The sequence below is a fragment of the Eublepharis macularius genome, chromosome 6 (assembly GCF_028583425.1).
Source record: "Eublepharis macularius isolate TG4126 chromosome 6, MPM_Emac_v1.0, whole genome shotgun sequence".
NCBI lineage: Eukaryota > Metazoa > Chordata > Lepidosauria > Squamata > Eublepharidae > Eublepharis > Eublepharis macularius.
The window spans coordinates 16,977,201-17,049,289 of record NC_072795.1 but is presented as its reverse complement, the minus strand read 5'-3'; the positions used below and the strand labels follow the sequence as shown (position 1 = coordinate 17,049,289).

The following is a 72,089-nucleotide window of genomic DNA, read 5'->3' as shown; positions in this document are numbered from 1 at the left end:
GGATTTTCCAAGCATTCTTACTAACCACCCATTTGTAGGTTAAAAAAGACTCTTCAGGTCAGACTGTCTGATGAGATGATTTATTATTCCCTGGGTGTCACTGGAGAGATTTGTCATTTATGGATGCTGGATGCAAGCAGAGTATAACACTGGCCTGTTGAACATCCGACCTTGGCCCTTTATAGGGCCCTGAGATGGCAAATATAGTGTTCAACATGCCATGTTCTGTATCAGAATGAACCTGTCTAACTGACAAGGCATGAAGAACTTTAGGAGGAAAAAACTTGTTGGCTGTGAGATGGCAGACAGATGTGTCCATTACGACTAGTTGCTTTGAGGGATGGCCACTGCAGTCAGATGCAATATCACAACCCATGAAGGCCAAGCAAAGTGGCCCTCAAGGGCTGTGATTGCAAACTCACCATTTACTAAACAATGATGATGAAAAGTGTATACTCTCATCTGATCATCTGAGAATGCCTGAAACTCAGCGAGGAAGCAAACGGAACAATATCATCATTATACAGTCTAACCTGTTGAGGCTAAATGCGGCAGAACATTGGCTTTCTATTATTTGTTTACTTTATAGCTGGCGTTTGAGACCTTTTGACATTAAAATGGTGCAATTCGATGCAATAAAAGTCCATGGCAAAACTGTTTTTAAGGCCAGTCATATATGTCCGCCTCTGTGTAGCAACCCTAGACTTCCTTCTCCCATCCAATTACTAACCAAGGCTGACCCTGCTTAGCTTCTGAGATCTGATGAGATCAGGCTCACCTGGGCTATCCTGATCAGGGAATTCTAAGAGCATGGCTTGGTATAATGTTGCTCCATCTGTAAGGCTTGGGCTCAGTAATAGAAATATTTGCTTTGCATGTAGAGGGTTCCAAGCTCAATCCTCAGCATTCCCAGTTAAAGGATCAGGTTAGTAGGTGATGTGAATGACCTTGACCTGAGTCTCTTGAGAGCAGCTGCCAGGATGAGTAGACAATACTGACCTTGATGGACCAATGGACTGACTCAGTAGAAGACTGCTTCATGTATGTGTGTGCTTCCACGGATTGTCTCTAGTCCAATGTCAGCATGAACTAGAGATGTGTCAGGTTGACTCCTGCAACACACAAGCAACACGAGGCCTCTGAGTTGGTGAGGCTCGATACAAACTTTAGGAACCTGCCCTGCTGTGATCAGCGCCGGATCTAGGGTTGCCCACGCCCGGGGCAACCCTCGGCCGGCCACCTCGCGCACACGCTGCTCACACACGCGCTCCCCGCGCTGCGTGATGACGTCACTTCGGTGATGTCATCACGCAGGGCAGAACGGAGGCAGCATGCAGGGCTGGGAAGCTGCCCGCACCATTTGCCTCCCCGCAGGCAAATGGCGCAGGCGGCTTCGCAGCCCCCCGCACTGCTTTTGCCTGCCCCGCAGGACAGGGGGTGGCTGACTTGCCAGGCACCCCCTGCCCTGCAGAGCAGGCAAAAGGCAACGCAGCCCCCCGCACTGCTTTCACCTGCCCTGCAGGACAGGGGGCGGGCGGCTTGCCACACACCCCCTGCCCTGCAGGGCAGGCAAAAGCAGCATGGGGGGCTGCGAGGCTGCCTGCGCCGTTCGCCTGCCCCGCAGGACAGGGGGCAGCCAGCTTGCCGCGCACTCCTTGCCCTGCAGGGCAGGCAAAAGGCAGCGGGGCCGCCCGCGTCATTCGCCTGCCCCGCAGGACAGGGGGTGTCTGTCCGCCCCCTGTCCTGCAAGGCAGGCAAATGGCGCGGGCGGCCCCGCAGCCCCCCACGCTGCCTTTTGCCTGCCCTGCAGGACAGGGGGTGCGCAGCAAGCCGGCCGCCCCCTGTCCTGCAGGGCAGGTAAAAGGCAGATCGGGGGCTGCGAGGCTGCCCGCACTGCTGCCTGGGCCCTCTGGCAGCTGGCAGCTGCTCCCGGCGCCCCCTCCCTGGTGGCGCCGGGGGCAGACTACCCCCCTGCCCCCCCTCGATCCGGCCCTGGCTGTGATCCGCAATGATCCACAATGCTGTACTTCTCAGCTGGGGACAGAAAAGCGGCCAGAATCTTCCATCCTCAAGGAAGTGATCGGTGCTGTCACTTGTCAGTAAAAGGTGCTGCCCTCTCAACTGCATGCGACTGGAGGCTGCGTCTGAGATGCCTGTTTACTCCTGCAATTCTAAATGGCGATATTCTACACAAGATTTTTTATAGCTGATTGGGGAATGAGGGGCCCCCACAGCAAAGAACCCTTTGTTTTTTGAAGATGGAATGATCAGATCACCAAAGGGTCAGGGTTGCTGCCCAAATGGCTTTGCAGGACTTCTGCAGAGGCAAACTCTGTCGGCCGCCTCTATTTGATGCAGTAGCCAGAGAATTAAAAAAAACAAACCTAGCAACATCACTAAAATTGCTACGTCACTTCCGGGTAAAAACCAGGATGTGACAAAGAATAGCTCTAGGCATCGCCAGTTCTGGTGTCGAGGTGACATCAGCGCTGTCGTACACACTCCATATCCCTGCCCCCAGACTTAGTTTGACAACCCTACTTCAGCAGTATCCCCAGGACATATCAGAGGCTCAAAGTAAAGGTCGGATGGCCTTAAAAGCATCCTGCTACTCTACAGTGTGCAAATAGCTTTGGCATTGAGCTGCGAGTTAGCATTTGTGCAGCATTTTCAGTTGTAGAAAGTCCTACACGCATATTATCTCTACCCCCACCCCCACCCCAAAAAAACCCTCCCTCACCCCCATTTCCTCCACCAATATTTCAATGTTGTCTGTCCATTCCCATCTCAGGGAACGTTTTGGGGGCAAGGTTGAGCAAAACAGATGGCTGCCAAATTTTATTCGGTAAACTGTTTTTTATGCTTTTAATGCTGATTTTATTGTAAACTTATCAGGTTGGCACACATTGGATAATGCATTTTCAATGCACTTTATCAATCGTTTGAGGTGGATTTTTTGTTACGCACACAAAAAAATCCATTCCAAATGATCTATAAAGTGGATTGGAAGTGCATTATCCAACGTGTGCGGAATCACTCAGTTGTGGTCTGCTCTGAGCCCATTCGCGGGGAGAGCGGATCCAATAAATGAATAAAATGAATATTGTTACAGCCACCTCTGTAACATAGGCCTTGATCATTATCACATATGGAGGGAGACTGACTGGGAGAATAGTGGCTTCCCTGTGACTCCGTCCTCAGCCAGTTGTGGGATTTGAACTGGAGACGTCATGGCTTAGAGTTTCTTTATTTAGCCCCTACACTACAACAATCTTAGGCCCCATTCAGACAGCACAATAAACTAAGGTAAATGTAGCAAACTCTAATTAGGCTACCTGCATTGGGGGAAATTGGTTTAGCAGAGTAAATAAAGAACAGCAGATAAGGCAGCCACAGACACGTGTGTGTTTAGCTTCTAAGAAAAAGATTTTTATTACAAAATTAGGTTAAGGGTACATGGAAAGAAAAGCAACAACCTAACTAAACTCCATCTTGTTTCTTTGTTCTCTCTCTTTGTCTCACTTTCTCTATGCTTTCATCTGTGTAACTGATCCCTGCATACATGCAGGATAGCTCAATTGCCCCTCAATATATTGATTAGCCAATAGTCAATTCTAGGTTCACCTCCCCTTCTCTGGCAGGAAGAGTCTACTTTACACCTAATCGGCCCTAGGCTAAACTTGCTATCATTAGCTAAACATCAGCTTACCTCTTTCATGGCAGAAGGGTTGACACTTGCAAAACCCAACAACCTGACTTAAGGAGCAAATTCTAGTTTGTGATCAACCCCAGTCACAGGAAGGGAGATGACCTGCCTCTCCGGCCAGGTAGCTGCTATGGCCAGAGATATTAAACAAATCACAGTTTGTGAAATCAAACATCTACAGGTAATACAAATTGTGGCTTGCTGACCAACTGCAACCCCTAACTTGGTGCCACACAACAAATCCCAGTTCACTGACCCATCTGTATTCAGATAGCACAACTAAACAAGGTTTGATCCAACCATGATTTATCATGATGTCTGAATACATCTCAAGGGCTGCAGTCATAACAATTACTCGAGAGTAAGCCCCGCGGACCTCAGTGGCATTTATCTCTGAGTAAACATGCTTCAGATGGCCCTGCATGTTGAGCTAGAAATGCAATGAAAAGTGGAAGAAGGTCAACATTTCAGAATTCAGCTTTATTTGGATTTTGTGCTTTCGGTTTGCATTTTATGGTCTTCAGTGAATGCGAACATTATTGTCAGGCCACTGTTACCACATTGCTCTGGCCCCTGCAGAATTTAGTGCTGTTCTGCTCCCCAAGTCAGTAAAAGTTCCCAAGTGGGTCGCTATCATCTCTAAATGGAGATATATTTTCTTTTGCAGCAAACCTTATAACTCCTCCTCTTTGATCAATATGAGCTTGTTTAAATCTATTCCACCTCATTTCCAATTTACTGTAAATCCTGGCTACAGTTATAGCTGCAGACTAAAAGAATCAAATATTGGCCATGAATCCCAATCTCATACAATTTACTTGGAAACCAGTGCCACTGCATTTAATAGCTCTTACTCTCAGCGAAGAGCGCATAGGATAGCTGCTTGAATGAACTATTTCCTGGAAGAAAAAGGAGGCACGTGAGCTGGAAGGTTTCTTCTTGGAAGCTGAGAAATACTGGGGCTCTTCCACAGCTTCAGTTCATTTCAGTGACACCTGCATGGGAGACCTTCCCAATGAAACGGGTCCATTGCTTTCTGAAAACACTCATCCCAGAGAATCACAACAAGGAACATTATCTTCAAGGCAAACGTAGATGCATGTCTGCTGCTAAAAGTGGTGCTCCTACATCCACTTCTCCCCTATATCAGCTAGTGGGACTCATCATTTATTTGTCTGTCTGCCTGTTTGTCTGTCTTCTTCATTTATACCCTGCTTTTCTCCCTGTTATGAAGCCCCGTGGCACAAAGTGGTAAGCTGCAGTACTGCAGCCCAAGCTCTGCTCACGACCTGAGTTCAATCCTGGCGGAAGCCGGATTCAGTTAGCTGGCTCAAGGTTGACTCAGCCGTCCATCCTTCCGAGGTTGGTAAAATGAGTACCCAGTTTCCCAGGGGTAAAGTGTAGATGACTGGGGAAGGCAATGGCAAACCACCCCGTAACAAAAGTCTGCCAAGAAAACGTCATGGTGCGACATCCCCCCATGGGTCAGTAATGACTCGGCGCTTGCACAGGGGACTATATTATTACCTTTCTCCCTGTTAAAGGATTTTTAGACCCCTTTCCATAAAATCTTGTTGTGAGCATACATCCAAGCTGACAGCACACAGGCACATCAGATGGCCTTACTCCAGTGTCAACATTCTTCCTCTGAGATACCCTGCTTGTCAGATAGGTCTTGGGTAGCTGAGAAAGGTCACTGAGCAAAGTATAAACATTTTCTTGTTTTGGCTATTATAGTTAAGATTTTAACCTTGAATGCATTCCTTCCCAGGAATATATCAGATATATGGCTCCTGCTTTTCAGATGTTTGTATACTTCATTTGTCACTCAAGCTTGTCAGATATCATGTAGTCTGGGAAACACATTATTTTGCGTCATTCTGACAGGGTGTTTGTGTCATTCTGACATGTTGTTTATACTCACCTTTTGATCTTTTATTCTGTCAACAAATAACAATTATTCTGTAAACAATCAGTGCTGAAAGTATATAAAGCCTTCTAATGTAACTGGTCTTTACACATCTCAGCCTTGAAATGGTGAGACGTGTCATGGGCTTATTCTAAAAATAATGAACCCATTTTTCTTCTGTAATCACTGTGTTTGGTGTCTTGAAATATATGTGGGTAAGTGATAGTAGGGGACTTATAATTGGCAGCAGAGTATTATTACAAAAATTCCCCTATTACTCCCCAATAGGGACCTATGGTATTGTGACCCCCGCCCCGCCCCCCCCAGGCCAGTGCCTTTAGGATTGTTGTAAAGAGTCCAGTAGCACCTTTAAGACTAACCAACTTCATTGTAGCATAAGCTTTCGAGAACCACAGTTCTCTTTGTCAGATGCATCTGACGAAGAAAACTGTGGTTCCCGAAAGCTTATGCTACTTTGTTATACTACTTTGCTACTATAAACTAACATGGCTAACTCCTCTGAATTTAGGATTGTTATGGGTGATGGGGTTTCTTTTTCCAAAATTTGCTTTTTGATTCCTCTTATTCTTTTATTTCACTTTTAAGAGCAAGATTTCTTTTTCATTGCTCTTTCATTGCTCTTCAAAGAGAAATCAAGGTGCCCTTTTGTAACTTCAGCCCTTGTGGTCACTTTATGTTACACACCCCAGAGTGGTTCTCTAGCAGGCAGAGAGAAAGATTTGGGAAGACATTGCCTGCCTCTAAGCATCTCAAGGAAATTGTGAAATCTTGCAGAACCTTGTTTCCTCTCCCTCCTCTCGTCAACTACCTTTTCGATCAGAAAGGAGTTGATTCGAAACTGACTCCAAATTCTTAAAAAGAGGGAAAGGATTGTTAGATTTCAGGAAGAAATCTGGTAAAGAGGAATTAAGAGAATTTCTCTTAACCCTACCTGGCAACCACCGGGAGGGCTGTGGTTGGGGATATGAGGGGTCCACGATGCTGGCTGAGGCGTTACATCATTTCCTGTTTTAAAAAAACATAGTTACATAGCTAGCTCTAGAAATTGGCAGAAACTCTGTGGTAAAACAGTGTGTGACTGGACTAAGGTTACCCAGTGAGCTTCCATAGCTGAGTGCATATTTGAACCTGGGCTTCCTAGATACTAGCCACTGCACTGACGCTCAGTCATGACATGATGTTGTCATATTGTTAGTTGTGTGGGATAATTCACTGGATAAAATGAGAAAGTAAGGGGTGCATGTAGATGCACCACTGTGGATGGGACACTAAGAACACTTTCCAGGGAGTTAGCCCCATTGAATAGAGATGAGTAGGCTTCTGAGTAGACTTCTGAGCAGGATTACGAGTCTAAACCCACTCTATTTCTGGGTCATGCTAAATGTAGAGGAATATCAGCAACTGGGAAGAGATAATAAGACGGTCCAATGGTGACTTTACTGACAACACAGATCTTTTAAATATAGCAGTTTACAACCAAACAAAGCCTTTTTGAATCCTTTCCAGGAACATCTCTGAATATGCTGACTACCTTATCCTTCTTAGGTTGTACTCAGATATGAAAAAAAATCACCAGCCCTTGACAAGCAAATCTAGACATTTCTATCTAACTCTGAAAGGAGATCATCCCAAGAATGTAGAGAGAATATCATGCGTGGAGGAAAACAGCAATGAACTATCTAATGATTTCCAAAGCAGGTTTTCATACAGTTAAGCAGGGGAAGACATTGATCTTGGTGCAATAAAAACAGGAAATCTCTGCAGCTGGGACCTTTAGAGAATTTTGTGCCCATTGACCTGTTTTAATTTTTCAGGTTTTATGGTTTTGTGTTCTGTGCCTTAGTACACACGTACAAATGAAGTTTGTACATTTTTAAAATATGGAAATGGAATCCCGTAGCCCAGCGTAGGGCACAGGCTTTGCTTCTGGAATTTCCCATCCAAGGTAAAATAATCTGAGGGGCAAACTGGATAATAGACTCAAATGTTTGCAGCAGAGACCTGTGAATGAAAAAAACAGCCCTAGGAGGTGGTAATTTGTCATGGAACAAGCTGCTCAGAATCAGATTGACTGCTCTGTAGAGGTTTAAGAGGGGTTAACACTGTAAAAACACCTCTGGAACCACCACAACAGAAAGTAGCTTGAAAGGGCAAGTTGGACAGGGAAAACGGGAGCTGAGGAAACAGCCATTCCTTCCCTCAGCACTGCTCCTCTTTAAATTCCAGCTTCCGAAGGCTATTTTTATAATATAATATATACACACTATATATTCATCTTGTGCCTCAATGAGAAAGGTGAACTAAAAATGGAAAAGTACATATGCACATGCATACATAATGCCAGCGTACAAATTCAATACTACACATTGCTTTTCTGAACAATCTTGAATTTGGCGTCATGCACTATTCAGCTCAGGAGAGCCTGATCTCATCAGATCTCAGAAGCTAAGCAGGGTCATCCTTGGTTAGTAATTAGATCGGAGATCTCCAACAAAGACCAGGGTTGCAGAGGCAGGCAATGGCAAACCAACTCTATTAGTCTCTTGTCATGAAAAACCCCCACAGGGGTCACCATAAGTCAACTATGACTCGAGGGCAGGATTTCATTCATTCATTTACTTGCTTGCTTACTTATTTAAGATAAAGTTTTTTGTGATGGTACTAAGCACCAGCTCCTTCTTCATGGCTCTCCCAAATCCAGATCCTTATGCACCAAACCACCCCACTCAGCCAGAAAAGTAGGGTTTCCCACCTCCAGGTGGGACCTGAAGATTTCCTGGAATTCCAACTGATCTCCAGAGGACAGAGCTCACTTCCCCTGGAGAAAATGGCTGCTTTGGACTCTGTAGTAAATTATCCTGTCCCCTTGGTCCTACCCCCAACTCAGAGTTGGCAACTCTAAGCAAAGGAGAGAGTAGACTCTCCCCCACCCCTCCGGAACAGCCTAGTGGTGATCTACAGAGGGAGGGGAGAACTGGTGGAAATCAGCACAGCCTATTTTTTCTCACTGATCTCGGATATTTCTATGCTGCATCTTCAGAGTCCTGCTATAAATAGTCGAGTTAGGAGAATGTAGACGAGGGTTACAGGCTTCTTGACCTATAAATGGTTTGTGGAGAGTGCCCTCAAGTCATAGCTGACTTATGGCAACCCCTGGTGGGGTTTTCATGACAAGAGACTAACAGAGGTGGTTTGCCATTGCCAGCCTCTTCCTTAGCGGTCTCCCATCCAATTACTAACCAAGGCCAACCCTGCTTAGCTTTTGAGATCTGACAAGATCAGGCTCACCTGGGCTATCCAGGTCTGGGATATGGTTAAGGTCCAAGAAGTCTTTTTTTTTTGTCTTGGACTTGAGATCATTTAGAGGGGTCCTGTTTTAAGAACCTGCACTTTTAGAGGTGGCAAGCGCTCTTGGCAGGCTCTGGAGGATATGATCGCAGAGACTTATTCTGGCACACATCTTCCATCCCTTCCAAGGACTGGGAGAGTGAGTTAAGAAGGCCAGCCTATACATTAGAGAGTCCTAATACCTTCCCACAAGTCCTTTTGACAGACATGAGTTGGGAGTTCCATGCTCAGAACTTAATTCCCAGGTACGCATGGAACTGATTCAGTTCACAGTTGCGTTCTGTGTGAAGACGGGGCTTAAGCTTTTCCCCATATGCACACTGTTTTTCCAAACTGAAATGGCCCCCAGAACTGTTCTTTGCCCTGTTGGAGAAACTGATATGTAGCTATTAGTACATGTAATTTCCCCCTGCAGGGTAAACAATGGGTCCCCAGAGCCATTTCAGGAATTGGCACGGGGGAAGGTTTCATCTCCTCATATGTCATTGTTCAAATCTGAAGTGGCCCCACGCATGCCTGCAAATTAAGTTCTGAGCATGGAAATTCCAGAGCATGTCGAATCAAAAAGACTTGTGGCAAACACATGAGGAGTTTTTAAAGTGTGCCAAACTAGGATCTGGGTTAGTGTCAGACTAGGTTGGTATGGTGTGAGACTAGCACGTGGAAGTCCCAGGTTCAAACCCCCACTCTGCCATGGAAGCTTGCTGGGTCACCTTCAGCCAGTCTCTCTCTCTTAGCCTAACCTACCCCACAGGTTATTTTCATTGTGAAAATCAAATGGAGGAAGGTAGAACCATGAATGTGCATATGAGCTCTTTGGAGGAAGGGCAGAATAAAAATGTGCTAAATAAATAGTATAGCATAGCATTGACCAGGGATCACCAATATAGCACCCACGGGCCCCATGTAGGGTTACCAGGTACACCTCACTCCCATCAGGAGGGTGGAGTACCTGGCACTTACAGTTGGGAGGGTGGAGAACCTGGCACTTACCGGAGCAGGCATGACAACATCACTTCCATAAATGCCGTCACTATGCCGGCCACACAAGTGCTCCTGCGCTCTTCTTCGGGCGGAATCCGCCCGTTTGGAGTCCAAATTGGGCCCAAACAAAGCACGGGAATGCTCTCGTGGGTGGCGCGATGACATCACTTCCCACTGTGCTGGTTGGGAGTGCATGCACGGTGTGCACTCGTGAGGTGCCTCCCAGTGGCAGGCAAACTGTGGGAGCTTGCCCCCTCCTGCTGATTGCTGGGCGGTCGGCGGAAGAGGGGGCAAATCCCCAGGAGTTTTCCCACCACTAGTAGTCACCTGGGAACTCTAGCACCATGGTGCCTGCTAACATCTTTCCTAGTGCCTGCCAAGTTTTTTAGAAAATGGTCAGGGCCTGGTGGGACTCTTGCCATTGGAGATCTAATGATTAGCCACTGGAGATCTGATTGGCTGTGCAAATTTTTTTTAAGTTGCTTTGACAGCACCTGCCACCACAGCAGAAGCATCTTCACTGCATACCTGAAGGTAAGCTGTGCATATGCAATTATTTTTTAAACAATACGTTCATTTTAAAAGGCATCCTGTGAAACAGAGCATCTACCTGAAATGCTGAAGAGTCACTATTAGAGTTGCGTACAATCTCATTCTCTGATATTTTGTGGTTGACTCCACCTCCTGTGGCAGCCATTTTGTGGTTGGTTTTGCCTCCTGTGGCAGCCATTTTGTGGTTGTGCCCTTCACCCTGTGTCAGAATTGCTAAGTTGCTCACGGGCTCAAACAGGTTGGCGAGACCTGGCATAGCATGTTAGTTGCCAGAAGAAAAAATAATTCCCCAGCAATCCTCTCTGACCCAGACAGCCAATATGCTACAATGATTAGAGTGTTAGATTAGGACCAAGGAGATCCAGGTTTAAATCCCCCTCCAGCTTTGAAGCTTAGTACGTGACTTTGAGCCTACTTCTTCTCTCTCTCTCAGCCTCACCTATGTCATAGGATGAAATGGAAGAGAGGAGATACATGTGCCTTGTGCTTCTTGGAGGAAAAGTGAGAGAAAAACATGGTTGATAGATAAGCAGTGACAATGAATGATCCAGGAGCTTATTATTTGCCAGCCGCGGAAGGCAAAAATTAGACAGAATCTCATTGCTGCCATTGTTTGACCTAGGAGGTCAGAGGAAACGTCAGTGAGGAGAGTTATGCTGCTTCCATGTCAGGCTGCCTTGGAAACTGTCTGCTTTCCACACGGAAGGCCAATAACTCTGAAGTGAAGAGGTCAAAAGTGATTGGCTGGCTTTTGTTTATGGGCTTTCATCTCTCTGTAAGGACAGAAGGCGCTCCCTTTGGTTAAAAACTCCCTGCAAATAGAAAACGAACACAGCTGGCCAAAGGCTGGGGAAGAATTTTTCTCTGTTCAGAAAGGGGTTTTTTTAATGCAGAAAAGCCAATGGCACTATCGGCACTAGGGGTGTGCGCTTCGGGTATCCGATTCAGGGAAAATGCCCAAATTGGACCCAATCCATAAAGATGCTGGCCCCAATTCAGAAATCCTGAATCAAAGCTACCTGAAGCATTCGGATTCCTTCAAAAAGTTTCGAGGCCCGGGGCTGGCTTCAGTTGGCAGGTGAGAGGATCACCCTGCCTGCCAGCTGAAGTTTAAAGGGCCCTTTCCTTGCCGCTTGCAAGTGGCAGGGCCCACTTGGCCCAAATCCCCTCACCCCCTACCAACAGCCCCCCACCCACCCCACTAACCTGGGCCAACAGGGCTGCTACTGTGGTGGAGGAGGCAGCTCTGGGCCCTCCCGCCTTCCTGATGGCTTCCATGGCAGTGGAGGCGGCAGCTCCAGCCTTTCCTACCACCCAACTGGCCGCTGCGGGCCCCACACATGGTGACATGGCAGCAGAGGAGCTGGCTCTGGGCCATCCCAGCTTCGCAATGGCTGCCACAGCAGTCGAGGAGGCAGAGAAGGCCCTTCCTGCCCCTCAAATGGCCACCGGAGGAGGTGACTTTGGCTTTCCCCGCCGGCCAGCTGGCCACTGCGAGCCCTTCCTGCCCCATAATTGGCACCAGCCTGGGATGGAGGATCTGGGCCTCACTTCACCAGCTCAGCAGGGTGGCCTGAAACACAGCTAGCAAGACCTATCAATAGGGATCCCAGCTTCCCACAAGTAGCAGGCAAACTCCCACACATGTGGAGAAAAGTGAACCCAGTAAGTGCTGCTCCCCAGCCAGTTGCCAGGGAGACCAGGCTACTCTACCTTTTGAGTACAGTGGGACTTACTTCTGAGTAAATATGTATAGAATCAGATAATTCCTGGTAGGTTTTTCTGTGGACCTGGTGGGATGAGATGAGACAAACTTTTGGCAAGATCCAAAGGGCTTGGTCTACGGCTCACTGCTTGTGGCCCTGAGTGAGCCAGGCCAGCGGACACAAGACCAGCCCAGTCTGTAGCAGTTACACTGCATATTTTTGTTGTTGTTGTTGTTGTTGTTGTTGAAGCTGTGCATGTGTGTTTCCTTTTCCCGCTTTGATTTTCCAGTGGGGAGAAAAGCGCAAAAGAGAGGTATATTTATCAATTGAAAAAAAATCCATCTCTATCTAAACCCAGGAGACAATTAATCTACTTAACAGCCTCCTTAATTATTTGTAGAGTCTAACATCACCACTAGGAGCACATTCAAAAATGCAGTTCGCAACCAGCTGACTGATTTGATTGATTGATTAGATTTCTAGCCTGCCCTCCCTGCAAGCAGGCTCAGAGCGAGTCACAACATCTCAATCTAGGTTTGCCAGGGCCCATGACTCCCCCGGTGGGAGATTGGGAGACTGGTACTCACCTAGCTGCTGCCCTGGGTTCCAAGTATCATATGTGCATGCTCCTGGCTTGCGTGATGATGTCACTTCTGGGAAGTGACATCATCGTACGGGTCAAAGGGCAGCCTGGGAGCACTCTTCCACACTCACTAAAGGCTGGATCGGCCCACTGTGGGTGCAGGAGCACGCCATGCCGCCCAGGGCATGCCACGCCACTCAGAGGCCAACCCTGGGAGGGCCCCCCCCCACTGGTCAAGTAAGTGGACACGGGGGGAAGGGGGGAAGCAGGGGATCCCCTGCCCTGGACAGGGGAATGGCACCCCTATCTCAATCACATAAATCACTGAAGTGGTACAGTCCATTTGAACACTTTGTTCACATCTCTTGTGTGTGTAGATAAGGCCTTCAGGCATCTCCACACTTAATATTTTAATAGGTTTATCAATTCCCATTGACTGCTGGGAATCACAGTTCTCTGAGAGGTATCTGTCATCATGGGTCAGAGAGCCTTGTGGAGACTTGTCCAATAAAGGCATCCCCTTCTGGAAGCCCTCTAGCCCACAAACTCACTGCTTTCCCTCCTTCCTCCTTCAGTCTCGGAATAGCCAAGGGCCTGACAGGCTGCCACCAACCTAGTCTAGGAGATCAGCTAGGGAAGGCCCAAAGTATCCCCTCCTCTTCCTTCACCCTTCCAGGCAGCACCCCTCAACTGAGGAGGGCATAGCCAGCTGATCAGCTGAGCCTGAGACATGAGAACCCAGGCAGGGCAGGGGGAGCTTATCTCAGTTCTCTCATGGCCCAGCTTCTTCAGTGATGATTGGCCTTTCTTTCCCCTCCATCTTTCCTTAGCCCTATCCTAAATCTGAAAAGGGTTTGGGAAAGGTAGACCTGTAGGGCAATTGGCAGCCAGATGTATTGGAAATTTTACAGTAAGGTTTTAGGCTTCTGATTCTCAGCTAGGCTTGCTAGTCCCCCAGTGGGGGCGAGGGATCCTCCACCCCTAGCCTCTGCCCTCCGCCACCTCTCACCTGGCTGGTGTGGGGGGATGTGCAGGAACACAGTCGGGGATGAAGTGCACTTCCACATGCTCTGGAGTGCCTCCACATCCCACCAGGAATGAAGTCATTCCTGACACAACATGGAAGTAATAGGTCGTTCCGGACATCAGTCCCCAGTTTAGAGTTTGGGGCTGATTTTTACTCAGTCAGCCCCTGGCACAACCCATTACTTTCATGTCACACCAGGAATTACATCATTCCTGGTGCAATGCCAGTTGCTCAGGAATGTGCGCACGCTGCTCACAAGGTAAGTGCTCCCTCGCACAACTACCCCCCACAACCTCCCCATCCCCCGCTTTCACCCCCCATGGACCTATCAACCCTAATCTCAACTCCTTGCAGAACCACAATGGACATGGGAGGAAGGGGCCTCTAAGGCAGAGATGCCAGGTTCCTCTCCCTCCTAGTGGGAGGGCGGGGGATGTGGAACTTACCTTTTTGGTGTTCGTGGGTGTCCCTTACTCCTACGTGATGATGTCACTTCCAGGAAGTGATCTTATCACGCAGGCACGGGAGTGTATGCTTCTTAGCGGGCTGATTTGGGCCCCACATGGGCCCAATTCAGCCCATTTGGAGCCAAAATCAGCCTGCTGAGAAGCATGATGATGTCATTCCTGTAGGTGATATCATTCCACAGCCTTGGGGGTGCACCCGTGGTGGCGTTCCCCCACCTTTCCTCCCTTGCCAGCCAGCTGAGTAGAGGCTGGAGGCAGAAGATGGAAGCAGGGGATCCCCTGCCACCAGCGGGGGAATGGCATCCCTACTCTAAGGTATGCTGGACCAATACTGTTATAGGTTAAGACCAGCGCTATTAATTACGCTAAAAAGTCACTGCCAATGCTGGAGCAGTGGTTTAAATGACCAAAGCCATAGTGTTATGCAATGTCCTTATGAATCAAGTCTAGATTTAGTCAGATTTCCAGCAGTGACCCTCTAGAATTCATACAGCGTCATCCAAAGTAAGACGTTTTAGTTTGACCCTTGAGCTCGAAGCAACACCGATGAGATAGTCACACATGCCTGACTTTCAGAAGTGTGGGTAGTGATGTCATTAGCATTACAATTTTACACAAGATTAGGCATGTAATTGTGTGTTAAATGGTGGAAGTTGGCTTGGTTTGCCCTGTTAATGAGGCAGGCCACGTTAATGATATCACAGATGTACAGCTCCAAGGCACCAGCATTGTACAACATAATGAATCTCTCTTCTTCCATAAACAACTCTTCAGAACATTTGCATTGATCCAGACCCTTTGGCTATCAACTACCACAACGCCATTGCTCGGAGTAGCAACATCAAGGAGCTTTCTGCACTCTTCCACTCCTATTAACCACCTCTGTGGAGAGAGGTCCAAGAAAGTTGGCAAGAGTCTTTCTTGTACTAGAGATGAAACGTACTGAGAGCAAACCAAAACTAGTGGTCTAGAGGGGAGATCTATGAGGACTAAATTCCAGGGGCTCAGATCACCTTAGAAGCCCATGGAGCTACACAACTCATGCATTTCGATGTCTGAGCTGTGCCCGGGTGTGAGGCTGTGAAGGAAAGCCCATTGTGACTCTCAGCAGCCAGTTCTTCCATTCTTGATGTAGGCTTTGTAGACATGATTGGTTCTCATAGATTTATACAAGGGAGCATTCGATCATGAGATTCCCCTGCCTGCATTCTAAAATGGTATCATCCCATGAAGGGCTGACTTGCATGCTTTTTTCCAGTACACCAAATCTTCCCTGGAAAATTGTATGGAAGTATATGGTAATATCCTACCACTGGCTAAGGCAGATTGCAATGCTCCTTAGAGGAAAAGAGACAAAAATATAACATTGTAAACACCCTCTTCAAATATGGGAGATGGCATTTTCCACAGGCTTTTGTTTAGTTTAGTAGCTGAAGATGCTTCTCTAATGGGCATTCATGGAAGTTGATGCCTTCAATGAGCGTTGATTCATGGTGGCTACCAAGCTGCAGGATATATCTCACATGCTTGGGTGGGGCATGTAAAGAAACAGTTTGTCAGAGTTGTATGAGAAAAGAAAAAAGTCTGACTTTTTTCAACTTAAAGGCAAGAGAACGCTTGGGAAAAGTTTCTTGGGAAGGGGCTTTCCATCAGCCCATTGATACCTAAAGCATACCAGTTCTGCTGGCTTCCATATCTTCCATATTCTTACTATTAAAAAGTTCTATGTCTAGAAGAGACGACTATTTTTACTAGAATTAATGGTGGTGTACTCTTCTGGACCAAGTTGTCTCTTGATTCCATGGAAGCTTCCTTATACCCAAGGAATCCACTGCCATTAACTGCAGGAGCGGGAGTGGCCAATTAACTTACAGGGAAATTTCCTGGTGGGCTGGTGCCATTGAAGGCTGTTGGAGGCCAAGAGAAAGCAGAGACAAGCCTTAGCAGTTCTACGAATGTCTCAGGAACCTTTGGCTCACACCCTTCTGTAGCAACAATGATCACTATCAACACTGTTGTGGGTGCTGCAATAGCGTCTCAACTAAAAGCCAAACCACACGATACGAATTACACGTGAATGACACGAACACTTACTTACACGTGTTCCAACATTGTTTTCAACTACACGCGCCAGGACTGCGGGACCTCCATTGAACCCGTGTTCACGGTGGCACGGGTTTTCTCCACATACCTCCAAGATATCCCATCATGCATCTCCACTTTGCACAGATAGGAAGCGGAAGATAAAGGAAATAAGGAGGACGCTCTGCATTGCCGACTTACTGATCGTGACCGCGTACACACGCCGTCACAGCTACACTGGAGCAGAAAATTTTGAATGCGTGCCTGGACCAGGACACGTGCTCATCGATAGAATGCTGGACATGGGCATTTGGGGTAAGACAGGACTCCTGACACTCGCTCGGTCTCATGTAATTCGTATCGTGTGGTTCGACTCTAAGTGACTCCTGCAGTGTTGATCTGTAAAGCCGCAGGGCCCACTAAGTTTAGCTTGCTCCCAGGGCCATTTTAATTTCCCATTCCATCCCCAATTGGCTGAGCAATGCAGTAGGACACATACTCCATTAAGTCTACTGCAAATAGACTTCAGTTCTAGAGGTATATTCATCCCCAATTCAATATTATCTGCTTTTACCTTACTATGCACATTATCTTCCAGCAACGCTTCTGTGAGCAAATATGACCAGTTGCGTTTATTATTAAATTCAAGGTTTTCCTATAAAATCTTGCCATTTTTCAGCACTGACTTCCAACACTGATTCTGTGTAGGGAGTCCGGCATTTCCACCATCTTGCTATACATTGGTAAATACGGATTATCTTACAAGGTGTTAAAGACCATCTAAGCGCCGATTTATAAGCGTTTGCTTTCATATTTGAGATAACTGCCTTGCCTCGTGGATGGGAGCATTATCATCATCGCCGCCATCAATTTTTACTTATATTGTACTTATCACTTTAGTAGATGCCAATGGCATGCAAAAATTTGCATTTTTTACATGGCCTAGTGCCAGCTTGCAAATATAATAAATACTATCTTTTTTGCTGTTGACTAATAAAAAATGAGATTACTCAATCTGTGGTTATCTTTGCTGTAACAGCCAGCAAGCAACTGCAAGATTATTTGGAATTGCACTAAAGTGAATGTTTGCTGTTCGGCATTTTCTGAATATGAGCTAAATCATCGTTACCTGCAGTCATAAATTATACCGGTGTCCCAAACCTGAAGCTCAAAGGCACCATGGTGATACTTTCCTGGCACCTGCCAAATGTTTTTAGAAAGTGGGGTGGGGACAGGTGGGACAATTGCCCATCAGGGCTTCTGATTGGCCACCGTTGGCGTCCAGAATTCAAGGAAACGTTGCTTCAACAGAAGCTGCCATCACAGCACCAAAATATTCAAACTGAAGGTAAGCTGTGCATACGCAAGAAAATATTTTAAAAGGCATTCTGTTAAGCAGAGCTTCTGCCCGAAATGGTGCTGAGTTATTATTAGAATTACACATATTCTCACCCCCTGACATTTTGAGATTGGCTCTGCCTCCTTTGCCCGCTGTTTGTAGTTGAACCTACCATCTTGGCTCAGAATTCCAGAGGTACTCACAGGGTTAAAAAGACTGGGGACCCTGTACAGTAAGCACATTTAGGCTGTTGATTTATTAATAACAACAACAACAACATTCGATTTATATACTGCCCTTCAGGACAACTTAATGCCCACTCAGAGCGGTTTACAAAGTATGTCATTATTATCCCCACAACAAAACACCCTGTGAGGTGGGTGGGGCTGAGAGAGCGACAGAGAGCCGTGACTAGCCCAAGTTCACCCAGCTGGCTTCAAGTGGAGGAGTGGGGAATCAAACCTGGCTCTCCAGATTAGAGTCCCGCGCTCTTAACCAATACACCAAACTGGCTCTCTTAATATAAATGTAGGAACCATACAGATTCAATGGGAAATTTCATCCCTCTACTCTCTCTTGCAGCACCTGCAGCCTCTCCTCCCACCCACCTCTTCTCTCCCCAACCCCCATTTTCAACTTTCCAACTCCTGGGCAGACATCCCCTTTCAATCTCTCCCACCCACTTACCTACCATCTTCTGTTTCTCTCCCTGAGTCAGTGTCTCCCCCTGCCTTTTTCTGTTCCCCTCCCCTTCATTCAATTTTCCCTTTTTCCCTTCTTTGCTCCTCTCCCCCTCCAGTTTTACCTTCTCTTCCTCCTATAATTGACCCTTTTCATCTCATCTCTTTCCCCCTCTCCCACATTGATTCTAACACAGGCTTCAGAGACGCATCAACAATGATGGGTGGGGTTGGCCCCAAAACAAGCCAAGATCTCACAGCAAAGTCTTCCAAGCTCTGGCATACTTTTCTTAAAGAAGCAGACACTATTTCTATGATTTGGGGATTTTTATAACCCCCAGTGGGGGGGGGGTTCATGTTTCTGCAAACCCTAGGCTTGTAGAAAAATCCCCCCGTCTCTCCCTGGTCCTGTTGTGTGGATTTTTCAGTTCACAGGTTAGAGCCCACTTCAGAATCAGATTTTTTTTAAAGTTTTTTGCATTTCCAGGATAGTATTCACCTCGGACTGCGATATGGAGATCCAAGTTGCAGTTTTCCCTTCTGCCCTGGAAGCTTGTTGGTTGAACTTGGACCAGTCACAATTTCTTAGCCTAGCCTACCTTCACAGGGTTCCTGTGAGGAGAGAGTGCCAGAGGAGAGAGTCACATGCCCTCTCCTGAGCTACTTGAAGTAAGGGTGGAATAAATATATTAGAAAAAGATCCAGCCATTGACTGAAGCTCATTTCCCTACTCTCACTTGTTTTTACTCTTTCCCTCCCCCTAGCAAATTAAATTAAATGAATATATTATCCGTTGCTATACATTTGTCTTCTGAATGCCCAGAATACTTTCTCATTTTTTTCTTTGGTATTTGCTGTCTCCTGTCCCAAATTATTGCCTTTAGCCCCACTAGAGAAATATAAACCATTTTTAATAAGGCTTTGATAGTTTTATATTCTTCATGGGCTATATCCAGCCTAATAAGACGCCTCGTTGTAGTTCTCGATGTTTGACACAAGAAGCACTTGATCTGAAAATGTGGGAGAAATGGCAGATTTTGCCCCATTATGTTATGACCACAGATCTACTCAGATGACTTAGCATGCAGAGCACCAGTGAGGGGTAAATTATGCCTGCTGGACTGCCTCCCCCCCCCCCGCCATTTTTGTGTGTTCACCAAAAAGCCTACATTTATACTGACTGTGCACATAGATTCTGTCTTTATAATCTGTATCCTACATATCTGCTGCAGATCATATATTCAGAGTTTAGGCACACAAAACCAAATCACATTCTGAGGAATGCACTGAGGTCAGAGATAAGCAGGGCTTTTTTTCAGCAGGAACGCGGTGGAACGGCGTTCCGGAACCTCTTGAAAATGGTCACATGGCTGGTGGCCCCGCCCCCTGATCTCCAGACAGAGGGGAGTTATTGCCCTCCGCACCGCCAAGCGCCGCCAAGCGGCGTGGAGGGCAATCTAAACTCCCCTCTGTCTGGAGATCAGGGGGCGGGGCCACCAGCCATGTGACCATTTTCCCCGAGGGCAACCCACTGAGTTCCACCACGTCTTTTCTCAGAAAAAAAACCCTGGACATAATAATAATAATAGCAATAACAACAACAACAACTGTGCTTACATACCACTCTTCTAGACAGATTACTGCCCCAGTCAGAGCAGGAAAAAACAAGGTCAGTGTTATTATTGTCCCCACAATGCAGCTGGAGAGCTGGGTCTGAGGGCCAAGCTACAAGTGATGAATGACACTTGAACGGCAAGTGTATTTCTCCCTGTTCACTTGCCCTCCACTCAATCCACTTGCCATTCAAGTGTCATTCATCACTTGTAGCTTGGCCCTCAGAGGACTAGCTTAGGCAAGGTCACCTGGAAAGCTCATGGCAATAGTGGGATTCAAACCAACAGAGTGCTGATTTGTAGCCTAGCCACTTAACCACTATGCTACAGCAGATAGGGTCACACAGATTGATTTCTGACCCTCATGAACATCATTATTTCACATGCCGTGTCATGTGAATAGGATTAATATACGACCCCATTTGGAATTCACATCATCTGGGCTTCGAGAATGTCTAGGTTGTTATCCTTAAGATCTACCCTTTTGGTCACCCAAAGCATTCTCCTTTTTAAAAGCTTGTGATGGAGTTGACATTTTCCTTAAAAATTCTTGCACAAATTATTTCCTCACAAATTATTGCACAAGTACCCTAGAGATGGCCTGTAACTAGGGAGATGGGGGAGGCAGGCAGTCATGGTTTGGAGGGGATTAGCAGCTCTGCTGCAATGACATCACTTCCAGCACAACTCATCAAGGTGATGCTCTAGAATTCACCTAAAACTCTGTGGGTTAACAGAAGAGTTTTGGCCGAACACTAGCCTATCACCTGGTGTGATGATGTCACTTCTGGGTCTCACTGGAAGTGACATCATAGTGTTGAGGATGCCAATCACAAACACGCCTATTTCCCCAGGCATTTCCTCCCAATGCCCATCTGAGCGGCAACAGGCAATGGAAACTGCAAGAAGATCGTAACCCTAGCTATAAATAAAGATTTTGTGGTAAGGACAGGCTAAGTATACACAAAGGGAGGGGAATCTGTGTAAAACAGGCAGAATCTAAATATTGGTAGCCTGAAAAACAATTAAATACAATAATACTGGAAAAAATGGAAGGCTGTAGGAAAAGAGGAAGAACCCAAATGAGATGGCTTGACTCAATAAAGGAAGCCACGGCCTCCAGCTTGCAAGATCTGAGCAAGGCTGTTAATGATAGGATGTTTTGGGGGGTGGCGCTCTCTTGTTTGAATGGTGGAGCGGCGGTGCTTAAGTATGGGTAGCAGGGCTGCTCCCCTTTTAGGCTTCCCCATGCAAAGACTCCCCCATGTATTCATTTTCCATCTTTTTTTAATTCAGCTTTTATATTGATATTATAGGCATGCACAAAAATATTAAAAGGGGGTGCTGTGTTGTCACCTATCAATGATGCTATCGACCCTCCCTTGAAAATCCTGATTATTTAGGGCACGTGCAGAACAAAATAAACCAACTCCACAACCGTAAAAAGAGAAGGCAGGCGTGCAGAAGAACTGATTCCAGTGCTTGAAGATCGACTGCTAAGAAAATCAGGAGTCCGTCCAGCGTGCAGAAAAGCTGTAACGATTCACTTTCTGTTACTTCCTAGGGTTGTTTTGAGGATCAAAACAAAGAGGGAAGAATGATACAAACTGTCCTGAGCTCTTCAGAGAAAGTGTGAGATAAAATGTGGTAGAGGGATCATATTAAAAATGTCAGCTATTCCAGTACATTCATACTCAGCCAGAGAACTTGAAGGTGATAAGAAATTTGCTTCTCGCTAAACAGCAATACTGCTGCCATGTTTTTACTTATATCCTCCTAAGTAAAAGGGCTATCGCTTTTTTTAACATGAAAGTTGAACATTTAGGAAGGGGGCTAGGAGGAAAGAAGCCGAGGGATCCTGGTCACCCCTGGGATTTGTCAAAATTGGCAAGTTACGTGATTGCTTTTATCTGCTTTTTGAGTTGATTATGAAAAAAAATTTTATTGGGTTAGGATCAAATGTTTACACATTACAGTCAATATTCCCATTTCCCAATTTCTAACCCCCTCCCTTTCCTCCCCCTTTTTGTTGACTTCCAACAGTTTTCCAACCCTTTGTCCCTTTTCCCTTACTCCTTTTAATCTCCTCTATCTAACAAATATATATTCTCCCTTTATTCTAAGCAATACTTCTTTAACTATTTTTAATACTCCGTACCCTGACTATGAGTCCCATTTTCCATAATGGATAAACAATTTATCCCATTTTTCATTATTTCACTTTCAAATATTTCTATATATCATAAACTATGTAAACCATACATTCATATAAATCAACCAGTTTAATTTATACTCTATATGTTATTCATTCTATCTTCTTCTTTCTATTTTAGTTATATTTGTTTACATTAGTATTTCTATTCCCCTTCAGTCATAAGTCTATATATGATATCAATCAATTTGACTCATATACAACTTCAAATAAACATATTCAGTTTGGTACACTGTACGGAATCAAAAAGAAAATATTATTAGTTAATCAATCCTTATAGTTAACCCTTATGATTAATTATTTTCTATCAATATTCTATTTATTATTCTATATATATCAATCTAATATCATAACTGCTTAGAAATTCTCTTTTACCTCTTCTCCTCCCCGGTAAAGTCACCCCCCTCTACATTTTATTGTACTTCAGTAGTTCTCAAACTGCCACAGTTCTCCTCCCACCTCCCATTTCTTCTCCAAATATTGTTTCAGCTTCTCCCAGTCTGTGTTAAACTGTCCTGAGTCCAGGTTTCTCAATTTTCTTGTCATTTTGTCCATTTCTGCCATATACAGCAATTTGTGGATCCAATCTTCAATAGTTGGCACTTCTTGTATTTTCCATTTTTGCGCATACAAAAGTCTAGCTGCTGCCGTCATGTAAAATATCAACGTCCTATGATGGGCTGGAATTCCCTCCATTCCCAAGTTTAGTAGCAGGAGTTCTGGGTTCTTATTAATTTGAAATTGTAATATCTCACTCATTTCTCTTATTATTTCCCCCCAGTACTGCCTAGCTACCTCACACGTCCACCACATGTGGTAGAGGGAGCCCTCATGCTTCCTGCATTTCCAGCATTTATTAGAAGTGTTCAAATTCCCTAGCGCAATCTTCTTTGGTGTCATGTACCAACGGTAAATCATTTTGTAAATGTTCTCTTTAATACTAGTGCATGTCGTTGTCTTCATTGTAGTCTTCCACAAGTATTCCCATGCCTCCATTGTTATTTCTTTGTTGAAATTTATGGCCCATTTCACCATTTGTCCTTTAACTATTTCATCCTCAGTATACCATTTCAGCAGTGCTTGGTATACCTTAGATATTCTTTTCTTGTCCTCTTTAAGAAGGGTCTGCTCTAGTTCCGAGTTTTCTGTTCGTATACCTCCCTTTACAGAGTCCGAGTTATATAAATCTCTAATCTGTCTATACTGGAACCAATCATAATAAGGTGATAGTTCCTCCGGAGTCTTTATTCTGAGTTTAGATTCTTCAGTTCTAGTTATTTCTTTATAAGTTAGACATTGTTGCTCATTATCAACAGCTCTCGGATCTATCACCTCATATGGAGTTGATTATGGATGGTATTGGGGTGAAAAGGGAGATGTCATATTTTTCTGAGGGCTCATTGTGGCTCTTGGCAATCCTGTCCGTAAGTAGGGCAGTCCCTCTACCTATCTATGTAGTACCTTTTTATTCTGCCAAGGAACTTGGGGTGCATATTTCTCCTTTCCACATTTTCTCTGGGAGACCCGAGTTCAAATCCACACGCTGCCAAGGACCTCATTTGGGTGACCTTGAGTGTTGGGTTTTTAGCAAGAGTCAACCCTTCAGTCATGAAAGAGTTAAGCTGATGTTTGTGTTAGGTAGCGCTCGGATGTTTCGCATAGGACCAATTCAGTGTATAGTAGAATCTTCCGCCAGAGAAAAGGGGAGGTTTATGCTCAATGAGGAGACCCTAGAATCAACTATTGGCTGATCAATTTTGTTGGGGTGCAGTTAGAATTCCTGCTCATACAGTTGCAGTTTGATCTACAGAGATGTAGGAGTAGAGAGAACAAAGGAACAAACAGAATTTAGGCTATTTGTTATTTTACTATCTATGTACCCTTTTACCTTAATTTTGTAGCAAACCCTTTTATAGAAGCTAAACACACAAGTGTCTGTGCTGCTGTGCATTCTTATTCATTCTTATTCATTCTGCTACAAATATCCAACAAACTATTCATGTGTCATCACCCTTGTTGGAAGAGGAGGACTCAGTGCTGTCCCTTTTCTCAGGTTTCGGGGAGGGGGGGGGACAAACCAAAGAGTTAGAAAGATAGAGAGGTCAGGGCACTCTGTATACTGCTTACTGTTTACTGCTCTGACTTGTCCTTTGGTATGTAGATTGCTATTCTCAGGATTTCCTCCTCCTGACTTCCTCTGCGTCTCACTCTTTTCTTCCTGGCTTTGTTCTGGGCACTATCTCTCTCCTTTTCCTCCCTCCATTTTGGAACCATGGATGCAGGACTTGTCCTAGCATCCATGCCCATCCTTAGACTGGATAGGTAGTTAGGATCTGTCTCTCCTCCTTTCCTTTCAGAGTATGGAGTTCCTGCAATAAAGAACTCTTATTTCCTTCCTAAATATAAACAAGTGTATGCTTTGTTATTTTCTCTCCTGCACACACGCACACACCAGTCAGCAGAACCAGCTCACAACCACCTATAATCATGCTTCCTCTACTAAACGATAGACTCTGCTAACGGCCCAAACATGGAATTCTTTTATTAGGACTCGGGGGCCAACATATGATTTTATTTATCAACCCTGACCTACCTCATTGGCTCAAGGTCTCCCAATGAGCTCCATAGCTGCATGAAGATTTGCACTCGTGTCTCCCGGATCCTAGTACAACTCCCTAATGACTACATTATGCTGGACTTCTCCTCCCCACCACTACACAGCTATAGACCTGTCTCAAAACGTTTTTGTTTTTAGGTAAAATATCTCCATGGTAATAATATACGTGTGTGTGAACAAGTCTCACCAGCCAAAAGGAAATATTCTAAGCAGCAGAGCCATTTGAGAGGGTTGTTGATGGTAATTGCTGGTTATTGGAACTCACAGAAGACGGATTCGGAGGAGGTGGCTGGTGTTTGGCAGACACATAGTGGGAGCTTGTACCAGGCATCGAAGGGGGGGAGGGAGCACATATGAAAGGAAGCACGAAGCAGAGAGTGGGAGAAAGTGAAGGGAACCTTAAGAAGAGACACTATTATGAGAAATAAAGGAAACGACAACAGAATGTTGGTGGGAATTAACTGGAGCCAAGCTAGCTAGGGAAGGGGGATCCTTTTGTTTTTAAGATTATGCTGACTGCTCATTACAGCATAAAAGGAAGCCTTGCTGAATCAGGCCAAGGATCTATCTAGTTTCCAACAGTGCCTAGCTGGAGGCCTCTGGAAGTTTTCAAGGAAGGTGTTGCCTGCTGGTTGACCTTGGGATTCATAGGCTGTCTACCTTTTGAACGTGGAGGTTCTCTCAAGCTCTTGTGGCCTATTGCTATTGATAAACCCATCTGTGAATGTGCCCACTCCATTCGTAAAACACTCTAAGCTTCTGGTCCTCCCTCACCACATATTGCGGCGATGAGTTCCACAAGTTAAGAATAATCTCCTGTCCTTCTCATTCATTGGATGATTGGGCCACAGCAGAATAGGACAGCCAAGAAGGCCAAATGGAAAGCCTGGGGAGAGGCAAATTGAACCACTGCTTAGTTTGCAACTCACATGTGCAATCCGGTGCTAGTTTATTTATTTAAAGTATTTTTTTACCTTTTTCCCCACAATGGGGACTCAGATTGACTTAGGAAATAACAAATAGAAAAATACAATTTAAAAATGTGATTACCCACTCCCCATATGATGCAATGTCCTGGGATGGTGTTGGTGCCACTAGCACAGTTCACATAGGGCCACAGGCCAACAAGAGACCTTTGGTTCTTGCCCTTTGGCTCTTGACCGTCAGCTTGCATCAGAGGCTCTCACCTCTGGCCATGGCCCTTTAAAATTCCTGTAGAAAGGAGAGGTAGAAGCTTGGCCCAAGTCTTACACAACTGGCTTCGCTTGGGCTCCACTCCAGGCTCAGAATCAACGCCAGAGTCTGAGACATTCTGAGGCTAGGTAGAACCCCACTGGCTCTGTCACCTGTCAGTTGCTGCAGCACCTCCACCCAGAGGGCTGCCAATCTCCAGGTGGGCCTGGAGCTCTCTTGCAGTTATGATTGATCTCCAGACCACAGAGATCAGTTCCCCTCGGGAAAATGGCAACTTCAGAAGGTGGGCTTTATTTGACATCACATTAGGGTTGCCAGCCTCCAGGTAGTGGCTGGAGATCTCCTGGAATTACAACTGGTCTCCAGGCCACAGAGATCAGTTCACCTGGAGAAAATGGCTACTTTGGAGGATGGACTCTATGGAATTATGCCATGCCAAGGTCCTTTCCCTCCCCAAACCCCACTTTCTCCAAGTTTCTCCAGGTTTCACCCCCTAGATCTCCGGGAATTTCCCAACTTGGAGCTGGCAACCCTACATCACATCCCTGCTGAGCTCCCTCCCCAAAATTTGCCCTCCGCAGGCTCTGCCCCTAAATGTCTAGGAATTTCCCTACCTGCAGTTGGCAACCTTTATCTAGCCATCTGATGAGGGTGGTGTCCAGTTGTGGTAGATTAGGCTAGCAAGAGCACCGTCAGGGTAAACTACTAACTGGTGCAGTGAATAAAGTTCTGCCAAAATTTCTGATCTGGGACTACTGGTCCTTCATAATCTGCCCTTTGATGCAGACACTCTGCGTCCAAATTCTAAGACATACAGGCTACCTATGGTTATTCATTGAGATGAAGACACTTTATGTGTATGAAAAGACACTCCCCCCCCCATATATATTCTGAATATATATTCCATTCTGTATATTCAGGGCTTTTTTTCAGCAGGAACGCGGTGGAATGGAGTTCCGGCACCTCTTGAAAATGGTCACATGGCCGGTGGCCCCGCCCCCTGATCTCCAGACAGAGGGGAGTTTAGATGGCCCTCTGCGCCATGCGGCGCAGAGGGCAATCTAAACTCCCCTCTGTCTGGAGATCAGGGGACGGGGCCACCAGCCATGTGACCATTTTCGCCAAAGGCGATTTAAACTTTTAAAAACTCCCCCCTTGTTCCAGCTGACCCAAAGTGACGTCATTGTACGATCCTGAGTTCCACCACCTCTTCTCCCAGAAAAAAAGCCCTGTGTATATTTATATAGAATATATATATTCTAAAAAGAAGAAGTTGCCTTTAAAACTGGATTCTTGACCTCGGCTTTGGATGTCAGCAAGAAATCATGAAAATAATAATGAAAATCCACCATTTCGGTTGCCGTTGAAGCAATTGTGTGAATGTGTTTAAGAACACCATAACATCCTGAAAAACGGTTTGGAGGTATTTTCCGAGCTGCGTCAAATGTCAGCTTTGAAACATACGGATGCATTCGTTAGACCATTTTCACCATGCAAAAACTGTCAGGGAACTCATTCTGTGGTAACCTCTCTGGGTCAAAAATAATTGTTTGGATCAGCGTTAATCTTCTGAAGCAGAATGCTGCGGCACTACTGACTCCAGAGGTCACAAAGAGTCACTTTCACAATTATCATCTACCCAAAGAGCTGCATTTACTTCCACGCCTGGCGTGAGGCCTGCTTCTGAGCCACAGAGAGAATGCCATTGCTACAGAGAGTTGCAGAAGTCCACCTGTAAAAGATGGGAATGCCTTCATTTATATTTCATATTCTTGAATTGCTGAAGAGAAAAAGGAAATAATCCAAGGGATGTCCTTTTAAAATGTTGTTAGGATGAGACTGCTAGTCTTGGCAAGCCTAAATGCTCACAGTTTAGGCTTGCCAACTTTTGGTTGGGAAATTCTGGCAGATTTGGGGGTGAAGCCCGGGAAAGGCAGGATTTGGGAAAGGGAGGGGCCTCAGTGCGGTATAATGCCATAGAGTCCATCTTGCTAAGCAGCCATTTTCTCCAGGGGGACTGGTCTTTGTTGTCTGAAGATCAGCTGTAATCTCTGGAGAGCTCTAGGCCACACCTGGCCGTTGGCAATGCTGTCCCAGTTTCACTTCTCTCCAGGGTCTCTAGAAGTTCAGAGACCAGGTTTCGGCAGGAGTAACTCTGCCTAGGACTGCACCATTAATTTACTCCTCTGGAGTGAAGTGAGTCTTACCACAAATACCTGTAAAAAGGAAGCACGTGGATTTTAAACTGGGGTTTGGGTCTGGGGTAGTGGTTAAGAGCGGCGGGACTCTAATCTGGAGAACCAGGTTTGATTCCCCACTCCTGCACTTGAAGCCAGCTGGGCGACCTTGGGCTAGTCACAGCTCTCTCTTAGCCCCACCCACCTCACAGGGTGTTTGTTGTTGTGGGGATAATAATAACATACTTTGTAAACCTCTTTGAGTGGGTGTTAAATCGTCCTGAAGGGACGATTTAACATATGTCGAATGTTATTATATAAATCAAATGTTATTAAAAATATTGTCCTGCATTACTTCCGTTCTGTAACCCTGTAAATCTAACTCAGCAAATATCACTGAAGATGTTTGAGCTGTAGCTATTCTGGTGTAAGTAAAACCCAATGCATTATCAAATTAAACATTGCATTAAGCATTCTTCCAGGGAGGGGGGGCTATAAAAGTAACCCCTGCTTCAGAAGCTGCTTCAGGGGACTTTTCCATCATGCCTTGACACCTCTTTTAACACTCCCCCCTGTTTTCTTTGTACTGACCATCCACCGTGATAAAGAGTTCTGTAGAATGCAAAAGTTTGCATATCATTTTGTGAAAATTTGGCTGATCCTAATACAAAGATATTCTATGAGTTTTGTATTCAGAATTATTTAGAAATGCACCTTTTTTTAAAAAAAAATACTATTGCACTACCTATAAATGGCTAGCAAATGAAACTGAAGGCGTTGAAGTTGCAGCTATTTTGTAATAAATAGAATCAGGTCCATTGTTAGATTAAGCATTTTTCATTTTAAAAAAACAAGTAAAACAATGTATCCTAGGGAGCAACAGAGAAGGGGGAAGCAAGCTGTCTTTAAGGTTTACATAGAATGCCTCAATAAAGCCCCAAATCGAGTAGCCATGGAGGGTCCGGACATGTTGCTAAGGTCTCTGAAGAAGGGCCTATCAGAGGGCTAGCCAGGAATCGGACTTTAACCACCGTTTTAATTTGCCAGCAGATCTGGTTACAGATCGGTGCGTTCTTAGCCTGCTGTAGGCCCACATAATCGTTTGAAATTTTATGGTTGCTTAGAGCAAATGTATAAACAGGGGCCCCTTTCAGGAAGCAGCGCGGGAAAGGCCTGCGGGCGAAAGGACAAGCTCAGGAGTTTTATTTAACCATTATTGGGCATGCTATGCAAGTGAAACCAGTACTTGCAAAGGCAGAGAAAAGAAGGTTTTATTAAGTCTGACAGAACTGGGAGGGAGGCAAAGAGAAGAGGAGGAAAAAAAGAGCCGAAGATAATTTAATGTCAACTGAACCTCCTGGAAGGGAAGAGAAAGGTCATTCCTGTTGTTTTGCATATCACCTGGAACCTTCTGAAAGCCTATCTCCATGGAGCTGGTTCTTCGAGGCATTTGAAGAACGAATCAGGATTCGGCTTTGCGGTCTGATGGATGGAAGGTGGCCCAGCAGGTTTCCAGCACGTGGTGATGAAGGCTCTCTCTTTCCTCCTAGGTCCTACCGTCATCCCTCCAGGACCTCAACGGTACGGAGAGACAGTGGAGATCAATCTTCTAAGATGTTCATTTGGACCAGTGGCCGGAGCTCCACTTCATACAGACATGATGAGAGAAGGTACGTGGCGCCTGGGTGACTTTGACATGCAGCTGTCTTCTGTTGTGCCCGCTTGCCTAGCAGCAATAATATGCTGTCTGTCCCTGTTAAATGGGTAGGATGCTGAGATTGGAAGAGGAACTACTCTGGGTTTTTTTTTAATCCTGAAATTGTAGAAATGTCATAAACACCTATTGGCTAGTACTAGTGAGGTCAAGGGTGAACAGGGAGGCTTCTCTTTCACCCATGCACACATTATTTGAGGGGGAAAGGATTTTAAAGTTTTGAATTTTGGAGAGGCCAAAATCTTTCTGTACCACTATTATGGGAGCTGCTTTTATCTGTCAAAGAACTGCCAGACACTGGTAAAATTACCCATGTCCATGTACAATTGTCCCACCATTTCACAAACATTTGTTTACCTTTTGGAGGGATCTTTATTTGGGATTTATTTTTATTAGGGGGGGTGTCTACTTTGCTCCATATTCCCTTTCTCACTGATAATTCCTCTGCCAACAACTGATAAATTATAACTTGAATGGCATTTGCACAACGATGATTGTCTTAGGGCACTACCACCATTTGAATCTCATCCAGAATAACTCAAAGAGATACGGATCTCTTACTAAGGACTTGCTTTGACAGTGTTGCCCCATCAGAACAAAAGGCCTCCATTGACCTGATCTGTTCCTTCCTGTATTCCAGGAGGCACCAACTCCAATTTCACACTCATTATTCTATATATTATTATTCATTTCCAAGGGTTTACAGAAGTAGTCACTGGATTACCAGCGATAAACTAGTAGTTGCCTTCCCGTGGATACCCAGATCGAAACTTAAACCTCCCATCTCTTAGTTCTCTGTAAATAAATATTGTCCCAGGTGGAAAAGACAGACCCTCCCCCCATACACACGTGCAAATACACACACCATCCCATTTCCTGGGTCCTCTGGAAGGTAAGCAGGCTGTCTCTCACTTCGGAACCAGTTCTCAGTGTCGATTTCAGTCGGGCTTGACAAGAATTCCCCTAATGGTAAGAACAGATTGACAATGTAAGCTGTTGAGGGGAAGATAGTTGAGTGATCTTTCCCTCACAAGCGGCTGGACTTCTCTTGGGGATCCTCTAGCTGAGAATTTCCTGCACTGAGTAGGGCATTGGACTAGATGGCCCCAGGGCTCATTTCGAGGGGGAACGTGCAGGAACGCAGTTCTGGCAGTTCCCCAAAGAGGTCATATGACAAGTGGCCCCACCCACCTGACCCTCGGCCATTTTGGGCCCATTTCAGCCTGGATGGGGGCTGAAACGGCCCAGATCGGGCTTCTGGCAGGTGGTGGATCACTATCCCGCTCAGCAGCGGCCTGATCCTGACCATTTTGGGCCCCTTTTCGGCCATTTTCAGCCCCTTTTTGCCATTTTGGGCCCAATTTCAGCCCTGAATGGCCAGGATTGGGTCCAAAACAGTCAGGATAGGTGATGTCAGGGGGTGTGGCATATGCAAATCAGTTATGCCAATGACACACTTCTGATGATGGCAAGGGGTGTGGCATATGCTAATTAGCTATGCTAATGAGTTCCTCCAGCTCTTTTTCTATGAAATGACCCCTGGATGGCCCCAAAGTTTGATGGTGAGGAACAGAGGAGAGTCCCGGCTCTTTCCTCAGCGCTGCTCCCACACTACACTTCTCTTCCCTCGCTCTCCGTCCTGAGACTTAAAGCAGAGCAAAGAGTATCGCCAGATCTGTCAAAACTGCCCTGCACTTTTTGTGTGTGTAAAAAGAGTTGCCAGCACCCATATATAAAGTTGCATCCATTTCCACCAATTCTTCCTCCGTATTTGGGAGAGCCCCCCCACACACACCAAAAGGTGTGGGTAGTCAGTACCGGTGAGTACCACCACAAAAATGCCCTGGTCCTGTCCCTCCTAACCACGTACAGCCTTTAATGCCGACACAGAGGCAAGGAATATTTCTGTGCCGAGATACTGAATTCATTCTAGGAAAACTCATAGAAAAAAAAAGTCACACAGTTCTCTTGGGGACGCTACAGAAGTGGGAGCTAATTTGTTGTACTTAGTACATATTTGATCCTATCTTTCCTTTTAAGAGTTCATAGTTTCATAGAATCATAGGGTTGGAAGGGACCTCTAGGGCCATCTAGTCCAACCCCCTGCACAAAGCAGGAATTTCACAACTACCCCCTAACTGCCCCAGTGACCCCTGCTCCATGCCCAGAAGATGATGAAACACCTCCAGTATCCCTACCCAAACTGGCCTGCGGAAAATTGCTACCTGACCCCAAGAAGAGGCTATGAGAACCAAGCCCTGATGCTTGCTTAGTTTGCTTAGTTTGTTCCCTTCCTCCATTTTATTCTCGCAAAATTCCTGTGTGTTCAATCAGGCTGAGATGGACTGGCTCAGGGTCACCTCGTGTGTATTGTAGCAGGTAGGGATTTGAATCTGTCTCTCCTGAGGCCTGGAGCAACACTAACCACTCTACAACACCACCATTTAAGCTTTCTCCCTACCCTTGGTAACCTCAGGCATTAGGAGTTCCAGTTTTTCTTTCCTATGCTGCCTTTATCTATGCAAACACATCCACTGGGATACATTAATTACATTTCTGTCCCATCTTATGGCAGGATTATCACGGCGGCTTACAGTCTAAAATGTTGCAAAAAATGATATCCATGCTTTTTTTTTAAAAAAAATGTTCCAATTCCATGTAGAAACTATAGTAGTCACATTACACAACAACTTCACAAAGCTAACAACCATAAATGACCCTTCATAAATCAGCAATACTTATTCATTTATTTACTATAGCCTGTCTTTCTCACTGAGACTCAAAGTGAGGTACAGAATAAAGGCAACTGACTCCTGTAATATTCAGCAACTGTCTCAATCTGCTATGGCTTCAGAAAAAAATTAATGAGATCAGGCCGGGGAGGGGGCTTCTGTAAGAAGGCCGTTCTACAAAAGGGGGCCCTCACTGAGAAGGCTCTGCTCTTTGCAGCTATCTGCATCTTTGCATGGGTCTGGCAATCTGGAGTCAAACCTACTCAGAAGATCTAAGTGTTCAGGGATAGTTACACTGACAAAAGCAGATTGCAGGTTCCTGGATCTTAGATGATTTGTCACCTTTCTTTTCCAAAACAGTCCTGGCCTGGTGTCCTTCTTTCCCATTGATGCATTCCTATCCAATCTAATCCTGTAACTCAATTTGCTCTCACTGTCTTTAATCCTTTAACAACCCCCCCTAAAAACATGAAACCCCTGACATGATATAATGAAATATATAATTTCCAATACAATATAAATCATTCGATTATGTCCAAAATCGATAGTGCCTTCATTTTCTGGTGACATATAGTATTAGTTGGGTGGAAAAAAGCAACCATGGAGGCAATAATCGTGTATCATTATATTCAGCCATTGATTTTATAGCCATTAGCAGTTCCACAGCAGAAGAAAACAAGAGCATTTTTAAAACGTGTAAAGGTTCCCGGCAAGCATGATTTGGCAAACCAGGGATCTGATAATTACAATGGAAGATTTTTAAAGAAGTAATGGAAACGAGGCTCGAAGGTGCATGAGGGCATATCACGGGGGGTTCTGAGATTCCTGCCCATTGTATTTCCCTTCCTCCTCCAACCCTACAAAAAGTTACAGGGGATCCTTCAGAAGAGATTTGGATGTGGGATGTGAAACTGAAATTGGAAATGCCCTGCATGCCACTGTGTTTGTGTGTGTGCATGGTAGTTTTCTAGATGCTAGCTGGAAAGTCAAGACTCACAGTCTCTCCTCACTCACTCCCTGTCTCTCACACATACATGTGTCAAAATAATGTGATGTCTGTTTAAACTGAAAACATCAGACAAGATTCTCCATGAGTCATCAAAAAAGATACCTGTCCATTAATTCCTAGATTATATGCTTGGGTACATTGTGATGCCATCATCATATATCTACTTCTGAACCTCCCCCCCCCCCACCTCCCCCATGTGGATCAAAAATGCAGAGAACAGGGCCAGATACATAAAGGGAGTCGTTTTGTGCAGAACTGGGGGGGGCAGGTTTGCGGGAAAATCCTCCAGCAAGAAAGAAAGAAAGAAAGAAAGAAAGAAAGAAAGAAAGAAAGAAAGAAAGAAAGAAAGAAAGAAAGAAAGAAAGAAAGAAAGAAAGAAAGAAAGAAAGAAAGAAAGAAAGAGTGAGTGAGTGAGTGAGTGAGTGAGTGAGTGAGTGAGTGAGTGAGTGAGTGAGTGAGTGAGTATTGGCTGAGATCTGACAATACTACATTGCAAGGTCTTGGTTGCCTTTTTTGAGAGAGGGGGCAGGAAGGGAGAAGTGGAGCAGCCAATGCCACCCCCACCATCACTGCAGCTGCTGGAGGAGAACAGGTGAGAGGGTGGAGCAGGGGGAAGGGCAGGAACCACCAGGGCAGCCATTTCCGTAAAACAGGGGCTGCAGGTGAGCAAGCAGGCAGGCAAAGAGGAAGGTGGTCAGGGAGGAGTGGGAGCATTCCCTCCCCATGCTGGAGGACAAAAGGTGCTGCAGGTGAGTGGGCTGGGAAAGGAGCAAGACAGGGAGGATGAATGGGAGCCACCATCACTGCAAAGAGGAGCTTCAGGTAAGCAAGTGTGTGGGCACGGAAGGAGAGGAGAGAAGGCAAGGAGGAAAGAAACCACGGCCACGTCACTGCTGGCAAGGGAGCAGGCAGGTCAGGTCGGGGGGGGGGAGGAGAACTGGCAGTTGCTTCCTTCTCCTGCCACCACCACTGCCAGAGAACAGGCACTGCAGGTGAGCAGGCAAGAGGAGAGGAGGAGCAGGAGCCCTCACCGGAGAAAAGGTGCTATAAGTGGGTGGGTAGGGCAGGATGAAGGGTGGTCCCCCGTTTGTTATGTCTAATCCTGAACAACGGTCTCAGAGTGTGGGTCAAAAAATGTACAAAAAGGGGCCATGTTAAGGCAGAGAGCCTCAGGCTTTCAGAAAAATATGAGATGTAAAAAAATAAATACATTGTAAAGTTTTAAAAAATAAAACAGAAGTCCAAAAGATATGAAGACTCACAAAACTCTGTGGAACATTTTTAGTCTTTAAGTTGCTACTGGACTTCTGTTTGTTTTTTGCTTGCCTGCTTCTTTAAGAAAAGAACGCCATTAAGATCTTTCAAGGTTACATTGTGAGATCTTGGCGGCCATTTGGGTGGTTGCTCGGCAGTCCCCAACCGACGTCGCTGAGGATCCCTAATGTTAGCAGTGGGGAGAGAGTGAGAGAGGTGGACTGAAAAATGGTAAAAGATAGGAAGAATGGAGGCAAAGCTGGAAATTGGAGGAACAAAAAAGGTTAAAATGAACACTGAAGATGGCAGGCATGGAACAGAAAATGGTGGGTGAGTAAGTGAGTCGGGAAAGCAGCAGAAGCTGTTAGGGTACAGACACATGCAGCTGGGGAAACTATGGGATCCTGCCTATATATACCAGGGTCTTAGATCTCGTATCAGAATGGGCAAGTTCCTAGAAACAAAAAGGCGGAAGACAGAATAAAATTAAACTCTTTATTGAGAAACTGATAGAACAGGAGAATGGCAAGAAGCACAGAAGAATACAAATATGCCTGCAACCACACACACAGAGTAAAAATGCTAATCTTAACACCTAACACCTAAACAATGGACAAAGGGTGGGGATAGGATTGCTGTTCCCCCAGTGGGGGCAAGGGATCCCCCGCTCCCACCATCCGCCCCCCTCCTGGCCAGCGGGGAGGGGGAGATGGGGGAACAGGCCTCCTGGGCAGCATGATGATGTCATTCCTGAGAGTGATGTCATCATGCCTCCCTGGAAGTTCTCCCGACCTGGTGCAAAGCGCATGCATGCTCCTGGGTCTGCGTGATGACATCATTTCCCGGAAGAAAAGACAAAAAGGTGAGTGCTATACATACAGAACAGATGTTCATGATCTGGGCTGTGCTGGTCAGAAGGTGGAGCGCTGATAAGTGAACAAAAGACCAGGAGGGACAGATGGCCATCTCTGGGAGGGTGATGGGTCTGTGATAAGGCTGATCACCTGCTAGAGCTTGCCGTGCATTAAGGCTATGCTGTAGCATAGTGGTTAAATGGTTCGGTTGCAAATCAGCCCTCTACTGGTTCGACTCCCACTACTGCCATGAACTCTACAGGTGGCCTTGGGTCAGCCACTCCTCTCAGCCCCATAAGCACACTAGTGAAGTTACTAAGGCCCCCAAACCAGGGCCAATACAAAGGCCAGGCAGAGATGGCCTTTACAAACCGTACATATGTGCTGTCAAGTCACAACTGACTTATGGCAACCACAGCAAGGGGCTTTCAAGGCAAGCGAGAAGAAGAGGTGGCTTACCATTGACGTCCTCTGCAGAGTCTTCCACGGTGGTAGATGGACTTTAACCACTGTTTAAATTTAGTAACAGACCAGTACATTCTGAGCAGATGGTGTGCCCATGTAATTGTTTGAAATCTTAAGAGTAAATATATAAACAGGGGCCCCTTTCAGGAAGCAGCATGGGGAAGGCCTGCGAGGCAAAATGGAAAGCAGTTTATTTAACCATTATTGGGCATGCTATGCAAGTGAAACCAGTACTTTTAAAAGAAACAAAAGGTCATGCACCCTGAGAAGTCAGCTTTCCCCCAACCAAGTTGCTATCATAATAAATCTATTACTTTAAGATACTACAAGAATCTTTTTTTGTTTTCTTGGCCTTTGTGGAGAAGGATTTGGGGTTACCAAAACTGCAGAGTCCAAGGATGTCTGATCCATCCAACAAGTATGGGTATATGCCATCTTCATAATAATAATAATAATAACAACAACAACAACAACAACATTCGATTTATATACCGCCCTTCAGGAGAACTTAATGCCCACTCAGAGCAGTTTACAAAGTGTTATTATTACCCCACAACAATCACCCTGTGAGGTGGGTGGGGCTGAGAAAGCTCCAGAGAACTGTGACTAGCCCAAGGTCACCCAGCTGGCTTCAAGTGGAGGAGTGGGGAATCAAACCCGGCTCTCCAGATTAGAGTCCCGTGCTCTTAACCACTACACCAAACATGACAATGACCGCACAACTTCCAATAATGACCGCACAACTTCCAGCATTGCACCCTCGGCTTAAAAATGGTCAAGGAAACATAGTGCGAATCACTCTGATATCTGCATATCTGGCCCCAGTTTATATGGTGGAGGAATGAATGGGCAGCCCTCCACCTCAAAGCCAAGCGCACCAGGAGCTCCCACACTGGTGCCCACTTCCACAGAGATCCCATTAATATGATTTCAGGCATCGTGTCATTCTCCCCATATGTGACCTCCATGCAACTCAGCATCAGTGCAGAAGCCTCATATCCCACGGTGGGGAGTGGAGAAGTTGCCACCCCACTCCGGTACCGTGGAAGGGCCACCTCAGCCAGCAGTGTACAAACTCAGAAGTATCTCAGCATCTCAAAGAGCCCCTGCTATTCTAACCACTTTACTTGCTTTTCTTTTATTTGCTTACCCGTGTCGTTTTTCAAATGTCTAGAGCACCCTTTCCTGAATGCACAAGGTGAGTATCTGTAGCTGAAGAATGAATGGAGCTGAGGGTAAATGGGATGAAAGCAGCTCAAACCTCCCAACTGCAAAGACCCCAACCTTCCCGTGGCCTGTTCCCAGCTTCCTAAAGCCAAGCCTGATCAAGAGATTTTACAGTGACTCTGAAAGCACGGTGAAGTCCACAGGCTTGGAGCATCTCCTGAGGAGGGAAGTGGCATCCATTTAGAAAAGGGGTCCTCAACCTTTTTGAGCCTACAGGCACATTTGGGATTCTGTCTTTCCTCTTACCCCCACCCCCCACCCCACCCGCATCTCCCTTCTCAGAATCTTAATTCATCCACCTCTCTGGTATTTTGAGTGCTGGAGGATAGGGCCCAGTCCTCGGTCTGAAAACCATTTCAAGCATCTCTAATCCTCCTAGGCAGCTGCCCAGTCACATCAAGTGCCAGCCATGGGACTGTACCTGTGGCATCACAAAATCTGGCCCTGGACTCACCAAAGAGAGAGCCTGTAGCCGAGTCATATGTAATACAGGAAACCACTGTAGCCCTGCTTCGTCTCAGGATGTAGTCTCTGACGGAGGGGGCCTAAGCCATAGGAATAGAGATCCCAGGTCCCCTGGTGGAGGCAGGGGGTCCCCCTCCCACCCCTTGCCCCCTGCCACCAATCACCTGGCTGGCAGGGGGGAAAGGCGCAGGAACATGCCTCCCAGGCACTCTCCTGGGTGGCTCTAGGAGCACTTCTGCGCTTCGCAGGGAGCTGATTTAGGCCCCAGTCAGGCCAAATTGGGCCCATTTGAGGCACTGCAAAGCACAGGAGTATTCCCACCCTCAGCAATGATGTCACTTCCTAGAAGTGACGTCATTGTGTGCCCCCCCAATGATGTGCACCAAGGTGAGTTCCAGGTTCCCCACTCCCACTGGGAGGGTAAAGGGACCTGGCAACCCTAGATAGAGCTGAAGGAGATCGCTCCTCAGAGGGTTTGTTAATTTCATCTTCACCTCCTGAAGGCTCTGTCAGTTTCACCTCTCCATCCAGTCTAAAACTGTGTGGGATTGCAACCAGAGGGCAGCGAAGAATGGAAATGGGCTGGAGTTGCCTTCCTGAGAGAGGTTATAATGGGCTGAAGTTTCCCTTCTGGCATTTCACAGCCCCTTCACACAGCTGCAGTATATAGCAAAGCCTTTGCCCTGCTGCCAGCTCTTTCTTTTTAAACTACCCTTCCCGGCTAACATTGCATCTCTGAACATGTGTTCTTCACATGTCAGATGTCTTGTGTGGGGTATTCTGATGAATGAAAAGATCAGATGATCCAATAGCATTTCAACAGCTTCAGCTGCCACTTGGCTATTGTTAGGCTTACCATATGCCCAATTATGGTGGGCAATCTCCTGCTGATTACCTTTGTTGCCTGCTGCTAGTCAGGAGAAAAATAAAGAAAAAATATTGCCGGCCTCTATGTGATACATCACTTTTAGGTACAACCCAGAAATGACAATGAGTAGCTCTAGGAATTGCCAGTTTTATCATAGAGTTTACCACAGAGTTTCTAGCAATTCCTAGAGCTACCCATTGTCATAGTGAAGTTGGTGAAGCTAGTGACATCACGCACACCCCCTTCCCCCTCCCAGCCCTCCCACTTGCTGCCAGGCAACCCTAGCTACTGTTACGTTTGCGTGTGACAGAACTGCTGTCAGCTGTGGGCTTTTGAGCCCTGTACCTAGCGGCTAGAGGTGAGGAACTGATGGTTATCTTAACAGGAGGGTGTGGCCGGAAGAATGGAAATAGGGAATGCAGCCTGGGAGTGAAATTGGGAGAGGCAATTCACCCAATTTACTGTTCTTCTGCATGGTTAACCCTATCATTGTAGTGCACCAGTCAGGAACTAGTTTTGCCGGAGGGCCACTTTGAGGAGGGGAGGAGAAGATGGTGGGCTGCTGTGAACCAACAAACTCCCAGGGTCATAGCTTCCACTCTCTTCCCATGGGGCTCTTGGTATTTGCCAACTGTACCTTCCCTGGATCCAGGTTTGGTCCTGACCTGTCAGTTGCTCGACTCCTTAACTCTTTGCCCTTGCTTAGGATGTGCAGTGCCTCTTAGCTCATCAGGTGAAAGGCATCTTGTAGCAACTGCTTTGTTTTCCAAGGCCTCAGTAGATGTGATGGCAGCAAGTCCATTCCTTTAAATGCAGGCTTGGCCCTGAATTGCTTTGTAGATGGATGCTTTCCGCAATATCTCTGCTAAGCTCCTTTACCTTTCTCTGTGCATTTCAGAGCTTCTAGCATCCCTTGGGGCGGGAGGGAAATGCTCGCAACCCTATTTAATTAGCTCTCTTGTTTCTTCATTGTCCATTTGAATCACGTTTATGTTCTGATGCCATTGTTGACTGATTATGCCGTGCCTGTTTTATGTCTACAGAATGATGTAAGTGATGCCGTATGATCGGCTAATGTCCCAGAACCGCATGACAATTGCTTCCTTTCCCGCCTGCTTTCATTTGGGAGTGATGCAAATTTCGATAGCAAGCCATCAACGTTAAATACATTGTGATAAATAATAATAGCACAGTGACATTGGCTTATTCCTGCCCATCACTTCTTCAATGAAGCTTGCCTTACACGTAGCCAAAAAAAAAAAAACTCACAGTTTCAACGGCGGGGGGGGGGGGGGACCTCAGAAGGCTAAAGGAGTTCTTGTTTTCTGCAAAAGTTAGCAGGCTTTTAAAGAGCCAAAGCATTTCTTTTAATGAATTCCTAGAAATGCCTAGCGGAAAATTAGAAGTGAATTGCACCACATTGATAGAGGTAGGGTCAAAGCAGATGAGATGCTAGAAGTTCCATGAACGAATCCCCAGAGTATTTTTAACACTAAATAGCAATCATGGAAGGCCCCGGTTTGGATTAGGATGATTGTAACAGAGGGAGGGGAAGATTAATCCTTTTCGTCTGTGATGTTTTCCCCATGGCCTTCCAGCATTGTGATTTGCCACATTGGGAGAAACATATTGGGTTGGATCCAGCCAGCTTTTTCACTCAATCTCACCTAATTCCACTTTCTACATTCTCCATCCTAAGTAGTCCATAATAATAACAATAATAATAACATTTGATTTATATACTGCCCTTCAGAACAACTTAACACCCACTCACAGCAGTTTACAAAGTATGTTATTATTATCCTCACAACAACCACCCTGGCCGTTTCCACACGGCTTACCTTATTCTGCAAAACAGCGAAATCTCGCACGAAATCTCACGAGAAGACGCTATTATCGCGTCTTCTCGTGCGATAACAGCGTCTTCTCGCGCGATAACAGCGTCTTCTCATGAGATTTCACACGAGATTTCGCTATTTTGCAGAATAAGGTAAGCCGTGTGGAAACGGCCCCTGTGAGGTAGGTGGGGCTGAGACCTCCGAGAAGCTATGACTGACCCAAAGTCACTCAGCTGGCTTCAAGCAGAGGAGTGGGGAATCAAACCCAGTTCTCCAGATTAGAGTCCTCCCACCCTTAACCACTACACCATGATGATCCCGTTATCACCACTACAATCTTCTGGAGTGAGGAATTTCTTCCCTTTACCAGAGGAAAAGCTGGCCGAGTACCACCCACTGGTTGCCCGTGTGCGTTCTTCAGTGCAGCAAATAAAATTGTGGGTAGGGAACGATTTGAAGTTGGGAAAATAGAAAGAGTTACACCTCCTCTCGCCCCATACTGTGACCCTGATCAGAATTACCCTTTCCCTGCCTTTGCTGTTATTTAGCAATAAAAATATGAACCACCTGCTCTTAGTTATTTCAGCATCTCATCTGGCTTGCTCCCTTCCAAAAGGGTTGTCATAAAATTTAAATAGGAATAAAAAGAGAAGTAGTATGACTCCATTGCACATAGTCCTATTTCTGATGTGACTAAGGTTGCGATTTGGGAACAAGTCCCATTCAACAGACTTGTTTTTATTTATTTATTTATTTATTTATTTATTTATTTATTTATTTTGTGTTGTTGAAACTTTTCTAAGTGATGCATATAAGAATTATGACTGATCTTCAAACCACACTGTTGCAGGAGAAAATGGCTACTTTGTAGGGTAGACTGTATGGTGCTAGACCCTGTTGAGGTTCCTCCCCTCCCCAAGATTTGTCTTCCTCAGGTTCTTCCCCCAAATCTCCAGGAATTTCCCAACCTGGAGTTGACAACCCTAGATGCACAGCTAATTTAAAACATATCATATAAAAAACAGTAAAAGTCGCATACACCCCAGTAAGATTCCATTAATATTAGAAACACGGCAACAACAAGAATTCAATAGTAAAATTTTCAGTCCTTGTATTATCTAATATCCAATGCCAGCGAAAACAGTCGATCTCCACCCTCATTCCCTTTTGAGTAAATGCTCATCAGATCAGGTTGCAAAAGGTCTCTGTAATCTCCCAGCCCACACAGGCTTGTGCCACTGGACTCCCGTTTCATTTTGCTACACTAGACTAACATGGCGGTCCCTCGGGAATTACCATATCCCATGGCAAGTTACTTTTAAAATCCAGGGGTGTTTCAAAAGTAGTTTGTGCCATGGTCAGTTTTGTCTGGATCCAGTACAAAATTGTAACATGCCACTCAGCAGTTCCATCCTATTGGTACCAGCTCTTGAGTCATGAAGAGTTCACCAACAATCCAGGTGGTGGCTGGAGATCTCCCAGAATTACAACTGCTCTTCAGACAATAGAGATCAGTTCCCATGGAGAAAATGGCTGCTTTGGAGGGCACACTCTATGGTATTATACCCCACTGAGGTCGCTCGCCTCCCCAGACCCCACCCTCTCCAGGATCCACCCCCAAAATCTCCAGGAAATTCCCAACCCAAACCTGGTGACCCTAAAGCCCCACCTCCCCACCAGTGATTGGCTTCTGCTTTTCCCTCCATTTTTCCTCAACCCAATCATAAAGCTTGGAGGGTGCTTGGGGAGTGTAGGCCTACTAGAAAATCTATACAAGGCCTCATGTCTTTGCAGAAAAGAGGCTTTTTTGAGACCCAGAGGCCGCTCATTCTTCAGCCTTAGGATCATGACAGTATTATTTAGATAAATGGCTGCTTTGGAGGGTAGGCTCTATGGCATTCTACGCCACTGAGGTTGCTTCCCCCCCCAGACACCGCCCTCTCCAGGATCCATCCCCCCAGATCTCAAGGAATTTCCCAAACTGGACCTGGCAACCATAAATGGGAAAAGAGTGGGTTTGGTGTAGTGGTTAAGAGTGCGGGACTCTAATCTGGAGAACCGAGTTTGATTCTCCACTTGAAGCCAGCTGGGTGACGTTGGGTCAGTCACAGCTTCTCAGAGCTCTCTTGGCCTCACCGACCTCACAGGGTGTTTGTTGTTGTGGGAATAATAATGACATGCTTTGTAAACCACTCTGAGTGGGTGTTAATTCATCCTGAAGAGTGGTATATAAATCGAACAGGGCTTTATTTTGAGCCAGAATACCACGGAACGGCATTCCAACAGCTCTTTAAAATACCCATGTGATTGGTGTCACATGGGTATTTTTAAAATGGCCTATTTGGGCCATTTTGGACCTAGATCAGGCCCAAAACAGCTGGATTGGGCCGATGCCAGGAGGGGGAGGGTTCCTCCGCCCAGAACTGGTCCAAATCTGGCCGTTTGGGCCCCAATCCGGGCTGTTTTAGGCCCTAAATAGGCCCAAAATGGCCAAAACTGCCTGAATCAGGGCTGAAATGGCTAGGATCAGCCTGGTGCCAGGTGGGAAGGGTTCCTCTGCCTGTCAGCAACCTGATCTAGGCCATTTTGGCCCCAATCCAGGCTGTTTTGAACCCTAAATGGGCCATTTTGGCCCAATTTGGGCCTGAAATGGCCCAGATCCGGCAACTGCCGGGCGGGGGAGTGCTACCTCAGGGCAGAGCGGCCCATTCTGGGCCAAATCAGACCCCCCTATGGAGCACAGGAGCACTCCTGGGGCAGCCACGCCTGTGTGATGACATCACTTCCCAGAAGTGACATCATCATGCAGTCCCAGAAGTGCATGTGTACTGTGCGTACACGCATGTATTGAGAGCTACACCACCTCCTCCCGGGAGTTGCCCTGCATGAGAGTTCCCCCACCTCTTTCCCCAGAAAAAAAGCCCTGATTATTATTATTTAAAATGTTAATTTTTTTCCAAAAAAGATGTTATTGTCATAGTAATGTCTGTTTTATTTCCTAAATCGTATCAGCTGACCATATCATACTGGGAGCCACCAGATCTCTAGACCCTGGTAAAGTGTTCCCATTTTACACTCAGCCTGCTTTTCAATAACAATGTTTCAGAAATCTGCTTGCTGGGCACGCTTGTCTAGATTGTGAGCACATACACCCAGCAGAGGAGAGCTGCCCAGGAATAACACAGGACCTAAAAGGAGCACCGCTGTTGCAAATAAATCTATATCAACTGTCTATGAAAATAATTGCCACAAGCAATATAATATTATAATCTGATGCCGAAAGGGCTAACAATCCATATATCTGTTGATCAATATCAAGATGCTCAGTTCAGATCTGCCAAGCAGACAGTATTTTATTGATCCTACCAGTAAAAGAGAGATCTGCCAAACCATCAGTATCTGAAAAGGCAGAATTTCCCAATTTGGCCAAGCTTTCCCCCTGACTTTTCAAATTCTGCCCATAACCTGCGAAGCTCCATCCCAAGTCTGAGGAGTTGCCAACTCCATTGGGAAATTCCTAAAGTTTTGGGGGTGGAGCCTGAGAAGGGCAGGGTTTCTGGAGGGGAGGGACCTCAACGCCATAGAGTCCACCCTCCAGGAGTAAAATGCCTTAAAGTTCACCCTCAAGTTGTAATTCCAGGAGATCTCCAGGCCCCACCTGGAGGTGGCAGCCCCAACCAACCAACCAGATTTCCTTCTATTTCTGCCTCGTATCTGCCCAGTTTGTGCAGGCTCCATATCTCACTCCTCCTGTCTCCCACCGTTGCCTCTCTTGTGTAGCCTTGTGCAGAATAATCTTTAATCAAAAATTGGCCATCCAAGTATAACTCAGAAGAATTTTGGTACCTTTTCTGATACATTTCGCTATTGGGGCAGGACCGGATCTAGAGTTGCCGGCACCCGGTGCAACCCTTGTCCGGTCCTCTGTGTGCGTGCAGCGTGCACGTGCTCCTGGCGCTGCGTGATGATGGCACTTCTGTGACGGGCAGGAGCATGCCACCTGTACAGTAAGCCAGCCCCCCCAGTGCCTGGTGCGCCGCGGAGCTGGCGGTGGTGGCGGCATGCACTGGGGCGGCTGGCTTGCCACATGGGCGGCTGAGCGCAGGGCTAAGAGGCCCTCTGTGCAGTTCGCCTGCCTCGCTGCCCCATGCTGCCCATGTGGCAAGCCGGCTGCCCCAGCGCACGGTGCACCACGGAGCTGGTGGCAGCGGCAGCGCAGGCGTGCGCTGGGGTGGCTGGCTTGCCACGTGGGTGGCTGAGTGCAGGGCTGGGAGGTCCTGCGTGCACGGCAAGCCAGCTGTCCCATCGGCGGGGCAGGGCCTCACAACCTTATGCTCAGCCTCCCAGCAGCTGGCAGCCACGCCCAACACCCCCTCTTTGGTGGCGCCGGGGGCAGGCTGCCCCCCCTGCCCCTCCTTGATCCAGCCTTGTATTGGAGTATAAATTAACCTGTTACAGGAGTCCACCAGTGATACATATCAGGAATATGGGAGTTCCCACAATGCACCAAATCCTGTAATGTGCAAGCTGGGCAGCACATGGATTTCCAATGAGAGATTTAATTGTGTGAATAGGAGTATGCCTGCATGGAAAATCCATACATTACCCAGTTCTCACATTACGGAATTATGCGTATTGCTCTCCCAAAATACACGACTGGTGGCTCCCACAACATTTGGATGGAATACCACTGTAATGACTGCAGAGGGCTTAGTATACGCAAGTATCACTGTTGTATGGATATATATTTGATACAATCTATAATTTATTATTATTATTATTTCTCTGGGCTTCCAGAATTTTTATAATTCTATGGATTGTTGGCATTTTATGTACTCCTTTATTCTACCACTGTGTAATGGTGTCATAAACAGTTTAACTTTATACAGAGTTATTTGCAACATTAATGCAAATAACTGACAGTTGCAAGCCATAAGCAAGGAATTGTCACTTTACATCGTACTGCACACAATTATAATTTGCGGCACTAAAATCATAATATGCCTAAACAATCTCTGGATTTTGATTGTTCAGAGAAGAACCAAAAGCCCGGCTTGCCTAACTACTGGCGCTCTGATTCATGGGGTGAGGGAATAGAAGTCCCAGTCCTCAATAATATATGTGTATGAAATGGGTATTTCCCATAAAATCTGTTGTAACTACTGTGTTATCCCCTTCTCCAGGCCTCCTTTTAAGGGGGAAGAATAGCCCAAATCAGAATGCTATGCATACAATCTTCTGCATGGATGTCCTGCCTCATATACATCACTAAGGGGTTGGTGGATAGGAGAAGGCACACTGCTTCCCCCACCATACTAGATGGAATGCTAGCCAGTTAATGAACAGAACCTTTGAATAGTGGAGAATTCAGATTCATTCTGCTCACATTTCTTACGGAATCTCAATCCACATATTTCAGGGTCTTCGTTTCCCTCTTGAGATTTATATTATGTTTATTAAATGCTTCCAAAGATTCTAAAGTACAAGTGCTGCCCCCCGCCACCGGTGAATTAAAAAGAAAATGGAAAGAAACTCAGTTGTGCCAGAAAACTATTGACATGGGGACAGTACATTTCAAGTGTGAAACACTTCTTCCAAGGAAATATTCTTTTTATGAGGGATGAGCTATTTATTATCAGAAACACACAGCTACTGCTGAAACTGGAAGCTCTGTAGAGTTCCCTTCTCCCTCTCATAATGTATATTTCATCTCTCCTATGTCCTGATGTAATAATACTAAGCATTTTCCCACCCTACCAGTGTCAGTCAGTGTGGTTAGCAGCACAGAAATTTTACACAAGGCAAGTTGAACTTCACATTGTGAACAGAGAAAGGGGGAATCAACACAGAGCTGCCATTTTCAACAGCAGCCGTATACACTTGATAACATGTAGTTCCATCACAGTTCTTGCACAGAACAATGCCTCTTGTACCGTCTTAGACTGAGAGCCAAGCTACAAGTGACGCCTTACACAGGTTGGACACTTGTCAGCTTACCTCAAGTTTTGATGGGAAATGTAGGCATCTTGGTTTTACAGTTTGGCTCTCCTTTACAGCTGGAAGACCAGGATGCTTCCCATCAAAACCTGAGGGAAGCTGACAAGTTTCCAACCTGTGTCAGGCATCTCTTGTAGCTTAGCTCTAAATCACTTCAGAGCATGTTGAGGATTGCCGGAACAGTAGTAAAATTCCTCCAGTGTAAATGATTTAAAGAACATAAGGTTCAACCCAGCAATCCCTAGACACTTTTTTTTCATATGCCCCCAAACACCTTTTTCAACATTTTACCAACAAAAGTCAATAACGTACTCTGGATGTCAGTGATTTTTCCTACCAGGTACAAGCAAATTGTTGAAAAAAACGTCACCCATGGAAACCTGAAAGCCTTGCTCTCCCATGAGACAGGCCATGATGGTGGAGCAGGCAATCCTTCTAGAGGGTTTATTGATTAAGTGTGAACTCCACATAAGAATGTATTGTTTTCAACCTCAGAAATATTTACCAAAAAATCAGGGATCATGATCTACTGGACAAAAGGAAAACAGTTACCGCTCTGAAAGCAGGAGAGGACCGGGCCATACTTCTGGGACTGACGATGATGGTGTGTTCCATTATGATGTACTTCCTCCTGGGAATCACGCTGCTGAGGTCATACATGCAAAGGTAACTCTTTTCTTCTGTGATATTGCTCTAAGACGTCTGGGAATGTGATGGAATAGTGTACAGAAAGGAACGTCTCAGTGTTTACACCTAGAATGCATTAGAAGTTAGACTTCAAAGAATAAATGTATGTGCTCTAAATTCGCAGCCCAACCAATTAAAACTGCCTTCCGCTCAGTCAACTGAAGCTTTGGTTGGTTAATCTATGCTGATCATCAATGCATACCTGTGCCAAGTTAATCCGTTCTAAGCGCTCCAAGATCAATGGATTTAGACTGGAATCACTCTGCACAGAATTGTGCCCTAAAGTTTTCAGCCCTATATAATAGCAGGGATGTGAAAATGCTGTTTTGACTTCTGACATATTACAATGATGGGGATAAACCAAGTAAACATTAAATTGGCTTTGTTTCTGGCTGAGCGGTTACTTTAATTTCAGTAGTAAACTGTTTCTCTGTTCCTTCAGAGGCACCTCTGTTGAGGTTTTGGCAACATGAATATCTTTTGATATCTTTTAAAATTATTTATATGTGAACTGTAATTTTAAAATGCTTTTATGAAATGGTGAATGTTTGTCATTTGCTGATTATGTTTTAACTGATGTAATCCGCCCTGAGCCCATTTGTGGGGAGGGCAGAATAGAAATAGAATATATTTCTATTCTGTGTGACGGAGGTGAAGTGTGAGAGCAATATAATTAATTAATTAGATAATTAGATAATTAGATAATTAGATAATTAGATAATTGAATGAATGAATGAATGAATGAATGAATGAATGAATGAATGAGCATTGCACTCTTGTGCCCTGGACTTCAGATGACTAGCAGGGAAGGTCACAAAGAGTGTAGTGGGATGGATTCAGTCATTCTCTTCCTCTAAGTAAGGAAAGACTTTATTTGAAGGAACTTCCAATGGAGTTTCCTAACTTAGCAGAAGGGGACTGGCTTCTAGAGAAAGAATCCTTCTGAAAGAAAGATTTTGTCCTTCAAGGGAAGGAGCCTTTTTCTAATGAATGATTCCTGGCTTAGCAGAAGGAAACCATTGGACTCATTCTGATTACTGCTAGAGACAGCGTATTACAAACAAACACAAAGTTTGCCCTACCTGTAGGGCAGAGTCCACTGGCGAGTCCTCTGCCTTTGTCTGTAGACTTTTCATTTATGCTGGATTAATCCCATATAACAGAAAAAACACAGGACCAACTAGTGTTCAAACTACCAGAAGTGCAATTTCCATTTATACTTCAATTATCTTCAGACAGTGCTGTGCAAGTACAAACAAGAAGGCACAGAAAATGAGGTTGCATGCCCAAGCTGATCTCAACATGACCAAGTGTTCTTCAAAACAATTGAGCAAGAAAGTTTTATACAGAGACAAAATGAATTGGAGTACAAACATGTGGACCTACTAGTGTAGGTCCACATGTTTAGATTAGAGTGTAGGTTACATTACCTTTCGGTAGAAGTATGTTTTTGTTTGTTAGTCTGTTTCGGAGGTGGTAGGTGGTGGTGGAAGCACTCTTCTTAGCTACTAGTGACCAATGGGAGAACGATCATACAAACTTACCCATGAGTGCTGCTTTTAAGGGTTGTGATGGAGGTGGAGTGTGAGAGCAAGATTCAAGTCCAGTAGCACCTTAAAGTCCAACTAGATTTCCAGGGTGTGAGATTTCAAAAGTCAAAGCTCATACCCTGGAAATCTAGTTGGACTTTAAGGTGCTACTGGACCTGAATATCCAAATATCTTAAAATAAGTCCATATGCAATTGCCTTATATAGGTGATACATTCAAATGTTGATAAGTTGAGAGCCATGTGCACATGATGCACACAATGGGAGCCATGTGCACACTTTCTTGCCATTGAACAGATGAAGAGTGGGAAGAAGATTCATAGTGGAAAAGCCTGCTTCCAAACCTTCCATGTGGAGTTGAAGGCTAGGACTAGCCCTACCTAAAGTATGCAAATTGCATGCATGTAAGTTCTTGCACACTGTCAAGAATCCCAGGGGGAAGCAGCCCTATACCAGACCTGAACAATTCATGACCCATCTACTGATTCAATGTATGAAAAGGAATACAAGAGACCAGGGTTTTTTTTCCTGGGAAAAGAGGTGGTGGAACTCAGTGGGTTGCTCGTGGAGAAAATGGTCACATGGCTGGTGGCCCCGCCCCCTGATCTCCAGACAGAGGGGAGTTGAGATTGCGCGTGGAGGGCAATCTAAACTCCCCTCTGTCTGGAGATCAGGGGGTGGGGCCACCAGCCATGTGACCATTTTCAAGAGGTTCCGGAACTCCGTTCCACCGCGTTCCAGCTGAAAAAAAGCCCTGCAAGAGACCTATTCCAATAACGGAAATGGAACTGAGCTCCTAGAAGGTGGAGGGAGTGTTTAGAGACCAGCCTCAGATGTATGATCTTCAGTTGTCATTGTTTAGCCATGTATTAATTGCAGGAGGATAGAGATGGAAGGCTTTTCCCCAGTCTTTTTCTTTACAATATGGGCTTTTGACTAATGTCCTCATCAGCTAATCTATGTCCTACTCAAGTCCACACATTACGGAGCATCTATTGCTGCAGAACACAAGCCCCGGTTTAATTCAGCAGGGAGTAGCAGTAATAATCAGCAGCCTTGCGAAACCGTAAGCTTTAAAATGAGAAAAGAAGGAAGTTTAATTTGTAAAGAAGGACCGATCTGTTTTGCAGCACTTTGAGGTGTTCTATTTTCCTCTCCTTGCATAGGGGTAATACCGTCGCCTCACAAGTGGAAATCCTGCTGGTCCTTGTAATGATTTTGCAAAGAGTGAGACATTATCACTCACAATTTTTGCGGCTCCTGTTTATAATTTTCCCAATAGCCTTCTGGTGCTTCCTTTCTTGGTAAAAGAGCTGAAAGTTTGTCCTGTGGCTGGAGATTCATGAACCAGGGCAGGGTCTATCATGAGGCGAGGTAAGGCAGTGGTCTCAGGCGGCAAGTTCCACTACCCCCTTCTGCCTCAACTCCTCATGTTTGCTGCCTTCTCTGCCGCTGCCCTGATCCAACACAGCTAATGCGCCATTCCTCCTCAACTGCCCCAGATGCTCTTAAGCACAGCAAATTGCATGTGCCTAATAGGGCTTCCCCAGCTGTCAAAAGATTACGGTCATGGTAAAGTGGTTATGGCAGAACAAGTGGAAGATGAATATAGACAAGACAGAGATAAAGCTGGTCAGGAAGGCTAATACTTGGGACAGGTTGGGTCCACCAGAGCGGGCATTTGCAGAGCAGATTAAGAGTTTGGGATTATTTGTGAACCCAGCCAGGCGATTTGAAAAGCAGCTTGGTGAGGCAGCAAAGAGTATCCTCTACCCGCCGTATCTGGTTCCTAGACTCAGCCAACCTGGCCGCACTAATCTATGTATTTTTCCCCCTTTTCTGTTTTTTAATTTAAACAGTTTTCACAACAAAACTGGCACTACAACAGCTTATCTAACTAGACTACTGTAATGCACTTCACATTGGGCTGCACTTGAAGACAAGCTTGAAATTGCGACTGGTTCAGAATACAGGATACTGATTGTTGTTGGGCACTGGCCATTATGGACATATTTGCCTATTTTAAAGCAGTTTCATTCAGTTCAATTCAAGGTGCTTGTTAGTACCTTTAAAGCCCCACAGACCTGAAGAACCATCTCTCTCTATGTTTCTACATGCTGGCGAGGGTCCTTTAGCTTGCCACCTTCTGTAAATATGGCCTTCTTGGCCTCAACAAGGGCTTGTGCTTTCTCTGTCCTTGCTCCTATTTTATGGGGCAGGCTCCCCAAAGGCGTGGCGGGGGTACCCTCCTCAGAAACATTTAAGAGGGACTGTAAGGCTGATTTATTCACCAGAGCTTTTAATGGAGTATAAGTTGCAAGCATTTTATTAGGTGGGAGGAGGAGGTAGTGACTGGGGTTTTTTTGTTTCTTGGATGGTTTTAGTTATATGTTACAAACTGCCTTGAGCCATTGGAAAAGGCAGTATATAATTGTTTTGATTAGAGGTGGACACGAACCGAAATACGAACCAAAATTCATCATGAACTGGGCCATTTTGGTGGGGGGTTTCGCGAACCAGTGGTTCGTCAGAGGACATTTCTGACGAACTGTGACGAGCTGTGATGATTTTTAGGCTGGTTCATTTGGTTGGTTTTTTGGTTCGTCACTGCAAACAGCCTGGCACCAATCAATCCATTTCCTAGGCAACAGGGGATGGGCTTTCTGCAGACCTTCTGCTGCCCCAGAAGTGATGTATTCATGAACCAAACAAACCAGTTCACAAACCGGGCAAATTCATACCAGTTCGTGGTTCATGGTTCATGAAACACAACGAACCATGAACTGCAATGAACCACCATTTTCCTGATTCATTGCCCTTCACTTTTTCTGCTGCTTGCTGAGGCCTTACATATCCTATTAAACACAGATGTTAGCATAAGGAAACATGGTGGCTAGGTCTGGACGTCAGGAGGAGCAGCAAACCCATCTCAGATAGAACCTCTTTGGTTAGCAGGTCAAAGCGTTAGTCTCCACACCTATCCCATCGTTGAAGTCACATTGTCTCAATAATTACTACAGTGATCAGCAGGAGTTGTGGCTGAGTATCCATTGTGCTGTATTTAGAGCAAAGAGTTAAGCCTTTGGAAAGGAATCTGAACAAAAAGCTGCTAGTATTTACATTTCTAAATCTTCTCTCTTCTCAGGCATCCTTAATTATACATCCCTGCCAATTACAGTTAAGGTCAAAGCATTCCTCTGGAATCACAGGTGATGTTGCCGCCCCACGTGATATTCCATAAAAGGATATCAAAGCACCATAGTTACCTGAAATTAATTCAGCCTGACAATGTTCCAGTGAGGTAGAATGTTGGAGTTTATTTAGATGGCCCTTACTAAGGTCTGGACAAGTTCACAATCCATCAATGTCCATCTGCTATTACTGATATGTCTATCTGTAATAACAGACACATGGACCCATCTTGTTTAGAGACAGAATATCTCTGTCAGTTGCTGAAGATGTCTATTGGGGGAGGGCTGTTACCAAACTAGTATGGAACCAAAATGGGCCCCGTTCCATAGACATTTGGTCCCCGCTAATGAAGTCCCCCAGTTTGGCAAGTTTTGCTCTACAGTTGTGACACCATTCACAAGGGAGGAAGAGCATGTTCTCATTGCCAAAGTAATTGGGCCAGTGTTCCCTTGCCTTTGGTTCCAAGTATGGATGTCATTCCTCTGCCGTGCGTTACTTTTCAAAAGACGCAGTAGAGAAAGAGTCCAGTAGCACCTATAAGACAAAAATTGTGGTAGGGTATGAGCTTTTGTGAGTCACAGCTCACTTCTTCAGTTGCCTGATACTTCTTCACTTATCTGAGACTGACGAAAGCTCATACCCTAGTTCAAATTTTGTTAGTCTTATAGGTGCTACTGGACTCTTGCTCTTTTCTACTGCTACAGACAGACTAATACAGCTACCCATCTTGATCTATTTCCATAAGATGCACATCCTTATGTTCAGGGCTTTTTTTCTGGGAAAAGAGGTGTTGGAACTCAGTGGGTTGCCCTTGGAGAAAATGGTCACATGGCTGGTGGCCCCGCCCCCTGATCGCCAGACAGAGGGGAGTTTGGATTGCCCTCTGTGCTGCAGTGCTGAGGGCAATCTCAACTCCCCTCTGTCGGGAGATCAGGGGGCGGGGGCCACCAGCCATGTGACCATTTTCTCCAAGGGCAACCCACTGAGTTCCGCCACCTCTTTTCCCAGAAAAAAAGCCCTGTATGTCTGTATATGTATATGTGTCTACCAACCTGCTGAAGAACCAAGAAGGCGGCAACTTCTAGACTGTGAGGAATGAAGGCTAAAAGTATTTATTCATTGAGATATGTATTCCCCACTTATCTCCCCAATGGGGACCCAAAACATCTTACAATAGCATTCTCCCCTCCTTCATTTTATCCTCACAATAACCTTATAGGGTAGGTTCAGCTGAGAGAGAATGACTGGGCCAAGGTCACCCAGACTGGGGATTTGATCCCAGACTAGATTCCTAGTCTGACACTCTAACCACTGCATCACACTGCACCTGGGTCTCCTAGCGCTGTGAGGAACTTTCTCATAAATGCGTGGGAAAGTTTTACGGTTGACAGTGATGTTGCTCAGCCTGGTCCAAATGAAATTGCAAAGAAATCTGTACGTCAGGTTTTTTCCCTCCAGTCACAGAACCGCTTTCCATAGGAAATGAGTAGTTTAAAATGGTGCTAAATTAAACACATTTTCTGTGAATAATCAACGGCTACTGATGTCACAAATGCACTGGGGTCTCTCTTCAAATGGGAAATGCAGCACTCCGCTGACTTCTCCCTAGGTGAAAGGCTCCAGGTTCACTCAGTGCAGTATATGACCTTCCTTTCCCTCCTTTGCATTAACAAACCTCTCCTGCTTACAAAGTGATTCGGGGAGACTAAGTGGACAGACAGACTTAGAGACCATGTGTGACAAATGATTAAAGGAGGGGGCATTATAGGGCACCTCCGTCATTGGTATCAGAGCAGAAAGAAGGGTTCGATTTCCCACATGTATGTAAATATCCAACAGATACCTCAGAATGCACCATAATTAGGGAGCACAGAGAAGTTATTAGAAATTATCACTTATCTTGGAAGTTCAGGCCAATTCTCTAGAATGAGTTGAAGGAATGGAATTGGTCCCACCTGCCACAGTTTTAACACTCAGGGCTCTTGCTAGGACTGGGGAGTTCTTAAGGAGAGGGGTTTGGAACTGTCTACTAAAAAAAAAAATGAGGTCAGAGCCTCTGTCTTCCTGTTCTCACAGTGTTTTGTCTAAACTCTCTTTCCTCACTAGTGTTTGGACAGAAGAAACACAGTGTACACTCCTCAATGCCTCCATCACAGAAACCTTTAACTGCTCCTTCAACTGTGGCCCGGACTGCTGGAAACCCTCTCAGTACCCCTGTCTGCAAGTGTATGTCAATGTAACATCTTTGGGACAAAAATATCTACTTTACCACACAGAGGAGACAATAAAAATTAATTCTGAGGTAAGACTATGGGGCAAAATCTATATCCCATCCCTCGTGATTGCAGAGATGCATTAACGGCGCCTGAGAAGCAGCTCAGGAAAGGCCCTGATAGCTGTGATGTTCAACCATGCGTGGTAAACTGTCCCTATGTTGTGAGTCCCCTTAACGTCCCTGCCCATATACTTCCTAGAGGCTTCCAACTTGCATCGGGCTAAAATAAATAAGATTCTGAAAACACTCCAATTCCAGGCTTAAAATAAAAGTAACTTTCTGCAAAGCAAGTATATTGATATAAATAATTTTTATTGAATCTGACTCTGGACAGCATTTGCATTTCCTTGAGACAGAATTTAATCTGTATTGTTTTTGTTTTCCATGGTCCAACCTCTGCATATTCAGCTCAAACACACACCTTTCTCGAAAGAACAGAACATTCCAGGAATGGTTTCTCCACACATTCTTTTTTCTTCTGACATCTTTATAACATCTAGTTATTTACCAAATCATAAGCAGAGCATACTGAAAGCAAGCAGGCTCCTAAAGCAGACAAAACAATGGCTAGTACTGCATCAGATTCTGAAGATTAATAGTACGAATCCCTGCAGCCTGCTCAAGCCTGTTTCCCATTTAGCTAACGCCCACTAAATTCCCAAATCTCTCTCCAAACTGCAACTGCAACACTATTTTCTCTGTCCCTTCTGCAGCTTGAAGGCTGTAATATTCCAAAGGCTAAAGAGAAATTTCCAGTCCAGCAAGGAATATCAAAGTTTCCATCCATTTTCTAAAAACACTTGATCGGCACCAGGAAAGATGTTGACAGGCGCCATAGTGTCCACAGGCACCATGTTGGGGACCCCTGCTCCCTATGTGGTCCTATGGGAAGACCATGCTTATTCCCTTCAAGTCTCCAGGATGGGTGGGCAAGTGTCAGACATGTGCCTGCTATAGAGGAAGTTGTGTTGAAGGAAATTAATGACCTGCTACCATTTCTTCTTTACTTCAATGTTTGGAGTACCTCATCCCAGAGACTCAGGTCCAGTAACATGCCAAAACTATACATACCAAATATCCCGTCAAAGTAGGAATCACAAATTTAAAAATAACTAATAGGGTAATAGCAGCCTGAATAGGCCAGGAGGCTAGCCCACGTTTGTCAGTATTTGAAAGTTCAGCAACGTCAGCACTGTGGTTAGTACTTGGATGGGAGACCACTAAGGAAATCCACGGTTGCTATTCAGAAGCAGGCAATTGCCAAACTACCACTACTCATCTCTTGTCCTGAGAACCCCTTGAGAGGCTGCCAACAGTCAGTTGAGACTTGATGGCACTTTATTATTATTATTATTATTAATTATTATTATTAATAATAATAATAATAGTAACAACAACAACTAGGGGGACAGAAATGTGTAGTAGCCACTTGCCAAGTCCAAATAGTTTGGTGTATTTCAATAGCTAGGAATTGTTACATTTCAGATGGGTAGCCATGTTGGTCTTTAGTAGAAAATTTGGAATAAGTTGCACAGTATACCGACTAGATTTCCAGGGTAATCTAGTTGGTCTTTAAAATGCTACTGGATCTGAATCTTGCTTTTCTAGGAATTGTAGCTGCTAGAAAATATATGAGCTGAATATAAATAACTTTCATGTTCAGACACTTATTAATAAGCACGTTTCTTAAATTGCTTGCTTAAGGCACCGCTTTTTACAGTACAAACCTATGCAGAGTAACAGTACAGTACAGTCTTGGAGACTAAAGGGCAGGGTTTTTTTTCAGCTGGAACACGGTGGAACGGCGTTCCGGCACCTCTTGAAAATGGTCATATGGCTGGTGTCCCCACCCCTGATCTCCAGACAGAGGGGAGTTTATCGCCCTCCGCACCATGGAGGGCAATCTAAACTCCCCTCAGTCTGGAGATCAGGGGGTGGGGCCACCGGCCATGTGACCATTTTCACCGAGGGCGATTTAAACTTTTAAAAACTCCCCCCCTTGTTCCAGCTGACCCAAAATGAGGTCATTGTGTGGTCCTGAGTTCGACCACCTTTTCCCAGAAAAAAACCCCGGCTAAAGGGGAATTGATTTCAGGCATGTTTAAGAATAAAATGACTTCTACCTTGAAAAATCTGCTGTGGGGAATCTTGGGTGGGGGGTACAGAATTGAGTAGGTTAAGTTGATAGGTTTTGGAACGCTTACATTTTTGGAAGGTATCCCCTGCCACCATGCTTTTATTTTGTTTTTGTTTTCCCCTGCAACCAGGTTTTTGTTTTGTTTCTGTTTTCTTATAACTAGAAATTTCCCTCTTTGAAAACAGAAGCAGCCATTCTTTAAGTTGAAATGTCAGAAATTAAAAAGCCTGGGTACTTGGAGTAGGGGGATTTTGTGGGGCAAATCAGTGCTCCAGATGGGGCAGCGGACCCATGAACTCCATGCTGGCAACAAACCTAACTACTAACTAAATATTCCCATTGCAAAGGCAAAGAAACCCTAGCATGGCTGTACCAATTTGAACATGTTCCCTTTTGTGCTGAAAATATAATGAACGTTGTAAATGCAGAAACAGAGAGATACGGTCTGCCAGGCTGCGAGTGCATCTGTGCGATGCAACATTACCGCGCGCATCACGGCTTCTTCCTGTGATGTGCAGCTCTTTCTCCAGATGGCTGTTTGTCTTTGTTTGCGGAAAGGGGCACAGGAGGTCCCTCGTCGTTGCACTGATGACGTTCAGGCACATGTATCTCTTCATTATCTGCCTACAGTCGCTCAAGAGATAACAGTCGTAGCTGCGTAGAAATTTAATTGCCCGAGATAGGGCGAAATCAGATACTGGAACACAGATCCCAATGATTGCCGGCAGATGTATAATTGCGAATTCCAGCATAACGACCTTGCAGAATCGCTTGTTTTATGATGTTGCACTGGCACAGCAGTAGGTCTACCCTCATGCAAGCACAAGGGCTGGTATAGTGATTCTTTGGGCCTTTCCGGAAAAGGAGTTTATTCTGCAATAAGTGAGCAGTTGCTACTCAGTTGTAGTAGCAGATGCAGTGTCTTTTGGATCCTGTTTTCCCATCCCTTAAAAAAAAAAACCAAATTTATTATCATAGTCCTAAGGACAGTTTTAAGTGGGTAAATGTGTTGGTTTGCAGTAGAACAGTAGGATTTGAGTCCAGTGGCACTTCAGAGACCCAACAAGATTTTAAGGGTGGAAGCTTTTGAGAATCAGAGCTCTCTTCTTCTTCCCTAAGGACACTTTTCTGGGAGTAAGCCATGCCATAATCTTGGACATACTTCTGAGTACTCCTGCTCAGGGTTGCTCCTATATCACTGGGGGAAAGTGTGACTTTTCCCCATGAGCTTGACTTCAAAAGGAAACTCACCCTTCTGAGAGCCAAAACACACGTTAAGAAAAACCTAGGTTCAGCACGTGTTCTCTTACCTCAAGGTTTGCTGGGATCTGTAGGCGTCCTGGAAGCTTAAAGTTTAGCATTTACAGAGCAGCAAAAAGGGAAAGGGAAATACAGGCGCCTGTATTTTAAGCTTTAAGCTTCCAGGACGCCTTTAAGCTTCCAGGACGCTTAGAGATCCTTTAAGCTTCCAGGACTTTAAGCTTCCAGGACCCTTACAGATCTTTAAGCTTCCAGGACGCCTACTTTAAGCTTCCAGGACTCCTACAGATCCCGGCAAACCTTGAGGTAAGAGAACACGTGCTGAACCTAGGTTTTTCTTAACGTGTGTTTTGGCTCAGAGTCTCCCTACACAAGACATCTTATACGAGAACACTCAAGTGTAGGGAGACGCAATGTTAGCCGGGAAGCGTAGTTTAAAAAGACAGAGCTCTGTCAATTTCACCTCTCTAGACAGAGCTGGCCCAGATCAAGTCTCAGAGGGTTTGTTAATTTCATTTTCGCCTCCCCAAAGGGGAGGTGAAATTGACAGAGCCTTTGGGGAGGTGAAGATGAAATTAACAAACTCCTCCATCATTCATACACCCACCTAGCGCAAGCTCTTATTGTGGTGGCCTCAGACCTTGTGATAAGCTCAGCTGCAGACAACTGCCTCCCAACATAGTTAATGCAGCCACTTTTAATTAGCTCACGCATGTGCTCCCAGGTTGTCTCTTTATGTTTAAATGGGCTTTCACTTGGCTGCTTTTTGACTGGATCAGCTCTTGTTTGGGGTGAGGGTATTACATATCCAGGTCATTTTAAATGAGTGAAATGTCCTTTATTAGGAAGGATATGTGTGGAGGGAGACATGTACCCCTAACTGCAAAAGCAGGAATTGGGAAGGCAGCCTCTGTTTGCCTTGGGCTACGCATTTCACACTGGAGGTAGCCAAGGTTTAAGTTTGTTTGTATGTACGTCTGTATATATTTCTCACTGACAGTCAAGGTGAATTACATGGTGTGAGTTTGTACAATCAATTTCAAGGATGTTTCAAGAAACAATGAAATAGGGTCTATAAATGCAAATTGCAAAGATTCAAAACCAGCAGAAATCCAACACAGAGTTGAAGAAAGTCTGGAACAGAGCATAAGCAACTCTAAGACTGATATATTGAACAACACCCAGTAGGACCATACTTAAAGCAACAGACAGCACGTAAGTCTACGATCTCTGTCTCTTTACTGGTGCATCTCTTTGAGACCACTTCATTACAGTACAGCCCTCCTATCTAACTTCTAAGTTGAATGGCTTAGAATGTTATAACCCTGCCTAAGATTGCACTGTGGGTCTCTAAATATTCCTCCTCCTTTATTATCAGTAGTATCAGCATTATTAGCATTACCAATATGTGGCTTCAAGAGAGCATATTTTTAGTTTTTAAGTGAACTCATAAATCTCAGTCATTCTTAAAGCAGCTGTAAGGCAGGCCATCATTGTTATCTGCAGAGAAGGGGCGGGGGGCAGGAGCTGAAGGGGCAGTCGCCTGCCTGGCTAAGGGAAAGGTTACCAGATCATCGTCAAGAACAGTCTAGCAATTGGCCACTGGCCAGTTTCCAGGACACCCCATAAGCCCTGCTGGATACAGGGATATTTGTAAAGAATATTGCCCTAGAAGGAGCTTGGCCGAAACCCATAAGGCACTTCTTACTTTCTGAAGCAAGAAACAAGTAGCACCTATAAGACCAACAAAATTAGTGGTAAGGTATGAGCTTTCGTGAGCTGCAGCTCTGAATTTGTTAGTCTTATAGGTATTACTGGACTCTTGCTCTTCTTCTCCACTTCTACAAACAGACTAACATGGATACTCATCTTGCTCTGAAGCAAGAATGAGTACTCAGTTCTAGTCAACTTGAGTTTGGTTTGCCTAACCTGTTAAAAAGTTCTGAATAGGCCCTCTTGTTTTATAAATGTCAAACATGCTCATGAACCATGGAGATTCTAATCAAGAATAGACCATGCAAGACTCAACTCAGTGTCCCCCTAGCCTTAAAGCCCCAGAAAAGATTATAGCTGATAAGAGGTTTAAACAGGGGGGACACTCCGGCTCTCAGCTTGGACTCTAAGGCTGAGACTAGACCAGGGGTCCCCAACATGGTGCCCAGAGGGGCACTATTGTGCCAACTAGGGTTGCCAGGTCCCCTTACGGTCCCAGCAGGAGGCTGGAGACCTGGGGCTTACCTTTCTTGTGGCCCCAGTATGCTTCACTCATGTGCACAAAGTGCCAACACCCCCACATGATGACATCACTTCCGTTGCTGTCACTTCTGGGTGACGTCATTGTGTGGGTGCAGAAGCACACATGCACTTCACAACAGGCCGATTTGGGCCTCAAAATGGTCAATTTGGCCTGTTTGGGGCCCAAATCAGCCTGCTGCAAAGCACACATATGTTCTTGGGGAGGCGCAATGACATCACTCCCAGGACTGACATTTTTGTGCCACCCTGGGAGCACGCCCGGGAGGCCTGTTCCTGTGCCTTTCTCCCCCACCGGCCAGGTGAGTGGTGGCAGGGGGTGGAGTAGTGGAGGGGGGGATCCCTCACCCCCACCAGGGGAATGGGATCCCTAGTGCCAGCCAGTACCTTTCCTGGCACCCACCAACTGTTTTGAGAAGGTGGGTGGGGCCAGGTGGGGCTTTTGCCCCACAAGGCTTCTGATTGGCCAGCTGAAATTTGATTGGCTGCACAGATTTGTAAAAGCATTGCGTTGGCAAGCTGCCTCCACAGCACAAGGATCTTCACTGTGTGACTGAAGGTAAGCTGTAGCAACTGTTTTCTGGAAGCCATTTTGTTGCTCCGCTTACCACACTGTCAGAATTCCAAATGTGCCTGCAGGCTCAAAGAGATTAGGGACCCCTTAACAAGACCTTACAGACAGACATGTGTCATTTTCTCCTGATGCTTCTCTTTTCAACCAAACATAATGGTTAGGAGGCTGTGAGTTCAAGCGGCGCGTAAGAGGGGAGGGGAGGCTGTCCCTCATTCTCTTCTCCCCTCATTCTCTTTTTCCATCCAAAATATAGACAGCCATATCTTTTCTCCTGCCAGAAGAAAAGCAGCTGGGAGAAGCAGCTTTTCAGGAGAAGGGCGGTGGGAGGGAAAGGTTGAACAGCCCCTCTCCCTGTCTCCCCTATGCTACTCCTCTGCTTAAATTCATAGCCTCCCAAGGGTGCTTTTGGTTTTTAAAAAGCATCAGGGAAAGATACACGTGACTGCATATAATGTCTTGCTTGGCCCTTAACAACTGCAGCTCCATTGGCTCTTGAAACCTTGAAAACATCTGCCAGTTTCTAAACTCACTTAATTCCTCCCAGTTGCCCTGCCTCTTAATCTAATACAGGTACAGTTAATGCTTCTTTGACAAGTTCTGGTTTGCTCTCTAAAGCTGTCTCTCTCTCTGTATTTTCCCCTCTGATGTACTCTTGCACAAACTGAAACCGAAATCTTGCCCCTTGACAGTAATGCTGGACTTTTTAACCTGGAAGGGAATTAAAAGGTTCTTCTCTTTCCACCTACTCAGATTACTGAAGCAAATCTGGTTCCGAGCCAAGTCATTCCTTACCTGCCTCGCATGGCCAACAAGCTCAGTATCCAAAGTGTGGCTTTGCATCCAAGTGATCCCAATGAGGGCTGATGATGTCAGTCCACGAGGACGGATGATGCGTTGAGCTTCTGTTGTGCGCTGCAGACTAATGATGTCATTATGTCGCAGTCCTATTGGGTGCTGTTTGCCAGGTACTGAGGCTGCACTGAACAACCTGGTGCGGCCTCAGACTGCCCCCCCCCACACACCCACGCACAATCAGAGGGTCTATAAATCACAATCTCTTAATTATTAAACAAAAATTGGGGGAAAACAGACCTCTAGTACCGAACATTATTTCGGTCCTATGACTTATGACTATACAATTGCACTTTTAATCTCAGAGTAGGCCTGAAAAATAGAAAAGGCAGTATTAGCCTTTACGAGTCTACCAAACTACAAAATAAATAATCTTCCCCTCACTTCAAAGCATACTCGCTGCTGCTTTTTGCTGGCTCCAGAAGCCTTTTGTTCTCAAATTAAACTGACGACAGAACTGGACGTGTTCTGCCATTCCTAAATCAAGGACAAATGCAGCCCTTAATATTTCAATTTATTATGCAGACAGCTCCTGAAATCTTATCAACCCATAAAAACGCTTACCAAGTGCTTCTCCTTTCCAAGTAACCTAGCTTTGCTGGGAAGACCCAATAAATGTATATATTTGTAAACCTTATTGGATCAAAATGAGTTTTAAGGTATCACTTTTAAGAGCGCTCTGTTTCAGCATTTCTTCAACTCTGTATTGGATTTCTGCTGGTTTTAAATCTTTGCAAATTTGCATGTATAGACCCTATTACATTGTTTATTGAAATGTCTTTGAAACTCGGAACCTCAAGCAACTTACTTTCTGTGTGGTCTTCTTATATTCAAGTGTACTCTGTCTCCCGAGCAGTGCATGTGCACCCACAGTGGGAGAACAAGTGTAAGACCTTTCGCTTGAGCATCCCCGCGTAAGACGTCTTGTGTAGAGAGATTCTCCCTGTACTGACTCACATTGCTTAATCTGCCTTGAGTCTCAATGAGAAAGGTGGACTACAAATAAACAAACAAACTCACCCCCTTCTCCCAAGGGTTACCAATCGCCAGGTGTGGCCTGGCATTCTCCCAGAATTACAACTTCTCTTCAGGCTACAGAGATCAGTTCCCCTGGAGACGATGGCAGTCTTCAAGGGTGGGTTCCATGGCATCACAGACCTGCTAAGATCCCTCCCCTCCCCAAATCCTACTCACAAATCTCCAGGAATTTCCCAAGCTGGGGGGGATAACCCTACTTCTCCTTGACCCACCAGAAACACTGTAGGCTTCACAGCAGAGTGCACGATATGTCTATGGGGAGGCGGGCACAGATTCAGTCCTTGGCATCTCTGGTTAAAGGATTTCAGTTCACAGATGTTGGGAAAGACCTTTAATAATTGCACTTATATACTGCTCTTCTAGACAGATTAGTGCCCCACTCAGAGCAGTGAGCAAAGCCAGTGTTATTATTATCCCCACAATAGAGCTGGGGGGGGGGGGTTGGGCTGAGTGGCTTGCTGAAGGTCACCCGCTAAGCTCATGGCAGTAGTGGGAGTCGAACTAGCAGGGTGCTGATTCGCAACCCAACCACCTAACTACTATGCTACAGCACAGCAGCTGTCAAATAATAATAACTGTGATAATATACCGTTCTTCTAGACAGATTAGTGCTCCACTCAAAGAGGTGAACAAAGTCAGTGTTATTATCTCCACAATACAGTTGGGGAACTGGGGCTGAGAGGAGTGACTAATCCAAGGCCACCTGCAAAGCTCAAGGCAGGAGTGGGAGTCGAACCAGCAGAGTGCTGATTTGCATCCCAACCCCTTAACCATTATGCTGCAGCTCAGGCAAAGTGAGTGTTTCAAACGGAATAAGATCAAAGCACCTCTTGCTTTCAGACTAGTCCTGGCTTTTGTGCCCCCTTCTTTTGACACTAGTTTCAAGACACAAAACAGCTTGAAGCCTGACTCTGGTCCCAAACAGAGCCATTGAATTCACCTAGTTTTCCTGGAGATGAAAGAGTGTGAAGTAAATAATGCACACTGCATAGTGTCTTAGAGCTAAGCTACAAGTGACGAATTACACTTGCCTGGCAAGTGAACAGACTCAGGTGTATTCCTCCCTGTTCACTTGATTAAGTGGAGCGCAAGTGAATGGCAAGTGAACAGGGAGGAATACACGCGAGTCTGTTCACTTGCCAGGCAAGTGTAATTCGTCACTTGTAGCTTGGCTCTTAGTTCCCAGAAAACATCATGTCACCCAACACTTGAAGAACATGTGCCAGATGTCTTGTGTAGAGAGACTCTGAGTCCCATTGGTTGCACTGGCAACCCTAGGGCCAAGCTAGAAGTGACAAATGACACTTGAACGGCAAGGCAAGTGAACAGACATGTGTATTCCTGCCTGTTCACTTGCCCTCCATTGGGTTGTGGAGGAATACACGTGAGTCTGTTCACTTGCCGTTCAAGTGTCATTTGTCACTTGTAGCTTGGCCCCGAGTCTTGCTTTCTGAGGGCCAAGCTAGAAGTGACGAATGACACTTGAATGGCAAGTGTAGCTTGGCCCTCAGATGCATTTTAATTGAAGATTCCAGCATTGTCCAGGACTCTAAAGGCTTTGGCAATACAAAGCACGTGTCTCACTAAGAGCCAAGCTACAAGTGACGCCTTACACAGGTTGGACGCTTGTCAGCTTACCTCAAGTTTTGATGGGAAATGTAGGCGTCCTGGTTTTACAGCTTGGCTCTCCATTACAGCTGCAAGACCAGGACGCCTACATTTCCCATCAAAACTTGAGGGAAGCTGACAAGCGTCCAACCTGTCTCAGGCGTCACGTGTAGCTTGGCTCTAAGCTACTGCCCTCCTCTTTCTCCCTTTTACACTGTTTCAGAATCAACTTTTTTGTTTACAGATCAATCTTATAACCTTATAATCCTACCTAAGCAGCAATCATTGGCATTAACAGTGTTGACGTTTGGAATCTCCCACAGGCATTATGAATAAAGACACTTTTAAAAAACAAATGACACTTAAAACCAGCCTTTCTCCTTTCTGTAACTGAAGTGTAAAACCTGCATTCGCTAAAAAGTCTTTTAAAAGGCTGTAAAAATGCTCCCAAGAAAGCATTCTAGACATAAAAATGTGCAAGAGATTCCCCCGCCGCCGCCACCCCCCAAAAAACCCTTCCAAAACAGAGCTTTTGTGTCTTCCCAGTGCACAAAGTGGGAGGAACATCAGGAGTGCACCTAGTTTAAAACGCATTTTAGCATTAAGTCTTTTCAGCGGGAATTTGCGGAACTGTGCTTTTATTAGGGCTTTTTTTCAGCTGGAATGCGGTGGAACGGAGTTCCAGAACCTCTTGAAAATGGTCACATGGCTGGTGGCCCCGCCCCCTGACCTCCAGACAGAGGGGAGTTGAGATTGCCCTCCGCACTGCAGCGGAGGGCATACTGTGGGACCACCAGCCATGTGACCATTTTCTCCGAGGGCAACCCACCACCTCTTTTCCCAGAAAAAAAGCCCTGGCTTTTATGATGGCATCGAGGATTCTAAAGCAGAGCCTTGGGAAGAAAGCCGTGACTGGTTTGGCTTGATAGTGAAAACACTTTGGGAACGTTTTGTTTGGCTGCTAATGTTCTTTTTTTTCCCCAACAGTGTTCCTATATACCCAAGTGTGGCAAGAACTTTGAGGAGTCCCTGTCTGCGGTGACTGTCGTCATGGAAAACTTCAAGAAGTACCAGCACTTTTCATGTTTTTACGACCCAGAAGGGGTTCAGAAGAATGTGCTGCTAACCAAACTTTACAGTTCCAACGTGCTGTTCCACTCACTCTTTTGGCCATCGTGCATGATGGTAGGAGGACTTGCAATCGTTGCCATGGTCAAACTGACCCAGTACTTGTCTCTTCTCTGCGAGAGGATCCAACGGATCAACAGATAGGAGCGGAAGTCTGCTTCCAGGACAGACTGACAGCTAAAATACTGTTTTTTTTCATTCTTCACCAAAGAACCTTAAGTTTGTAATGTGTACGTCTGTTCTAAGTTCCTTATATTTTTATGAAGTAGAGCAATAACGAAAAAGGCTGTTCTATATGCAAACGTGATGCTATTATTATGCAGAAGGTGAGAGAACGAACTAGCGTTTGCGTTGACTGCCGGTATGATCTTGATTTTATGCTGCAACTTAGTACTCGGTTCTTTCTCGTTTTCTCCTCCTTTTTTTCTACAGCCAAAATAGGGCTCAGTGTGACCATTTGCCAAGCTCTGTCAACGAATGCATCGACATTTCAGTGCAAATCCGTTCTCGAGGGATGTATTACATTGCTGCACATATTTGCGTGAACCACCAGTCCTGCTTCAGCCACCAGTATTGGGGGTTGGACGGAGGTTTGGAGAAAAGCAGGAGCATCCAATAGGCTGGCTGAAGTGGAACTGGGATGGAAGCACATGCCTATCTCCAGAACCAATGCTCTCTCCATTGAGGTCAAAGGGCAAGCACACAAGTTTGCAAGTGTTGGTTGCTGCAATCTCAGGCCCTAATCCAGAGAATATGAGTCCTGCTTAAAACCAATAGAACAATTTAGTCACAACTAACTAGCACCCCTCCCCAACCTGGATAGCCCAGGAGAGCCCGATCTCGTCAGATCTCACAAACTAAGCAGGGTCAGCCTCGGTTAGCAATTGGATGGGAGACCTCCAGCGAAGACCAGGGTTGCAGAGGCAGGCAATGGTAAACCACCTCTGTTAGTCTCTTGCCATGAAAATCCCAGCAGGGGTCACCATGAGTCAGCTATCCCTTGAGGGCAGAATTTCATTTTCAACTAATGCCTCATTTATTTCAATGGGTCCCACTGGGTTAATTTCAGTGATGCCCCTGTCATTTCAACAGATGACTAAGTTTCTTTGGATTGGGGGATGGGGCTTGAAAGTTCTGGATCTAGGTGATAATAAACCATGTTGCCTCATGCTCAGGGTTAAGCTTTCCGTTCCGGTGTTTGAGCTATCTATCAAAACCTTTCTTTGCAATACCTTTTGTTCATCAATCATTATCTACCAAAGCTACAGCCAAAAAACAAATCCAACCAATCTCTAAAATTTCTCTCAATTCCTTTCATTTTCTACTCCAACCTGAGCCCTGTTGGCAGAGATGGGACCAGAACATCCGATGTATGACTTTTATTCTTGCATTTTTCTTGCTTTTGCTACCATATCACTGTAAAGAAGAACTTAAAGGGGGAAAAAACACAGTCAGCTATTTTTTCATTTTTTACTTCCAACTATTTTAGATTTTTTTACTGGATATTTAAAAAAAGAATACTAGACAAGAAGACAAAAAGGAATATTATATCTAGTGGTGTATTGTAATATGAATATGTTATATTTTATTATTTCTTTTACTAACTGGAAAGTGAGCAGTATCCTTCTTGTAACTCACACTCTCCAAACCTGGATAGAACGATAAGAAAGAAAAGCAGTGCCGGGACGGGTGTGTGAGGAGTGTCTGATGCCATTTCATGATCACGTTTCGGTCCAAATAACCTTCGTTGGTCCTTCGCTTGGAATTCCAGTTTGTGAGGCCTGTTCACCGACAGTTTAGCAGAAAGGTAGGCAACCTTTTAGGCCCGGAGTGCTGAAAACAACACAGCATCTGTCTGTGAAGATGTTGGTGTGCTGGACAGGAAAACCAAAGCAGGGGAGAGATTACTGTTGTACTTGTCCAGGCCATTGGGGGCAAACTGAAGGCCCGTGGTGCTGCCAGTGCCCCAGGGGTTTGCCTTGGACCTGGGGGTCAGCTGTGTGGTTCTGGGAAGTAATATCAAGCATAATTCATGCCAGTGGCCTTCTCTCACGCCAACTGCCCCAGCGCTGCTACCTGCAGTTTAGGGGCTTCTTTCTGTTGCTTGGGCGGGCAACCAGAATGGTATGTCTTTGTTCAGCTTATCTGGCAGGGGGTTGCCTACACCAGGCACATCGGCCGTTTCCACACAGCTTAACTTTGCTCGGAACGACCCGGAACATTGTGCAAAAACGCAGAAGATTGTGTTTTCTCGCGCGAGATTTGCGCAACATCGCGTGACGTTGCGCAAATCGTGTGTGAGAAAACGCGATCTTCCACGGTTTTTGCGCGATGTTCCGGGTCGTTCCGAGCAAAGGTAAGCCATGTGGAAACGGCCATAATTCTTGCCAGAGAAGGTTTTTTAATGACTACAAAAAAAATTCCTCCTAATACAATTTGGAGGAGAAACAATGAAATCCAAATGCATCTATACGTACATATATTGTGTGGGTTGCGTCTTTTAACGTCCAAGATCTGTATTACTGCTAAGTAACCCCAGGTGTTGCATATGACGGCCCATTTCTGATGATCGCCTTTTTTCTTACCAAGGTTAACCCCAAGCATACTGTTTTTGCTGCTTGGAAACAGCAAGAGCAAACTAAAAAGGGAAGACGAAAAAGCTGGGTATAATAACTGCACAGTCCCCAAAAAACTATAAGGGGAAGATAGGTCTGAGAGAGGAATAAATCGGTGAAAATTATTACATACTCATATTGTTGGATGCTAGAGTCAATGAAAAGGATGAAGCTGGAACAATAAGCCTGGGATATCAGTAGTTACTGTGAGTAAATATGAAGCTGCCTTATTTCATTGGTCCACCTGGCGTTGCCTGATATCTTGGGCAGAACAAAAAAGGCCTTTCCCAACACCTTTTACCTGATACCATTTCAACTTAACTGTTTTGGAGCCCAACATGCAGGGAGGAAAGCAAACTAGGTAGTGAGTGGCATCAATTATATTGAATTTCTCCCTGCCTCTCAAAAATGACAAATCATATTCAGGACTTCCTTAGATCCTGATCACAGAAACAATCTTAACAAGTTCATACATGAGTGTTGCTGAAAAAGTGATCTCCAATCAACCTGTGGAATTGATGTCAAATGTTTTTAATTATTTGTAAGCATATTGGAAGCAAAGTTTTCTTTTTCTTTTCTTTTTTTTTTTGCCAAAAGGAGAAAAGCACATTTGGTCTGCCCAGCCCTTCCATTTTCTAAATACATCCTTCCCCTTCTCAATAATGTAATGTTGAAAAACTTTATGGTGTTACAAGGTTCCATGAACTGTGCACATGTCGTCTGAGCTGTACAAATGAGTCTGCAGCAGTGAAATTAATCTTTGATCTTGTAATCCATAATGCAACTTTTCTCAGGCAAATAAATTCCTGGGGCATGTAATCAGGACTTCAAAACTGTGTGATTTGGTACAAAAAAACTATTCAATTAAACCTTTTGAGATTTCATTATGCCTGGCAATCGAAAATGGCTTGTTTTAAAAAAAAAAACTCCTTTGGTAGGCTTCATTTTTAAGGATCTGCTCTAAATAAGTTGGTTAAAATAAGTCTATTTTATACATCCCTCTCTGTCTACAATGTGAACCTAAGAAAATTGACATCAAGAGGCTCTAAGTTATTTAGAGGCTCTTTCCATTGCTTTGCTCTTCATCCGATTTTTCATCTTTCTTCATCATTTTAAAACTAATTTCCCAACTATACTGGCATAGGGATTCTCAAACATCCACCAGTTCTGCTCGTGAGCCATTTGTGAGCCACAAACAAGATGCTGGTTTTCAATTATTGGTTTGGCTTTCCTCAGCTGGTTTGTGACTGTTCAATATGGTGCTTTACTGTACTCCTTCTTAACAGTACAGTACGGTACAATTGGTTTTGCCTGCCACCATTTCCCCCACTGTTCCACAGGAAGGATTTTAGAAGGTTTTTTTTAAAAGGTAATTGCTATTGCACTATTGTGATCAAGCATTCATACTGCTGAAGTTCAAGTTTTCATTTTTAAAATAAAGCCTCTAGCCCCTTCCATTGCGGAGTTATAAGGGGAATGCTGTAGGCACAATGGTAAGGGCTACAGGCTTCTTTTAAAAGAATGAAAGTTGAGACTTCAGTGATCCTAGCAATACAGCATTAGATTGTTAGATCACAAATGCACAATAGCAATTACCAATTTGTTAAAAACCTCCAGCAACACAGCAGGTGAAAAATGCAATGGTGTCTCACTGTGAGGATGAGTTAAATCAGTCATAAATAAATGCTGTCATTAAAAAATCCTACCCCATCTAAGCATTCGTTAGTTAATGTCTGCTAATCTGCCTGGATCAGCAGCACTTCACACATGTGCAGTTTTGGAAAAAACTGATGCAAATCTGTTTGGCAGGCATTCAAGTTGCTAACTGCCAATCGATCAGATCAGCTGATTGGCTCACATCTGCTCATCTTGTCTGGAGCCAGAGCCCAATGGAGGTTTGATGTCAGCCCCATGACCATCACAAAGTCAGGGCAGGAGGGAGGAGAGTGAACATGGTATACTTTCGGGGGGGGGGGGGCTCATCTCCAAGCAATACCTTTGCTCAACAACTCACCAGCCACTGATGGTTGGATGGTCTTCCCTTGGTGTTGCTATCACTGGCCCACCTCCTTGCACACCTCATTCAAACACGGAAAATTCAGCTGTCAAACACCTTTGACATGAAATTCATGGCATTCCTTGATTGGCATGGAACACAATTATTTCTACAGTGCCATAGGAAATGCTTTAAATAACTGTTTTCATTTCGTCTCCGGGAGATAAGGGGAAATAATTCTTAGGACTCAGTCAAACGCCATCCACAACTGTACTACTCTATTCACAGCGTCCCTTACCCTGTTTATCAGATGCTCAGGACACACTAGGGTAAACAAATCAGAGACCGAAACCATTTGCAGGATTGTTATTGCAAACAATCATATTTTGAGGGCTGCAGTCTGTACATGTATGTAAGGATTATGTATGCTTACATGGGACTAAACTCTTGTGACGACAATGGGGCTTACTTTTTAGGAAACAAGGCTAGCACCAGGCTGGTAAAATGTTATAAGGGGATCCTGTCTTATACCAATGAGGTTGTCTTTTACTTCCCTTCCCTGTGTACAGTTCTGTTATTCTAAACCTGGAAATTTAAGGCCAATTCAAACAACTCAACTGGCTTATCACATGGCTAAACAGGCCAAAATTACCTTCAGAAAGCTGTCTAGTCTACCTGTTAGCCCTGTGACCTGAACAGCCTCTGCATCATGAAACACCAGATGTTCCCTGGATCCATTTTTGAAAGGTGAGCATAAGAACATAAGAATTATCTGAATTTATCATATACAGATTTTTGTATAGTTTGAAAAGAATAGCACATGTATCTTCTAGCTTTGGAGGACACATACCACACCCCAGATTAATCTGGGGCCTGGTAAATATGTACTGAAGAGGAAAAATCCACACATTCCCCTCCAAAATGGTGAATGTGTGTATCAGGACTGGATCACAAATAGTATATTTATTCCATACATATCACAGCAACGGGAATGTAACTTCTGAAAAGGGCACGAGAGGGCTCTTTTCTCATATTAGTTGAATGGGGCAAGAAGGGCATGCCCTAGAGTACCTTTACCCACCCCCAGGGTTTCCAGACTCCAGTGTTAGAAACACTGGATTAGCCATTGATGGACTTCTCTATTCTCCATTAATTTATCAAAATTTGTTAACAGCCACGAAAGCTACTGGTCTTCTGATGGCAATAACTTCTACATAAGGGAATGTTTGTGTAGGATGAAGAAATCTTTTTTTTTTCTTGCACTTCATGAGAATAATTCTTTGGATTACTTAGATTTCTAGTATTTTGAGAGAGAGAGGCTGAGTTCACCACAAGAAACCATGATTTCATTGAGACTACTTTGTATAATCAGGATTCAGCCGATCGCTCAAATCTTTGTTTGCCTAACCAAATGCTGGTTTCGTCACTTTTTTTCCATCGCCTGAGGTAACGTTCATCCATCCCTCAACACCATAGTTAATAAACCAGATTCAGATCCTGGTTTGATGAGCCCTAACGAACAATGATTGGTAGAGTAGTCCATATTCAGATGATCCTACTACCTACAGTTTATTTAAAGCTCAGACTTTGCGGGATGTCTGAAATGAGGTTTTACTCAATAAAGCCTCTGGAATTGTATTCCTGTGCTTGAGAGGAACGAGGCACTGTTCCCCTACCATATCCTCTTCATATTACCCCTCCCAAACTGTTTCTCTGGTGGGAAAAAAGCAATCGGTGTGAGTTACGAGTTTTTGAGGTAAAGCTATACCTATCCCACACAGAGAATCATTCACAGTGTAAATCTCAATCCTGTTCTCTATTGGTCAAAATAACATTACCTCAGAAACACATAACTCCCTTTGATTGCTTTTTCCCAACAAAGAAACAGTTTGGGGGGGATAATATGAAGAAGATACGGTAAAGGAACAGTGCCCCTCTCCTCTCAACCACAGGAATAAAATAGCTTGAGGTTGATTTGTGGTAGGGAAGATGTTAAGGAAAAGGTGAAACACTTTTTCCCTTTGCTTCATATTGCCCCTCCTTTGTTTGAGGGGGAAAGGGGGCTGTTGAAGGTAAAGGTCTAACTGCTCTATGCTCCTTTTAAGCAACCTTTTTCTTTGGCATATGCAGCCACCTTTTTCAAAGGCCATTTTCACATGCCCAAAGGCTCTGGAAGATTGTGCAAAACTCACGGCACGAAGCATCTTCCTAGCGCGATTTCCTGGCACGATCTCGTTTAATGGCGCGATTGCTGACATCATCACGCCATTAAAAGGGATCGTGCT

General features: G+C 45.1%; 1 protein-coding gene across 2 annotated transcripts; it reads left to right on the top strand.

Moving 5' to 3' along the window:
- The first annotated feature begins 29,816 nt into the window (after positions 1-29,816).
- On the top strand, positions 29,817-65,337 carry KCNMB2 (potassium calcium-activated channel subfamily M regulatory beta subunit 2). 2 transcript variants are annotated; one of them, XM_054983814.1, is made up of 5 exons: positions 29,817-29,902; positions 36,260-36,268; positions 47,136-47,306; positions 54,175-54,370; positions 65,053-65,337. In XM_054983814.1, exons 1-5 carry the CDS (start codon positions 29,832-29,834, stop codon positions 65,335-65,337), a joined length of 732 nt encoding a protein of 243 aa, XP_054839789.1. In that variant the 5' UTR covers positions 29,817-29,831. The 2 variants fall into 2 exon arrangements, with proteins under 2 accessions (XP_054839789.1, XP_054839790.1); XM_054983815.1 differs by lacking the exon at positions 36,260-36,268 and having other exon boundaries at positions 29,817-29,887.
- Positions 65,338-72,089: the final 6,752 nt, after the last annotated feature.

What these genes read in the sequence shown, in the direction of transcription:
- KCNMB2 (XM_054983814.1), top strand. Translation starts at nt 29,832, where the DNA reads ATGTTCATTTGGACCAGTGGCCGGAGCTCCACTTCATACAGACATGAT. An exon ending in CTGAGGTCATACATGCAAAG is followed by an intron (nt 47,307 to 54,174) that starts GTAACTCTTTTC and finishes TTTCCTCACTAG; the next exon opens with TGTTTGGACAGAAGAAACAC. An exon ending in CAATAAAAATTAATTCTGAG is followed by an intron (nt 54,371 to 65,052) that starts GTAAGACTATGG and finishes TTTCCCCAACAG; the next exon opens with TGTTCCTATATACCCAAGTG.